Here is a 53,169-nt window from a genome sequence, read left to right on the forward strand (position 1 = left end):
GCCCCTGCTCCCTTGCCCGCGCGGGCCGACAGGGCCCTTCTTCCCCCACAGATTCCGCCCCACCCACAGGATTCTCCGCCCAGACTCTGCTTCTGACAGGATTCTCACAGAAAGACCGCGTTTGTCTCAACCAAGATTCCTCCTCCAGGCCTAGCTTCCCCCACCTGACAGAACTCTCCCAGACACTGCTTCCTCAGACAGGCATACCCGCCTCCCACGCAGATCCTGCTCCCGGCTGAGGCAGGCTCACCCGCCCTACAGAGCCTGCCTCCATCCTCGGATGGACCTCCCCACAGACTCCGCTCCCCTCTTCAGTCCGCCCACCCGAAGTGGCTGGCTAAAAGGTGGCCAGGGGCCTTGGGGGCCAGGCGGGATTTCAGCTTCGCTGCTCTGAGCCCCTTGGGAGCTAGCTGACTTAGGTTTCAGTGTTTCTCACGTCAAACAATAAAAAGGTCAGAACGCCAGGAAGCGGCCGGGCCACGGGGTGGGGACGCCCGACCCCTCCGCCCGGGCCAGCATCTCCCCTAGGTCGCGACCCCGCCCCCTCGTGAGAGCGCCTGGTGACGTAGCTGCCGGCGACCCCTCCGGACCGCCCGAGAGGCGGGGACCCAGGCGGGGGCCGACCACGTGCGCGCCTGCGCAGCAAGCAGCCTGGAGCGGGCACTACAGTAGCGGGCACGCGCCCGGCCAGCGGGTCTGGCTTCGGCGGCGGAGACACAGTTGCCCGGCCCCTGCCTCAGGGGAGGAGGTGCGCGGGGTAGTGGCGGGGGTGGGAGGGGCCCGGGGCTGCGCGTGCGTACTCGCGGCCTCGCGCGCTCCGGCCCCGCCTCCCGGCTCGAGGTGCCCAATGCGCGTGCGCGACGGCGTCGGCGCCAGTTATTTCTGTCCCGCCCCTAGACAGGGGCTCTTTCTGCGAGCGGGCGCGCGGGCGAGCGGTTGTGCGCGTGCCGTGTGGCGCTGATCTGAGCAGCCGCTGAGGCGGCGGCGCAGGCGGCGGCGGCAGAGCGGGCAGCGGCCGGGTGAGCCTCGGTAGCGCCCCGCGCGCAGCGGGCGGCGCCCCAGGCTTTGCCTGGCGGCGTTAGGCCTCGCGGCTGTAGCGGCCCAGCCGTTGGCTGCGAACGCGTCTGCGCCTGCGTGGCGGGCCCCGCGCCCCTCCTCCCTCCTTGGGCGCCCCCGGCGGCGTGTGAATGGCGGCTTCGGCTGCGGCGGCCTCGGCGGCGGCGGCGGCGGCCGCCTCCGGCAGCCCTGGCCCGAGTGAGGGCTCGGCGGGCGCCGAGAAGCGCGCCGCCGCCTCCTCGGCCGCGGGCTCCGCATCGGGCTCGGCGGCGGCATCCGCCTCGGCGTCGTCACCCGCGGGGGGCGGCGGCGAGGCGCTGGAACTGTTGGAGCACTGCGGCGTGTGTCGGGAGCGCCTGCGGCCGGAGAGGGAACCGCGCCTGCTACCTTGCCTGCACTCGGCCTGTAGCGCCTGCCTAGGGCCCCCGGCGCCTGCAGCCGCCAACAGCTCGGGGGATGGAGGTGCAGCGGGCGACGGGTCTGGTGAGTGCGGTCGGACCGGGGGCGGCCCCTCCCCCACCCTGCAGCCAAGGTTCGGAGGAGGCTCGGGTATTGGGGGTCGGTCCCCAGCGTCACAATGGCAGGGGTCATCAGGGTGAGAGGGTCGGGACCGGACAGTGGCCAAAACGGGTGCGGGCTGTGGGTCTCGTATTCGGATGGGGCGACTGTTCCAAGTTAGGCCAAAGAAGGGTTTGATTGCTTCTCTCGGAGCGGAGAGTTGGCCTAGCATGGGGTGGAAGTTGGTCCCTGTGGAGGATGGTATCGCACTCTGGATGTGAATATGCGGTGATCTTGTTTTCCTCTGTTCTTCGCAGTGGTGGACTGTCCAGTATGTAAGCAGCAGTGTTTCTCCAAAGATATCGTGGAGAATTATTTCATGCGAGACTGTGGCGGTAAGGCCGCCACGGATTCCCAGGATGCTAATCAGGTATGTGTTGCCCAAGCAATCCCTGGAAGGCCTCTAGACGTGGGTAGGAATCTGCAGCGCAGAGCATAGTACCAGCTCCAGGCTTTACTACGGCTTTAGCAGGTTGTTTAGGCTAAGTAAAGGCATCGTCTTACCAGGTTGTATTTTCTGGGTCTGAATGCAGATGTGTCTGGTGGTGCTGTCTCCTCTGACTCTGCCTTTGCTCAGCAGTGCTGCACTAGCTGTGAGGATAATGCCCCAGCCACCAGTTATTGTGTGGAGTGCTCTGAGCCGCTCTGTGAGACGTGTGTGGAGGCGCACCAGCGGGTGAAGTACACCAAGGACCACACCGTGCGCTCCACTGGTATGCAAAACGGAGGGGGCTGCCTTGATTCTTCCCCTGTATGTTTCTCCAGCTGCTTTTGATGCTGGTTGCAGATGGTGGTGGAGTGTCAGGGAATTTTTGAGGGGGTACCAATGGAAAGGCCTGAGGGCAGAATTCAAAAAGGGGGAGGCTGCCTCTGCCCCTCCGGATAGAAGGGGAAAAGCCACAAGCAGGAAATGTGTGGAGTGCACAGGGGATCTCATGCTGCAGTACAGGGTGTATCGAGGCTTTGAGGAAGCACTTCAGGGAATCCCCAGGCAGGGAATATGCCTCCAGAGGTGGAGGGATCACATGTACAGATAGGGAAATGCAGGCTCTTGGGGAATGGTGTGAGGGATCTCCTAGGCCTGGAATGTGGTTTAAGGCTCCGTAGGAAAAGTGAGGTCTTTGGGCCTTGTGTCCTCATAAGCCATGAGTGTCCTCAGACTGGCACTGACCAGTGAGTGCTCTAAGTGTTCTTATTGTTAGATTGCAGATGTTTCAAAGTCTTAACTAGATATCTTCAGACTTTTCTGTGGTGTTCTTCGGAGAGGGGCTTGGGTTTGGTTTTTCATCCAGAACTGCCCGTGAATGGTGTTTTGGTAGTCATGCCGTGGCTCTTGCAGCCCAGAGGACAGTTTTGATGGGAAAATCCAGATGGAGGTCGTTGCTGTGAGTCATGAGGAGCCAGGAGGGGAGGGCAGGGGTCTCCAAGGGGATCCTGGGTTCTAAGCAAAGATCAGGGTGCAGGAGGGGTCTGTATTGGGGGCACTGAGATTTGCCTTATCTGTATCTTGATGTTATGTCTCAGGCTGGGTCAGTGTAGCATTGAGACTTGATTGGGCAGGAAGGGGCTGGCTGTTCCCAAGCAGTTATCTAATGGCAGCAGATTCTGGAAAGCGGTGGGGGTCACTGTGGTGTATTAGTCTTTGCGGGGTGTTGCTTTGAGCACTTTCAGACCCTTTTCCCTGTGTGGGGGGCCTGACCCCTCTCTGAGTGTCCTGGTCCGACATCAACTTTGTCCAGCCTGAGAAGGCTTTGCGAGGCTCCTTGTGGGTTGTTAAGATGGTGTGGTCTCCTTTTACCAGAGAAGAGAGAAGAGGTCTCCAGGCATGGCTCAGGAGGAAAAGGTACCTGACATGTCTTTAGGTCCTCGTTTGGTTTCTGTCTGAGCCAGAAAGCTCCTGCGTGTGTCCGGATGCCATGGTTGCCAGAGTCCCCTCCCTTGTGGCAGAGTCTTTTGAGTGGAGGAGAAGGGGAGCCCAGCAGTGGGGGCTGCAGAGGTGGAGGAGCTCTCTTGAGCGTCTGCTTGGAGGAGTTTTCAGTGGAGGGAGCAGTGGGGTGGTCGTCAGAGGCCATCGTCCTTACACTTTTAAGTTGTCACTCCCAGAAGCTGAAAGAAGGGGAGTGCGGATCTCTTGGTCAAGATTAGGGCAGAGGGTGTTCAGAGCAAGGATTTGGGCCTTCCCTGTCCACTGCTGTAGGCCCTCAGCGTTTTTTAGCAGCTAAGCCAGGGCTGCAGGACAGACACGATGTGAGGCCCCGGTCTGTCTGCTCCTTGAGTTGAGGTGGTGAGGACCAGCTCCTGTTTCATAGACCCCATTCCTCAGGGCCGGCCAAGTCGAGGGACGGTGAGCGCACTGTGTATTGCAATGTGCACAAGCACGAGCCCCTTGTGCTGTTCTGCGAGAGCTGCGACACCCTCACCTGCCGGGATTGCCAGCTCAACGCCCACAAAGACCACCAGTGAGTCCTGAGGCATGGTGGGTGGGTGCTGCCCATTCCCATGCTGGGCGCCCGGGCCCACCTCTGTCCACCCTCAGGTACCAGTTCCTGGAGGATGCAGTGAGAAACCAGCGCAAGCTCCTGGCCTCATTGGTGAAGCGCCTCGGGGACAAGCATGCAACACTGCAGAAGAACACCAAGGAGGTTCGCAGCTCGTAAGTGGAGGCCAGTGTGATGGGGGAGGTCCTGGGGTGAGCACCTGCCTGACTGGCCCTGATCTCACCCTCCACCCCCCAGGATCCGCCAGGTGTCCGACGTACAGAAGCGCGTGCAAGTGGACGTTAAGATGGCCATCCTGCAGATAATGAAGGAACTGAACAAGCGGGGCCGTGTGCTGGTCAACGACGCCCAGGTACTTCCTGTGTGGCGCTTGTCTGCTGACAGCTCGCCCTAGCTCTGGTAGCGGCGTCCTGGGGGTTTGGCTCCCTCTGCTGGCCGCTGATGCCATCCTTGCGGGGGGAGAGGTTCTAGTGCCGTTTCCTCCCTGACCTCTCCTGCTCTCCACCTGCAGAAGGTAACAGAGGGGCAGCAGGAGCGCCTGGAACGGCAGCACTGGACCATGACCAAGATCCAGAAGCACCAGGAACACATCTTGCGCTTTGCCTCTTGGGCTCTGGAGAGTGATAACAACACGGCTCTGCTGCTCTCCAAGAAGCTGGTGTGTGCTGGTGGGCACCCAGGTGTTGGGTTCTGGGTCAGCACCTCCCAAGGCCCTGGAACGCTGTTCTCTGCCTCTGTGCTCATCTACCGCCCTCCCCCAGATCTACTTCCAGCTGCACCGGGCCCTTAAGATGATCGTGGACCCCGTGGAGCCCCACGGCGAGATGAAATTTCAGTGGGACCTCAACGCCTGGACCAAGAGTGCAGAGGCCTTTGGTGGGTGTTTGTCTTGCTCTCACTGAAGCTTGCTCTCCCAGGAACTGTGCCTTAAGCTGTTTTACCTCCTTGCTGCAGGCAAGATTGTTGCAGAGCGTCCTGGAACCAACTCCACAGGCCCGGCACCCATGGCCCCTCCTCGGGCTCCGGGGCCTTTGGGCAAGCAGGGCTCTGGCAGCAGCCAGGTGAGTAGGGGAGGGGGCCATGGGGGAGGAGAGGGGCCTGAGGCCTGTTGGGGGCCGGCCTGGTGAGGTTGTCTTGCTTTTCCTACAGCCTATGGAGGTGCAGGAAGGCTACGGTTTCGGATCAGGTGAGTGGTTTCTGCCCGGTAGGTGGGAGAAATCCAATGTTCTAGGTTCATCCAACCTGTCTTTTTCTGTGTCCTGAGCAGATGACCCTTACTCGAGTGCTGAGCCCCATGTGTCAGGGGTGAAGCGGTGAGTGTGATTGTCCTTTGGTGCATGTAGGGACAGGGTGGTCATGGGGACAGGGGTGCTCAACGCCAAGCCACACCCACAGACCCCGCTCAGGTGACGGCGAGGTGAGTGGCCTCATGCGCAAGGTGCCACGGGTGAGCCTCGAACGCCTGGACTTGGATCTCACGGCTGACAGCCAGCCACCAGTCTTCAAGGTCTTCCCAGGCAACACCACTGAGGATTACAACCTCATCGTCATCGAGCGAGGTGCTGCTGCCGCAGCTGCTGGCCAGCCTGGGACTGCGCCCTCGGGGGTTCCTGGGGCCCCTCCCCTGCCTGGAATGGCCATTGTCAAGGTGAGCCTGCGCCAAGCTACTGTGGCTGGGGAGTGGAGGTCTGCTGTCCCAGCTAGCATTCCACTAAACCACCCCTGGCCTCCTCGCAGGAGGAAGAAACAGAGGCTGCCATTGGAGCTCCACCTGCTGCCACCGAGGGCCCGGAGACCAAGCCTGTGTTGATGGCCCTGGGGGAGGGCCCTGGTGCGGAGGGTCCCCGCCTGGCTTCACCCAGTGGCAGCACCAGCTCAGGTCTGGAGGTGGTGGCTCCAGAGGGCACCTCAGTCCCAGCTGGTGGCCCAGGTTCCCTGGATGACAGTGCCACCATCTGCCGTGTCTGCCAGAAGCCAGGTGACCTCGTCATGTGCAACCAGTGCGAATTCTGCTTCCACCTGGACTGCCACCTGCCTGCCCTGCAGGATGTGCCAGGGTGCGAGGCTGTGGAGTCTGCAGGGTGGAGGGCTGGGCCGGGTCCCGTGCAGCCCCTCACCTCTCCGTTTCCTCCAGGGAGGAGTGGAGCTGCTCTCTTTGCCACGTGCTGCCTGACCTGAAGGAGGAGGATGGCAGCCTGAACCTGGATGGGGGGGATAGTACCGGAGTGGTGGCCAAGCTCTCACCAGCCAACCAGCAGGTGAGGGGGGGGGACCCATATGCTGGGTTTTCCTGCAGCCCCCAACTCCCCTCTGACTCTGACGTGTGTGTCGTCTGCAGAAGTGTGAGCGCGTCCTGCTGGCCCTCTTTTGCCACGAGCCCTGCCGGCCTCTGCACCAGCTGGCTACTGACTCCACCTTCTCCCTGGTGAGTTCTGGGACTTGGGAGGGTGGGAGGTGCAGGGGCTCTTCAGCCTCACCTTCAGCCTGTGGCCTCTGCCTGCAGGATCAGCCTGGTGACACCCTGGACTTGACCCTTATCCGAGCCCGTCTCCAGGAGAAGCTGTCACCCCCCTACAACTCCCCCCAGGAGTTTGCCCAGGATGTGGGCCGCATGTTCAAGCAGTTCAACAAGCTGACGGAGGTGAGCCTGTGGGGATGGGGGTGAGTTGGAGGAGGGGAGGCTGGGGGGCAGAGCTAGGACCCATCCATTGTAATCTGCCTGGCAGGACAAGGCCGACGTGCAGTCCATCATTGGCCTACAGCGCTTCTTTGAGACCCGCATGAATGAGGCCTTCGGGGACACCAAGTTCTCCGCTGTGCTGGTGGAGCCCCCGCCGCTGAGCCTGCCTGGTGCTGGCCTGAGTGCCCAGGACCTGTCCACTGGCCCTGGTGAGGGCCCCTGAGGCTGGGCAGCCCCTGAGCCAGCCCAGCCTGGCTCTGTTCTATGTCCTGTCACTCCTCTCCTCTCCTTCGTCCTCTCTCCGGTGGCCTGGCTCCCGCTCCTTGGTGGCCCATACCCCAGTCCCTCACGATATGGTTTTTACTTCTGTGGATTTAATAAAAACTTCACCAATTACTCAGGTCTTGGTTGGTGGGGACAGTGGTCCTGGGCCTGCTGTCTGCCTGCCATCAGTCCCTCACCAAAGCCCTCGTGCCGAATGGGGTGGGGCACGTGTCTTTAGCCACCTGGTATCTGGGGAGGGTTACATGGTGGGCAGGCAGGGGGAATCTCCAGGTGCATGCTGCACCCTGGACTGGGGCAGAACATTTCTTATAACCAGATGGGGTATCACAGCGAGCAGGGTGGGCTGAGACTTCCACTGGGCTAATAAAGTTGGGTACTGTATCCCTGGGGTATAGGCAAGAGATCTGGGGGGACCTACCATCTTTGGGAGTGCTAGCCTTGAGGCTGAGGCAGGAGGGGTGCTGGGCCAGTGTTGGCAGCTCACCGTCACCTCCTGAGGACCTGGTAGGCTTGCCCAGGTGAAACCATTCCAGCCCTCTATCCCACACCCTGACTGACTGGCACATTACCAAGCCTCCTGAATGACTTCCTAACCTAGCCTGGCTCACGTCAGGCCAGTTGCACAGGCCCAGAACTAGTGTCCAACCTCTTTTATTACAGAAGGTACAATGAAAATGCTAGGCCATCCACTGGCTCCCTGGGGCAGCAGGGGCAGTCAGTCCCTTCGAAGGTTCTTGAGCCTCTCCTCCAGGTCTGCGTCTGCGTCCACCAGGGCAGAGGCTGTAGCCTCTGCTTTCTTTCCACCGGCAGCCACACTGAGGGAGCCTCCGGTGGAAGGGAGGTCTGCAAAGAGTGGGGGTTAGGAAGAGCGCCCATGCAGAAGGGAGTAATGCAGGGAGAGGGAGGTGGTGGCTGGGTCACAGGGTTAACACAGGGCCCAAGGTGTAAACACTCACTTGACAGCTCATCTGTCAGGCTCAACCCCAGTTCGTCCAGGACCTGGGCTACAACAGCATCACTAGATAAGGAGAGAATGCTCGTGAGAATCAGGGGCAGAGCCAGGCATCCCTCCCCACCCTCCTGCCAGCCGTCTCTGAACCTCTCCTCTTCATCGTCCTCGTCCCCCATGGCGTCATCGATGGCATCGTTCATCATCTCCTCCTTCATGTCCATGATCTCTGCCTGCCGCTCAAACTCCATCATGATCTTCTGGATCTGGGGCAACTTCAGCTGAAAGGGTGAGGAGGGTGAGTCTGGGCCCAAGGTCAGCAGGGGGGAGGGGGGATGGGGAGAGGCGAACCTGTCTGTTCATGGTGCCCATGGCTTTGGTGACGCCCTTCATGGCTTGTGCCATTGAGTTGTTAGACTTGAGTGTCTGGATCTTGAGGGACACAGCCTGGATATTGGCCCGCATCAACACAAACTTGCGGACGTACCGCCTGGTGCGCACCAGGTCTTTCGCCATGATCCGGACCGCGTCCTGAGGAGGGGACAGAGGGCAGGAAGGGAGCCTTGGGGGTGTGCCCACTGAGGCGTTCAGGGGCTCCTGGGGACCTGCCCCAGTGCTCACTGCTCCCCCCTACCCCCATGTGTCTCGAGTCACCACTGCACAGATCCCTCTGTAGGCTTCTCATCTCTCTGGTCCAAGAATCCAGAAGACAAGCAGGGCCCACCCTTCAGGAATCTTTTTTCTTCTATGTCTAGTCAACACCCATTCCTGAATTTCAATTCTGGCCAAAGAGGATCTCCCCCTCCACCTCACAGGCAAGAACCAAATCCTGATTTACATACAAATGTATCCAACCTCAGCTGTGACTTCCTCCCCAAAACTCCTCTTTGCTTTGCCCATCCCAGGAAATGGCACCTCCTCAAACAAGCTGCTCAGGCCAAAACTCGGCCATCTCTTGCTAGCTGGGCCCTCAGGGCAAGTAGATCCCATACCACATCTATTGAAGTCACTACTTCTAACTCAGCCCTCAGCTCCCATTGTTAACCAAGATTCTAAGTGGTCTGGCATGGACCACTCTTGTGAGTTTCCCTATCGCTCCCTCAAAACATGTGCTGTTCTGACACACTTGACACTTGCTCTTCGCAAGGTAGCTCTCTTAATTACTCAAGGCTCTAATATCAACTCCACAGAGGCAGCAGTTTTGGACTCTGAAACTAAGGAAAGCCCCACCCGAACCCTTCATTCCATTTCCCTAGAACACTCGTCCTGTTTTGCTGCAGCTCCAGGGTCTGACCAAGCGACGGCACCTGGCCTAGAGTCCCAGCTTGTTCCCAATCAAGCTTACCATCTGGCCCTGCTTGGCCATTTTTTTGATGTCCGCGATGATTTTCTTCTCCTGGGTCTCGAGCTTCTGTCGCTCACGGTCCAGCTCTCGCATGGCCCGGTTCAGGGCGCGCTGGTTCTGCCGCAGCAGCTCCTCTGGCGTCTTGCGCCGCCCAAACAACAGGTCCATGGCAGCAGGAGCCTACCAGTAAGCCTGGGGCTAGCGTGAAACCTGGCTGCAGGGTGGTGTGAGGCACAGCTGGGGTCACATTGTGTATGGGCGGGGACAGAGGAGGACTCACAAAACGGAAAAGGGTGAGCAGGGAGAAAACGAATGCATGGAAAGGCGAAAGAGTGGAGCCTGGAACTTGGGGAGCCACAGCCACCCCAGCTCCTCTTACCCCACAGTGCCCCTACAGAGGTCCTAGGCTGCAATCTCCTCCTGACTCTAGGATGAGACCCTAGAATGTCCAATGGACCTAGGCTGGAGATGACCATGTTCCACACATGCAGCAGGGGGACGGGCGCGGGGAGAGGGGGCTCGGAACCCGGAGCGTCAAGGAAAGGCCAGTTGACAGGGTCCCTAACATGAGAAGCTGGAGGCCGCAAGTGCTACAGACAGGGTCGATGTGGGGGCTCCGAAGCTGACAGCGCGTGGATGGCATTCAGTTTAGGGCGGAGGGCTTAAATGCTGAGGGAATCTGGGTGCGGAGAATAAGGCTGGGGGATGTTGGGGACTCCTGTACAGAGGGCGGGATTTTAGGTGATGGGGTGCCTTGTCCACCCAGGAAACTCTTGGGGGCCTTTCGGGGTCTTGAGCACCGAAGGCAAAACAGCATGGGGACCCAGAGGATAAGGGAGGGTCCCAGGGAGGGGCGAGGCCCTCGAACGCCACCGCCCACGCGCCCACCCAGGGCCCGCACCCCAGTAGGGGCGACTCACCGGAGTTGGGATGGGGACTCGCTTCCGTTTCCGGGTCACGCTAACTCTCTCGTTCAGAGCCCTGGAGCGCCCACCAACGACAGCCCCCTCGGTTCTGTCGCCTCGGCCGTCACCGCCGTTTCCGGATTAAACCACCTGACGTCACACGCCCCGCCGGCGCCCGGAATACTGGGCGGGGACAAGAACGCGCGTGCGCACGCCCCGAGGAGCGTGCCGGCCACAAGCGCATGCGCCGCAGCTTCCGTCTGGCTGCCGCAAGCTTGCTATTCCGCGGGTTCAAGTCCGGTTTAAGGGAGCGGAGCCCCTGTCCCCTCTTGGCCCCGTGGGCTTGGTACCCTTTCGGGCGCCTTCCTTCCAGCCACCCGGTGGTCCGGCACCCCACCACGTCACCCACTGTAGAGCCCTGCTCATCCGAGGGACCCAGAACTCGCGCTGATGTTTCCGAACCTCAGGTACCCAGTGGCACCAGGCAGTTTTCCTCCTCCGGCAGGAGGGCAGAAGAGCAGACGGTGCGGACTTAGCCCCTGTGCCGGCTCACTGGCCGGGAAGCCAGTGGTCACTGGATCCTGCCCCTCTCTTGTCCCAGAGTGGGATTCATCTCACCCTGCCCGAGGGGGAGTCCCCTCGTACCACCTGTGAGCACACAACCCCCACCACTCTTGCTGCAGGAGCTCTGGCGGCCATCATCTGCCCCTCCCACCCCACAAAAGAAGAGGCGGAAGCCATGCAGTAACATTCCCCTTTAATAGCCTGGTGGGACCTCCAGTGGTGGAGGGGGTGGGCTGCCGGGTCCCCAGCCACCCAAATCCCCATGGCCACCCACCCCAGAGCCCAGAGTAGGGGGTGGGGCTGGACAGCACCCAGCGGGGGGCTAGACAAGCCAATTCATTTCCCATCGCTGAGCGGGTCGGAGGAGGCAGCGCCGACCTTAATCACATGGTGGTTTAAAAAAAAAAAAAACTAGGAGCGGGTAGCAGGGAGGGGTGGCCGGCCAGGGCATGGGATTCCCCCACCGGCCGCCCCATGTCCCCCCACCTGTGGCCCCCAATAAATATCTGCAGGGGACGCCGGGGCTGGTGGCCCTGGCAGGGGTGGGTATGCGCCAGCCCTATTTCAGGCAGCGCTCGAAGTAAGTGGAGCCGATATAGCCACCCCGCATGGAGCGCTGCACATTCTGCTCAAACAGCCTCCGGTTGTTCTGCAGGACCTCGGCGGCTTCCTTGTTCAGTGGGTCTTCAGGGTTGGGCTCCTGTGGCCGGTATGGGGGGGCGGGGGGCGGGAGATCAACAAGCCCAGAAGGCAGAGGGCCAACCTTCCCCAGCTGCCCTCCCACCCCGACCCCTACTCACCAAGAAGAGATACTGCAAGCCATAAATTATGGAGTTTATCGTAAGGACTGGCTTCCAGTCCTCTCTGTGGGCAGAGAGCATCATGATAGGGGCTGGTGAGCGGGCAGCCACCACAGGCCCTGCTGGGACCAGACAGTTCAGGCCCAGGGCATGGGACAGCACGGTCGGGAAATGCTAGCGGGAGGGTGCAGAGAAGCACAGGCCAGAAAGCCAAGGTCAAGCCACGAGGAAGAAAATGCAGAGCTGACGAGACAGGGACACACAGACCACGAGGAGGAGGGAAGGGAAAGAGACCGGCATAGTGCAAGGTCACGAAGGCGGCCTGGCAGGCAGGGCTGGGCAGCGTAGTGGAGGGCCAGCGCCCTCACCTGAGGATGTTGAGGCAGACGTTGCCCTCGAGGTCAATGTTGGGGTGATAAACCATCGTCTCACACTTCACCTTGGGGGGGTCATGCGGGTAACCCTGGCCCACCTGGCTCCAGGAGAAGAGAGGGCAGGTGGATAGGTGCACAGCAGTGCCTGGCTGGGGCCTCAGCTGTTGCTTCCTCAGCCCAGGGAGCCACCCCTGCCCACCTGAGACTCACCTTAAAACTGAACACAAACTTCCCGCTCTTGTAGAAGCCCTGTGAAGGAAGAGGAGAGGAGTCAGAACCCCACTCTGCAAGGCCTGGCAGGTGAACCAGCCAACTTGAGGTGGTGTCACCTGCCGTGCCTGAGAATCCAGTTAAGCGTGCCCTCACCTCATCAGGACAGATAACCAGCTTGAAGTTGAGGAGGTCGTCTGGATCTGAGAAACTGATGTCACACGTCTTGGGCAGATTCAGCTCGTTTATGTCTGGGTTTTCACAGCAGGAAAGGGAAACAGGCCGGGAAAGGGAGAGAGAGGGGGTGCTCAGAGCAGGTGCCAGCAGAGCCTCCACAGCCTCTCCCAGGACCCCGGTTCTGTCCTGGGCAGTGGGCCACATCCCCCACCCTCTCCCTGCTCCTTCTGCTTCGCGTCTCCAGGCAGGCTCTTCCATATCTATGGAACACTGCAGACGTGCTTGAACTCCTGGCCCAGGGTAAGCTCCAACTCGTCTGAATCCACAGTCATACATGTTCCCACTCCTATGTGCCCCCCAAGAGACTCTGACTACTCCAAACCCAGCATCCTGACCGTGACCTCCGCTTTCTAGAGGAGTCTCTACTTGTCTGCCCAGATGCAAGGATCTTATTCCCCTTCCTCACCCTAAATCACCACCACCCCCAATCCCTGGCCCCCACTGTCCATACACTCCTCTCTGCTTGTCATCCTAAACTCAGGATCCTCCCATCTGACCTCCAGATCTGTGAGTTCCCAAGCCTCCTACCCTATACTATTCTGAGCGTAAGATTTCCAGCATCTCTAGCAGGATGGTCTGAACCCAACCCTACTCCTATCTCTATAATCCCTGGCACCCAGTATCCCTCCCTCCTCATGTCACCCCAAACTGACATGTGACTCCCCCAGACCCACGACACCCAGGCCCCAGAACCCACTTCACCAGGCCTGACTCTGATTCCCAGTGACTCTAGCGTTAATACATTAAATCTCCCACCCCGATCCTCAATCCTCGGCCCCACTGTCCATATCTCCTCTTCCTGTCGCCCAGGTTCCCGTCTGACCCCGACTCTCGAGTTCCCGGTCTCCCCCTTCCGCTGCCACGCTCAGATTCTCGGTCCCTAGTATCAGACGCCTAGCTTTCCGAATACGCTCAGTGCCCCCTGCTCGGTCCCCCTACCTCCGACCACTTTGGTGACTATATTATAACCCCGCCCCCGGCCCCTCGGCCCCCAGGCCCTTGTCTCCGATCCCCACATCCGCGGCCTCCCTATTTCTGACACCTTTGACCCCTGGCAGCCGCATTAGTCCACACCTGACTCCCGTATCACCCCGAGCCAGGCTTTGACCTCCGACCTCCACCCCCATCCCCCGACTCCCCTTACCCTTCTGGATCCGCAGCTGCGCCGCCGACGCCTTCTTGCTGCTGCCCTTGGTGCCGCCCGCCGACTCCTCCTCCTTCTTCTGCTGCTTCAGCGAGAACAGCTTGATCATCCTGCCGCCGCCGCCGCTGCCGCCGCTGCGGGGCCCGGGACCCCGGCCACCCGGCCCCCCGCCGCCGCCCGCGCCGCCTCCGCCACTCGGACCCGCCGCCGCGGCCTCTTCGGCTGCTGCCGCCGCCCGCCGGGCCTGCCGCGCTGCTCCGCGCCCACCGCGCGGCCCGCGTCGGCTCCCGTAGTCGGCTCTGGCCTGGCCCGGCGCCTCGGGCCCGCTCGGCGGCGTTCGGGCCCGCTCGGCTGTTCTCGGGCTCACTCGGCCCCGCCCCCACCCGCCGCTCCCTCCTCCCGGCCGTCCGCTCCGGCGTCCTCAGGCTCGGCTGCGGACGCGGGGTCCTCAGCCGTGTCCCTGAGCCTGGTCACTCTCTCTCTTCGCGAGGGCTCTGCGGCTCAAGGCGGAACGGGGAGGCGGGGGCTGCGGTGGCCGTGTACTAGATAGGAGGGCCGGCTTCCGTGGCAGCAGCGGCTTCGGCGCGGAGGTCCGCAACGGCCTCGGGCGCCCCACCGCTTCGGCTATTTCCGTCGCCTGCCTGCTTCGGCTCTTCCCGCCCGGCCTGCGCTATGCGCTTGCGCAGCCGCCGCCACCGCCCCACGTTGCTCCGCGCTGGGACTTGGGGATCGGGCTCCTTCGGCTTGGTTCGGGTATTTCCGTTCGTGCAGGCCGGGCCGGTCACTTCCGGGGACGCCCGCGAGTCCAGGAAGGAGGTGGGGGTGGGGGGGTGGTGGTGGCGGTGTCACCGCCATATTTAAGTGGGGCAGATGCAGGCCACCTCACTTGCGGGCCGCTATGCCCATTCGCAGTCGTGGGGACAGCGGCGTAGGCGGGCCAAACAAGGGGCTTGTCCCCAAGGGGCCACAGACCGAGGCAGGGTTAAGGTCAGAGCCAGGAGCCAGGCCTAGAGTGTGTGACTCAGAACCATCGGTGTCCCATCTCAGGCCCAGAGAGCCCGCTCGCAGAGAGTTTGGTTGAGGTAAACTAACAAATAAAACGTGTATTGGGTAGTATAACAGAGGGTAGTATAACACTGGAGGTTTTCACGGGCTCACACACTTGGGGGCAGCCCTCCGCGAGGGTCTCGAGTTCCCCCGCAGGCGACCTCCGAACTTCCGCCGTCTGCGTGCGCGAGGTGGGCGGAGCCAGCCTCCCCTCCAATCGCAGCTCAGCGTGCGTCGGAAGGCGGGAGCAGGCGGCGCGGAGCGGCTCTGCGACTTCAGGCTGTCACCAAGGACACCGTCAGGCGGTGAGCGGCGCCAAGAGGGCTGGTCGGGGCGGGGGTCCGGGCCCGCGGGGCGGCCGGGGCTCTGCCCCTCAGCCTTCCCGCGTCCGAATGAGGCTCCTGCCGCACGACCCATCCCGTCGCTGAGGCGGCGTGCCGCAGTCTTCTGGAGCACATTGGGAGTAGTCTGGCGGCCCAGTTGGGCCCGCGCTAGTGGTGGGCAGGCTCAGCCCATGGCCTCCTCTTGGCTACCCCGGCCCGATCCTCACCCCAGAAAGTAACCTCCACCTTTTCGGGCCGTGGTTTGGCGTCCCTGCCGACCCCAGCCTCCTCCCGGGTACCCTTGGCGTCCTTGGGCTCCGTGATCTCAGATCCCAGTCGTGGCTGTGCAGCCGTTCGCTTTTTCTCCCGCTTGCATTCTCTTTCCGCCATTCCAGAAGCCCCCCTTCAACCCTCTGGTCGTCCTCGCCCCACACTGCCGGCTTCGTTGATTTCCTTGAGAGCTGTGTGCTGGAGAGGTGCTGGGGTGAGGCTGAGCGATCGGAAGCTGCAGAAAACCTCAGGGTTGGGGCGAATGAGATTACACCCATCCTAGTGTTCTCAGGCTTCAGGCATGACTGTTCCTGGGACGCGGAGGCCTCTTCCAAACTCAGTTTTCCTCTTTCTGTTCTCATCCGCTCTACTCTTGGTGATTATTTTTGTACAGGACGTGAGGGTTGATGACCAACCTACAGTTTCCAACCAAAGTCTCAGGGATGGTTTTTATTGGCCAGCCTGGTTCATGTGTCCACCCTCAGGCCAGTTGCTGAGACCTTTCAGCTAAGGTCCCATCTCGGGATAGAGTATTGATTCCCTGGAGAGGTAACAGTCCACAGCTAGACTCGTGTGATCTTTGATCTTGTGGCTTCTCCACCATGCAGTGGGTAAGACTTGATCATGAAACAAAATGCTAAGCAAAGGGGGCCATAGTGTCTGGACCGAGGAGAAGGGGATGGCCTAAGTGAGGCAGGCAGCTGGGTTGGAGGTGGTGCAGCTAAGCTTGTCACCTTCGTGCTCACTCAAGTGGCAAAAAGGCACAGGTGGTTTGGGTGGTACAGGTGCTTGTGGCCCTTGGTCCTGCCGCCTGTTGGTAGGCAGCACAAATATGTGCAAAGGCCCTGAGGGAAGCTGGGGCCAGTGCTGTGGAGGGACCAGGCAGAGGACCGGGCAGAACCTGGTGAGTGGGTTGTGAGGGTCAAAGTGCACCTACAATTGTTAGCCTAGCCTCTGGTCCTGACGCTGGGAAGAAAGGGTCTGTCCAGGGAATGAGGGAGCAGGGGTGGGCAGGGCAGGGAGGCTGAGTGCTGTGGGCCTCCAGGCTAGAGGTGGATGGTTGGAATCAGAGCAGTGCTGATGGGTGGAGACAGTGGATACATTTGGGAGGCTGGGGTGCTGATGAGAATAACTGGATAGATGTGGCATGGGGCAGTCGGCTGGGCTTGGGAGTGGACAGTATGAACTCGGATACAGACAGTGGGGACAGGCTGGCTAGGCACTGTTGTGGCTTTCTTAGATGACCAGTGCTTGGGTATTCCTCTCCTGGGTTCTTCTATGGCTCTGGCCAAATGGTCATTCTGTCCAAGCCCTCAGTCTTGATCGCGTGGTAACACTTGGGTCTTGACCTGTAGCCGTGTGGCTGGATTGCAGAGGTGTCCCTGGTCAGCTGCAGAAATGACCTTTCATGGGTGGCCCTCACATAGCTGTTCACGTTGACGTCTTCCCAGAGGGCTGTTTTGGGAGGTGGATGCCTGGACTTCTCAAGGATTTGGGTGTGAGGTCCCATCCGGATGTCTCCGTGCTTTTCATGTGTGTTGTAATTTTTCCTGTGTGGAATTTCATGTTTTTATGTAGTTGTATTTGTACAGATTTCATGATGAACACAAAGATGACCAAAGATGAGTTTTCTTTGTTTCAGATTATAAGTCACACAAGTCATAAAAAAAAAAAAATCCACATTACAGGATTTTATAGAGTTCCTGCAACACTCCTCCAACCTGAGACCACTAGCTACTGGCTACTTGTGTTCATTCGTGTGTCTTCCCTGATCTGATTCTTCAGCCCCTCCCTGTCTTCCTCTTCCCTCTGATTCTACATATCCCACACCAGGTTACTCAGAACCCTTTGTGACCAGAGAACTGAGTGCTGTCAAAGGGCCCAGGGACTGCCCCCCCCGCCGCTCAGTCCTGATCATGCCACACAGGAGTGCCCCTGCCTGGGGGAGTGGCTGACGTTGCCGGATGTAGTAGATGCCAAGAATGGCTCTGGTTGTGGCTGGGGCAAGACTAGCAGGGAGGGGGAAGGAGAGGGGTAGAGTTGGGGAGGAGGGGGGCTGAGGCTTGGAGCAGGCCTTCTCTCGCATATTGATAGGAAGCCTCTGGCCCAGGCTGCTTGTCTTTTCCTGATACTAGGGCCCAAGTCTTGTAGGGACTGGGGTGACTCAAAGTGGCAGGTGAATTGCAGGTGCGCTTCTGGAAGGGCTGTTCCTAGAACCCTCTAGACCTTTAGACCAAGATCAGGCTGACACCAGCCTAGGGTGAGGTTTAAGTCCCAAGCCAGACCCTGCTGCATGAAGATCCCCTTTTTGAAACTGCCTTTCACCCACAGTCTCTGGTACTTCCGCCATTCAGTGGGGGAGTTGGGGGCTGTGTTAAGGCCCCAGCGGCAGGATGGAAGGGGAGGACAGGGCAAAAGCAGCAGTGGCACAGGAAAAGGAGGGAGGGGTCCAGAGGTCCTGCCCTAAAGTCTGCAGAACTCTGACTTGGAGCTGCCAATGTCTGTCCACCTGTATGTCAGCAGCTGGTGTGTCCTGTGACTAGTTACCAAACACACATGATAGAGACCTTCCAGTTGGGGGGTACTTAGGGGTTGTGCCTGGGGCCAGGGAGGGAAGAGAACAGCCTACGACAGCACCTGGAGGGCTGGGGAACTGGCCTGGCCTTGCCGCCAGCTTTGGTTCTCAGACCAGCTGTAGTCTGCGGGAACAGAGGAAAGTCTCCGAGGACTAGATTCCCACTTAAAACCTTACAGCTTTTACAGCTAAGATATGGCCTCCTCGGTTTTATAAACATAAACTCTGGCTGGCGGTGGCCTAATGGGCACCCATTTGATGCTTTAGCACCCAATGATCTTGGCTGGTTGGCAGGGCTGTGCCCTCCGGGTCCTCTCCTAGTCGTTGACTTGGCGGGCAGAGTGGTGGGTCGAAAGCAAATAGTACAGGAGCCATGCTGTAAGGGGACGTCCTGCAGACGTGGGCAGGCCCTGCTAGGGGCCACATCTGCCGGGAGCCCTGGGTCTTGCAGGAGCCACGTGGTTACAGAGAAGGTGTTAGACCTGTAGTGAGGGCTGAGAGGGGTCCAGGCAGGTAGGCAGACCCTGAGTGTGTGCAGACCCAGACGGAGAATCTGTGCATTGTTTATTGAGCACCTACTGGGCCGGGCCCTAAGAGAGCTGGCTTGTACGCACGCGATCTCATGCAACCCCATGAGGTAGGTGTTCCACACACACCCCGCCCCCAACGGTGGATAATGGTGGGGCCGCCTGCTCCGGCTACTCTGCACTGTGTACGCGCTGGTGCTGAATGAGCTTGGTGCTCTGGTGGAAGCGGCGGCCGCAGTCCTGGCAGGCGAAGGCCTTCTCACGCCGGTGGGTGCGCAGGTGCTGTGTGAGCGTGGGCCGCTGGCGGAAGGCCTTGCCGCACTCAGGGCAGGCGTACGGCCGCTCGCCCGTGTGGATGCGCCGGTGCTGCGTGAGGTTGGCGTGCTGCCGGAAGCGCTGGCCGCACTCGGGGCAGGCGAAGGGCCGCTCGCCCGTGTGGATGCGCTGGTGCTCGGTGAGCCGGGAGACCTGCGTGAAGCCCAGGCCGCACTCGCGGCAGCGGTAGGGCTTCTCGCCCGTGTGCGTCCGCTGGTGGCGCGTGAGCTTCAGGCGCTGGCTGAAGCGCTGGCCGCACTCGGGGCAGGCGAAGGGCTTCTCGCCCGTGTGCACGCGCAGGTGCTGCGTGAGCGTGGGCCGCTGGCGGAAGGCCTTGCCGCACTCGGCGCAGGTGAAGGGCCGCTCGCCCGTGTGGATGCGCCGGTGCTGCGTGAGGTTGGAGCGCTGGCGGAAGCTCTGGCCGCACTCGGCGCACCGGAAGGGCCGCTCGCCGCTGTGCACGCGCCGGTGCTGCAGCAGCACCGTTCGGCGGCCGAAGCGCTCCCCGCACTCGGCGCAGCCGAAGCACTTGTCGCCCGTGTGCACCGCCTGGTGCTCCAACAGCACGGCGCGCTGCGCGAAGCTCTGGCGGCACTCGCTGCACGGGAAGGGGCCGGGGGGCTCGGGCGCGCTGGGAGGGGCGGGGGGCGCGGTGCTGGGGCCCGGCGGGTCGCCGTGGATGCGCTGGTGCTGTAGCAGGTTGGAGCGCTGGCGGAAGCTCTGGCCGCACTCGGCGCAGCGGAAGGGCTGCTCGCCTGTGTGCACGCGCCGGTGCTCCTCCAGGCGCCCGCTGCGGACGAAGCCCTGGCCGCAGTCGGTGCACACGAAGGGTCGCTCCTCTGTGTGCGTGAGCTGGTGGCGCAGCAGGTGTGAGCTGCGGCTGAAGCTGCGGCCGCACTCGCTGCACACGAAGGGCCGCTCTCCGGTGTGGATCTTCTGGTGCCGCAGCAGGTTGCTGCGCTGGCTGAACACCTTCCCGCACACGTCACAGCGGCCCCCTCGCTCAGCTCCGGCCCCTGTGCCGGGGCGCCCCCGAGCCCGGCTGCGACCCCTGGGGGCACGCCAGCTCGCCGCGCCCAGCCCGTGGCCCAGGCCCTGGCAGGCATCCTCCGTGGGGTCCGGCTCACCTCCCAGGTCGCTGGAGAGCACTAGCACTTGTGAAAAGCCACGTTCGCGGGAGGCTGACTCGAGTCGGCCTGTGAGGCTGGCCTCGCCGAGGTCCCAGGGCAGGTGGACGTGGGGACTCACGATGTCAGGGTCCACAGAGACGTTGTCCATCTGGAGTGTAAACCCTGCATGGCACAAGGGGATCCACTCATTCATGACAGAGAACCCGCTGGTGCCCAGAGACACTCCAGCCCTGGGGAAAGGGTGTGAAATGGAGCGACCTAAAACTGCCCAAGGAGGCAGACAGAAGTCACCTGGGCAGGGGCAGGGGTTCTTTTTGAGCAAGCTTCCAAAGGCGGTAAGGATGGGACAGACAGGTGGAAGACTAAAAACGGGCGATGGGCTTTTCATGTGTGGCTTAAGTTTGCAAAACCGCCTTTCTGGAAGGGCTGTAGTGCACAAGTGGCCCTTGCACTGGGCAGGTGGGTGATGTTGGTTCCCACAGATGCAGAGAAGTGGGTGGGTTTGAGGGAGGCTGGAAGTGGAGCGAACAGGCGGGAAATGCAAGCACCAGGACTTTTGTCTACTGTGCCAGGCCTGTGATGACCGCGTGGCTCCTGAGGCACCGCTAAGACCTTGTGCAGCCACTGGAGAGTCTGGCCCCATCTGTAAGGAAATGTGGATGTAGTGCGGTGGCATTTACAGGGCACACGGGGCCCTGGGCCTGCCTGCGATTGGACAGGGCTGGGCATCTGGCTCAAAGGAGCAGGTTCCAGCCAGGCTGTGAGCACTCCATCCTTAGATGCTGGAGGAGGGAGGAGATATGAGCCCGGCACGGAGGAGGAGGGAGTTACATCAGAGACAGAGAGAGAGAGGAGCAGGGGCTTCAGAGATGACAGAAAATCTTTAAGTTGCCATGGAAAACGCAGATAAATTATACTGCATCAAAGGAAATCATTTGTGCTCAGCAAAAACCCTCAAGAGTCAAAAGATGAATGACAAACTGAGAAACCCTCCCGAGTCAAGGGTCTAATTAACCAAAATAAGAGCAGCAATCAGTGAACAGGAAAGATTGTGGGCAGAAGACTAGAAAAGGAAAGGAAATGTCACTGATGCTTAAATTCCCTAAAACATGCTTAGTTCCCCCCATAAGAAAACTGCACATTAGGGCCATACTCGTCTGCCGTTCCACATCTTACTCCAGAACCCAAGTGTCTGTGTGCATTGCTGGTGAGCACAGATAGAAGCTGGCGTCGCCAAGTACATCAAACGATAAATTTCCCATAGGCTAATCCAACAATTCCACTTCTAAGTACTTCTCCACCAGTTGTGTTCCTCCCTGTGTGAAATGACTGTTATAGGAGGGTTCTCAGTTCTCACTAAAAAGTAACTCAAAAGAGTGTTAGTGGGAGCCTGGATGGGTAAACAGGTGTGTCGTGGGGAGCTGTCCAAAGAGGACGGCACTTGCTGCTGTGTGTTCAAGTGGGAAGATACATGAAAAGTGTCAGGCGGGGAACAGGGTGACAATTAAGCTTTGACGTGTGTTTTAAAGACGGCAAATGAGTATGCGTCCACGTTTGTGTTTGCTTTCCTGCACACAATCTTTCTGTAAGTCCACACAAAAGACCAGTGCTGCTGGCTGTTGGGGTGCAGGACCGTGTGACTCAGGCAGGGAGGGGTGCTGCACTGCCCTCGGGCCTTCTGAATTTTCTAACATGAATGCTACCTATTCAGAATGTTCTCCTGATGAAAACACTGGCTGCACAGACGTTCCGTGGAGGGCAAAGGGAGCAGCCAGGACACCCGGTGGTGTGGAGCCCACGGTGGCTGAGGGAACCGGTATTGGAAGCGGGGCCTGTGGTTGTCTGTAGGCGAGTGCAGCCCAAGGAAAGACCGGGGCTGCAGAGAAGACCCGCCGAGGAGCCGTAGGCAGAGGCGCCAGTGTGGCTGGAGAGAGCAGAGACTGCGCTGTGCTGAGAGAGGCAGGGCACTAGCTGCCCAGCAGGGTCCCCAGCTGAAAGCTGAGACAGCGGAAGGGGTGGCTGCCAGACCTCCTCTCAGCTTCAGTATGCAGCACTGACAGAGCATAAGAGAAGAACCTTAAAAATACCTGGGGCAGCTCCAAAGTAAGAAAGGACTGTCCAGAGCTTGTGCACTGTGCTCGCAAGTGCTAAGGCTGTAGAGACCAGGTGGCTGAGGCCAGGTTCGGCCGTGAAGCAGGGGGTTGAGGACTTGGCCTGGGTGAGCCCAGTCCACCCACAGACCTTTGGTGTGTGAGCCTGCAGAGGGATCTCCACTGAATGGCTGGGGGCCCAGGTGAGTCTTCCAGTTTAGAGTCATGATGGACTGTGTGGCAGCCTGTCACCCAGGATGATGCTTAGTGTAGGGACAGTTGAGGAGGTCCCCGAGCCGTGAAGGGCAGGCTCTTCGCAGTGCAACCAGCGAGAGCACTTGCACCTCAGGAAACCAAGCTAGCTAACAAGTCCAGAAATAACATCAGGTATGTCCAGGTTCTCAAAGGATGGGTCAGCATCCATGAAGAAAGAATGAGTTTGGGCCCTTTATTGATAAAAACAGCAAATGGGGACTTCTGGGTAATAATAGTATCTATTTAAATTGGTTTCATTGTGAAGCAGCAGTAAAAACCACCATAAAGGTTTTGTTTGGTTTTCTTCAAGGTATAAAATCCACAAAGATGAAGAGGAAAGGAAATAAAGCAACCCCTGGTATTTCTACTCTGGATGGCAGACCGAGCAAACAGTAACTGTGCATCACTGTTGATCTCAAAGGCTTGAAAAGTTCAGGGTTCGGAAGGACCAGGTCCCTCTGGCCATGCAGGTAAAGGGGCAGGGACACCAGGCGGGTGGGGGAAGCTGACTCAAGCTGAAGCTGGACTACCTCAGGGAACAGCACTGGGCCCTCTCTGCACACAATTCTGAGGAAATGGAGGATGCGGGTGGGCACTGCAGTAGCTCTGATTTCTGGATCTCTTCTCCCATCCTGGCAAAAGGCTGGGTTGAGGGTGTGCACCAGCACTGAGGAAGTCGAGGGGGTAAGTGAAGCCACCCAGGGGACTGAGATGCCAACCTGTCTCCCAGCCAGGATGCAGGCAAGAGGCTAGACATGCCTTCTTAGGACACTCAGAGCGAAGAACTGAAGACCCTCACAGCAAGGGCGCCCGCTTCCACGCAGCCCAGCCAGGGTGCCCTATGACTTCTTCAGTGGCATCCATGGTTGCTCCACCCACCCACTTATGTCTCCCAAGAAGTGGGTCTCTGTGGGGAGCAAACTTCATCTCTCCCAGCCGCCCTCTCTCACCTGCCAGAGAGATCAGAGAGCACACTGGGAGAAAGCTTGAAGACAAGTCATCATTTGTTGGGCTCCAAAATCACCGTGGATGGTGACTGCAGCTGTGAAATTAACAGACACTTGCTCCTTGGAAGGAAAGTTGACCAACCTAGGCAGCGTATTAAAAAGCAGAGATACCACTTCGCTGACAAAGGTCCATATAGTCAAAGCTATGGTTTTTCCAGTAGTCATGTATGGATGTGAGAGTTGGAATGTAAAGAAGGCTGAGCACTGAACAATTGATGCTTTTGAACTGCGGTGTTGGAGGACACTCTTGGCGAGTCCCTGGGACTGCAAGGAGATCAAACCAGTCCATCCTAAAGGAAATCGGTCCTGAATATTCATTGGAAGGACTGATGCTGACACTGAAGTTCCAGTACTTTGGCCACCTGATGTGAAGAACTGACTCACTGGAAAAGACCCCGATGCTGGGAAAGACTGAAGGTGGGAGGAGAAGGGGGGGACAGAGGATGAGATGGTTGGATGGCATCACTGACTGAATGGACATGAATTTGTGCAAACTCCTGGAGATAGTGAAGGACAGGAAAGCCTGGTGTGCTGCAGTCCATGGGGTTGAGAAGAGTCAGACACAACTTAGTGACTGAACAACAACAAATTATTATCCTCAGAGAAATAAGGAAAGATGTTACAACTGTAAGAACAGAAAGTGGCTTAAATAAGTATTCAGGGAAAGAAAACACTGGTGGGAACTGAAACTCTACTAGCAGATGTGGAAATCTCAAAAGGAGAATCTGGAGGATATATGAAGAAATTTTCTGGAAGATAGAGCAGAAAGGGATGGGAAGTTGCAGAGAACAGAACACTGGAGCATTTGCCCTAGAGTCCAATAACCGAGTAACAGGCATTCTAGAAAGAGAACAGAACAATGTAGGGGAAGGAACTCAAAGAAACAATTCAGGCCAGCTTCCCACAATTGAGAAATTGAATTTAAAGTTAAAGAGGCTCACCAACAGTGGTGATAAAAAATGTTTTGACCCAGTTTTACAGCAGTTAAGAAAAAAATGTTTGGAGACTGAATCAATAAAAAGAACTCTTCACTCAGCCAAAATTCAGTGTAACGTGGAGTGTTAGACAAATGTGTTTTAGATATGTAACACCTCTCAGAACTTCACCTCCTGCTCCAGAGTTCACAGGAATGTCCACCAGAACACGGGAGTAAACCCAGAAGTGGAGGGGCCCAGGGAATGGTGATGAAGATGAGATGGGGCCTGGACGATGGTGGGCCATTGCAGGCATGTGACCGAGGTGGACCACACAAGGCGTCTGGCTTGAGAACCTGGGCGGTTGGGTGGGACACTGCACTGTCCCGCCCAGTCCCCACCTGTGTGAAGGTCCCTCCTGTCTGTCCACCCTGCTGACCTGCTGTCCAGTTGGTGGGACTAAGGCCTGGAAGCTGGGGGCCATCCAGGATGGCTGGGAGAGGAGGTGGGGAACGTGAGTCCTGCTCTCAGGAGGGTTTACGGGGCTGGGAAGTTAATGGAGGACTTGGCTTTGAAGGGCAGATGTTGAAGCAGGCTGAACACTGCAGGGGCCGCCCAGGCAATGCGGGCGTGTAGGTGACGCTGGAGGAAGGGGGCCCTGTGTTACTCACCTGGGGAGAAGATGCCCCCAGCTTCCTCCTGCCACAGGGCCCCACGGTGCTGCCTCCAGGAGGAAACCTCAGGCCCAGGCTCACTATGGGGGGAGGCCTGGTCCAGCACCACGACACAGTCCTGAAACCACAGCGGTCACTGCTGGTCTGTGTGGCCAGGCCCAGCCAGGAGGGACCCACCCAGCCCCACCTTCTGAGGCTCCCAGAGCAGGGACTCACCCGGGCCTGGTCGGGGAGCAGAGTGAAAGGGGTCCCCTGCGGGCTGCTTAGAGGCCGAGGATGCAGTGGCTCTGGAGAAGGAGGGTGGGATCAGGAAGCTCCAGGGCACTCCACCCCGCCACCCTCCTCAGTGCTGTGCCAGATGCTGGGATCCGGTGGGGTGGGACCTGGGGCTGGTGTGGCAGGGGGCTCTCGGGGTCACACAGGAACGTGGTGTGGGGGCGTCTGGCACCTGCCTGGGAGGTGGAGGAGAGAAGGGCACCCCCCCCCCACCCCCACGCAACGGTCTGCAGCAGTTGGCTAATGCCCCCACTGTTGCAGATGTCCTCGGGGAGAGGACTCCTGTCTCCTACACATGGAAACCCCAGGAGCCAGCGCCATGCTGACTGAGGACATGGAAGGAACCACAGCTGTGGCAGGCTTGGCCCACAGGGGAGAATGGCCACCACTGGCTGGGCGGGATGTGGGGGCCGCTGAAGCAGAGGCACACCGCCTGCCCTTACCTGGCTCCTCGGTAACCTCGGACTCCTCTTTCACCCGCAGGCCCAGTGTTGACTGCTTCGTAGCCCCAGGGGGCATCTCCAGCCCAGGTTCTGGAGTCTCAGGTGTGGGCTGAGGGAGGGCCTGGAAGTCGGGGGGCTCCGTCCTCTCCGAGAGCACCTCCTGACCTTGCACCTGGACCGTGACCTGGGTAGGTGCCCCCCATCAGGAGCTCAGGAAGGGAGCTCCCTGGCCTCCACCCTCTCGGGATCCCAGGGGTCCTGACTCGGCCTCTGAGGACCCACGGTCCCCAGGGACTGACAAGGAGGGCAGGGACGCCCTGCAGTTGCTCTCCTCTGCCGACACCGCCCACCTCCCCCCACACCATGGAGCCTGAGTCCTGACTCCAGCTGATGGAGGGCTGGAGTTGGAACCGCGGCTGCCCTGGCACAGGCTCTGCTATAGGTGACCCCTTCCAGACCGCGGGGGACTAGCATCCTGCTGAGCAGGGCGCCCCCAGGATGAGGCAGAGACCCCAGGCCTCTGGCTGACTCACCCATCTGCGGGGCCCTCCTGGCTCCCGGTGGAAGCCCTCCACCAGGGCCGCGGCCTCCTCAGGGCTGCCTGGCTGTTGTCCCCGCACGCGGGCCTGGATCTCGGGGGGCAGCACGCCCAGGAACTGCTCCAGCACCAGCAGCTCCAGCATCTGCTCCTTGGAGTGCGCCTCGGGCCGCAGCCACTGGCGGCAGAGCTCCCGGAGCTGGGCCAGCGCCTGGCCAGGCCCCGCGGCCTCCTCATAGCGGAAGCGCCGGAAGCGCTGCCTTGCTGCCTCTGGGCCCAGATTCCAGGCAGCGGGTTCGTCCTCCTCAGAGTCCTCCAGCTTCACCGTGACGGGCCCCTCACCTTCTAGGGATGCGCGGCCCGGGGAGCCCAAAGCCGCCGGCCTCATCGGAAAGACCAGGCTTGGGGCTCTTGAGGCCAGTGTCCACCCCCAGGGAGGAGCGCACGGAGGCCACTGCGCTGGGGACAGTGGCGTGCCGCTCAGGCCAGAGGCTGGCGCGTGGGGCCGGCCAGCCCTCGCTGAACCCCTCTAGCTGGGCGTGTGCAGTCTCTGGTAACCCCTTGTTCCGGGGCTGGTTCTCAGGCCCAGAAGGCACCTCCTCTGCCCGCTAAATCCCACCCGTCTACACGCATCGCCTGAGCCCTGCCCTCAGCCGGCAAGAGAGGCACCTACACCTACGACCCCCGCCGCTGGGCGTCCGCACCACCGCCACCTCGCCCCAGCCAGCGCCGGCCCATTAGTGCCATCCACTCTCCTGCGTGTTTCTCCGACTGTTGCCCCCAGCGTGGTTTCACAGGGCAGCCCCTGTCCAGCGGCCCCAGCCCACACCTGTGCGAGGCCCACTGTAGGGCACAGCACTCTGACGCCATCCTCCCCGCATCCAGCCCCCTTTTCTGAGCCCCATTATCTCCTCGACCTCCTGACTCAGGTGGGGCTAGCGGGTGATGGCGTTTCAGAGAGGGGTGCCCGGGGCCCGAGACCGCTGGCCTCGGAGCCTGCGAGGAGAGCCGGAGATCCCGACCCAGCCTATGTGCCACGTAATCCTGCCATGTCGCTGTGCCACTGTGAATCTCCGCTCCCCCGTCTGCAAACGGGGGCGACCCCCGCTCCACTCGCGTTGCTCCTGCAGCTGGAGGTACGGTGCGAGCTTTGGGAAGAAACCGGCGTTTATTACTTTCGATTTCGAGGCCGCCTGATCCCGTGAGTCTGACCTTGGCTCCTCAAGGCTTCAAGTCGGCCTGAAACCCCAGGGGAAGGCTGGGCCTCCGCGACCCTGCCGGCCCTGCGGAGCTTCCCGAACTACATCGAATAGCAGCCCGGGCGGGCGGCGCTTGCCTCAGGGAGCCGGGGCAGATCCCGGTGCCACCATGGAAACGGGGCGGGGACTCCAGGCTCTGTCGCCGTGGCAACCCGCGGTGATTGCTGCGCGGCGCGCGACAACCCTGGGCCCGTCCACAGGGAGCGCCAGGCCCCTGCCCCGTGCCCCGCGCCCCGCAGGGCTGCCGTCCAGGTCCCTGTCCAAACCTTCCCGGCCCAGGGGCCCCCGCCTTCACCTTGGCGCTCAGCTGGCCGCACCGCGCTCCCGAGCTTGCGCACTCGCCGACCTCCCCTCCCGGCCAGACTATAGCTCCCAGAGTGCTCCGCGCAGCAGCGCGAGCGCTGCCTCGCGCCCCCGCCCCCCGCCTCAGTTTTCACGCTCGCCTCAGTTTCCACCCTCCTCCCGCTGTGGTGCCAGGCAGTGTTTTCCCGGACAGTTGGGCCACTCTCGGGGCCCTGTCTCCCCGCTCTCCCAGCCTCACGTCCAGGCGTTCCGGCACCCGTCAACGCGAGCAAGCTTCTCAGGGGGAAATGCGCCGAGCACCGCCTTCCGGGCAGCGCATGCTCCCCAGCAAGCTTCCTGAATTCTCTACGGGGCTTCTGGGAGTTAGGGCTCTGCACCAATCACGGCCCTCGCTAGGACGCCCTCAGCCCCCGTCTCCATGGAGACTCCCTGTCGAGACTGGGTCACCCCTTCCTCCGCCCTGGGGACCGCAAACGAGCCTGCCATTTTCGCTTCCCCCTCCCCCCGCCCCCCATCCCCCCGACAGAGAGCCGGGGCCTCGGGCCCGGCCCGGGCCCGAGCGGTGTGGTCGGTTGGCCTTCCGCGCGCGTGCGCGGCCCGTTGACGCTCTTGTGTTGTCATCGGCGGTAGGCGGGCCCCAGGCGTCTCCACGGTAACCGGTGGGCTGAGCAGGTGGTTTCCAGGGCAACCCCGTGTACCGGCTGGTGTCGGAGAGGTGGGGTGAGGGTAGAGATGTCGAGCGAGCGAGATAGCGAGGAGAGAGTGAAAGTAAGTGAACACATAGTGACAGAGACACAGGCAGGACAGACAGCGGAGAGGGCTTTCTACTCTCAGAGACCTAGATCAGAGAGTCAGGGCTGGTCAGACGTGTATCAGAACAGTTAACAAGAGGGAGAGAAATCAGGGCGGGGATGGTGAGGGAAAGGAGAGACTAAGGGAGAATCGATTTACAGCGAGACGTGCAGATAGCGAGATTCAAGGGCCAGACGAGGATCAGGAGTACAGAAGCAAGAGGAAAGACGTGGACAGAAATTGGAGATAGAGTGAAATGGGTCGAGAGTTTTCAAGGGCTCAGAGAAGGGTGACAGCAAGAAGAGAGACAGACGGAGCAGGAGGGACACTTGTTAAGGAAACTTACCCAAAACTTGCAGATAAGAGAAAAAAGATGGCTCGAAGTCCTAGCACCGTCTCTAGTAAGACTTCTTCAGGTTGTCTGATACCCTTAGCGAAGCAACTCTTTTGAGCAGAGTTCAGATACTGTGACGTTAGATGCTAACTTGTAAAAGGTTGATAGGTTGTAAATGCTTTCTGTCCAGGAGAGAAGGGTACCCCAAGTTTGTTTTTTTTTTAACCACCCTGTAGGACACTAAGATGCCTGCCCACTCCTGTGTGGGACACCGACAATCCGACTTTGCGCTGTTATTTCAGTGTTTGATTGTTCTTTCACCTTCTCTGTTGTTTCTTCTCTCTCACCTTCCCAGAACCACCTGTGTCATCCTGCTAGTTCCTTCCAGCGGTAAATACCTCTTTGACACGTGCTCACTGAGTTTGTTTTTAGCGGTTTCAAAAATTAAAATTTTGACAGTCTGAAGGCTACCATTTCTCCCCGAATGTGGAACAGATAGGAAGAAAGAGAAAACAGTGAGAGAGACCCAGGGAAGGAAGGCGGTACGAAGGATGATGGAAAGAAAGAGACCGGGTCCCAGCTCAGAGGCTCCAGTGGGCCTCTCGGTGAGCTGGGCCCCAACTCATCCCGCATAGGGAATGTGAGCCTCACCCAGGCCTGGGGATGACCCTCAGAGCGGCTGGTCCAGTCCATGGAAGACTACTGGGAGTCACAACCAAAGAAATTCTGTGAGTACTGCAGGTGCTTGATAGTGTACAATAGGCCTAGTGTTTACTTTCTTGAAAGAGGAAAGAATCATAAAGAAAATGTGTCAAGGAGGATATGTGAGATTAAACAGGAAAGCCTGGAGAAGGGAAAGGAAGAAGAAAAAGGATCAGAGGAGTTTACTGCAGTGGAGGTAGCTGCCCTGAAAGGATACTAACAGGATTTGAAAAGGTTTGGCTCAGAGTCAGAAATTTCAGAGACAAGCATATCGTTAGTGACCAGTGCTGTTCCATTCATCTCTGCATCAAAATCAGCAGGAAGACAAAAAAAGACCCTTCAAAGGGCAGATGGGCAGAATGAGTTATCTCTGAGGGTTACCATTTCTATCATGATCTTATCACAGGAGGACCTCAGTGGGAAAAACCTGAAGGATTTCAAGGAAACTTAGAAAAGCAGCAGTGAAGACTGGGTAGAAGGATTAAGTGAAGATGGTTATACATATTATTATAACCGTCAGGGGAATCCAGATGGGAAAATCCTGAAGATTTCATTCCAGAGTCTGGTGATCTCTTATCTAGTAAAGTCAATTAAAAGTTACTTGGTACCCTGGAAGAGTCCAAACTATCAGATTCACATAGTTACTGATGGTGGAACAGGAAGCAAAAAAGGGAGAGGGGAAGGAAAGGTCTCTACAGCAATGTAAGAGCTAAAAATAGTTTAAGGAAGAAGCTAAAAATAAAGTTTAAGGAAAAAACTAAAAATAGTGATAAAGGTACTGAACCAGAAACAGAAAGAAAACAAATACCTAAAGGAAGAGTTCATCAGGTCCAAATGAAGAAAAATCCAAAACTCATTAAAAAAAAGAAAAAAAAAATATATACTGGATCAGTGGTAAATAATCTGCCTGCCAGTGCAGAAGACTGGGTTCGAGTCCTGGTCTGGGAAGATCTCGTATGCTACAGAGCAGCTAAGCCCATGCACCGCAACTATAGAGCCTGTGCTCTAGAGCCCGGGAAACCTACTGAAGCCCACAGCCCTGGAGTCCTTGCTCCACAACAGAAGTCACCTCAATGAGAAGCCCACGCACTGCAACTAGAAAGTAGGCTCTGTTCTCTGCAACTAGAGAAAAGCCTGTGCAGCAATGAAGATCCAGCACAGCCCAAATAAATACAATTAAAAAAAAATCAAACCCATATGGAGAATGGGAAGAAATTAAACAAGATGTTGAGTCCCATGAGGAAGTAGATTTGGAACTTCAAAGCGCTGAAAATATGTATCAACTTTGGAAGTTGATGTTGGTGGGGAACCCAAAGTGGTCTCCTGAAGTTTGTGCAAACTCATATCCACTGAGTCAGTGATGCCAGCCAACCATCTCATCCTCTATCGCCCCTTTCTCCTGCTCTCAATCTTACCCAGCCTCAGGGTCTTTTCCAGTGAGTCGGGTTTTTGCATCCGGTGGTCAAAGTATTGGAGCTTCGGCTTCAGCATGAATCCTTCCAGTTAATATTCAGGGTTGATTTCCTTTAGAATTGACTGGTTTGATCTCCTTGCAGTCCTAGGGACTCTCAAAAATCTGTTACTGAAGAATGTGTGGTGGGTCCATCTCCTTACTGCTCAAAAGCCAATAAACAGGCCAGCTTGGTTGAAAGGAACGTTTGCTTCATATCAGATGCTGGCAACTGGGGGTGGAGGGTGTCAGACATCTGTCCAAAGGCGGACTCCCACCCCCACCCTCACCCCCAACAAGCAGGGGGCAAGAGCTTTTATAGACAGAGGAGGGGGGTGGCTACATGCAGAAATGGCACAGTCATCTCTAACTGCTGCTGCTGCTAAGTCGCTTCAGTCGTGTCCGACTCTGTGCGACCCCATGGACGGCAGCCCACCAGGCTTCTCCGTCCCTGGGATTCTCCAGGCAAGAACACTGGAGTGGGTTGCCATTTCCTTCTCCAATGCATGAAAATGAAAAGTGAAAGTGAAGTCGCTCAGTCGTGTCTGACTCTTAGCGATCGCATGAACTGCAGCCCACCAGGTTCCTCCGTCCATGGGATTTTCCAGGCAAGAGTACTGGAGTGGGGTGCCATTGTCTTCTCTGGTCATCTCTAACAGTCATCTTCAAATTGGTCATCATTGGTCTGACCAACATGATCTTGGTTGTTTTAGGTATAGTTAATCTTCAGTTCTAGGGTCCATTTGTTCACATTTCTTTGCAGCCAGTTCTTGGAACTGTGGCAGCTCATATCATTGGTGTAGTCTGGTCATCGTGTAGTTCTCCCACCTGGTGTTTTGGTATCTATAAGACATCTCACAGGATATGGCTCAGAATATTATCTATAGCCCTTGAGAAAAAACTAAAGGTCCTTGATTATGCTTGCTGCTGCTGCTGCTGCTGCTAAGTCGCTTCAGTCGTGTCCGACTCTGTGCGACCCCATAGACGGCAGCCCACCAGGCTTCTCCGTCCCTGGGATTCTCCAGGCAAGAACACTGGAGTGGGCTGCCATTTCCTTCTCCAATGCATGAAAGTGAAAAGTGAAAGTGAAGTCGCTCAGTCGTGTCCGACTCTTAGCGACCCCATGGACCACAGCCCACCAGGCTCCCCCGTCCATGGGATTTTTCCAGGCAAGAGTACTGGAGTGGGTCGCCATTGCCTTCTACATGACTATGCTTAATGACTACAGTATTATTATTTAGTCTCCTTTGTTTTGTTTCAGCATTTCTCTCATCTCTGATTAAACTTATTCTTTGACTAAAGTTTTCCACAGAAAAAAAGGCCAGCACAGGACTTGGTGGTGGTGGGGCAAGGACCATATAATCCTGCTCCGTTTCAAGTCTTCTCCCACACCAGAATTTGAAAGTATCGATGCTTCGTTGCTCAGCCTTCTTTATAGTCCTACGTTCACATCCATACATGAATACTGGAAAAAACATAGCTTTGACTATACGGATCTTTGTCAAATTTTAAACAGGCTTTTCACTCTCCTCTTTCACTTTCATCAAGAGGCTCTTTAGTTCCTCTTTGCTTTCTGTCATTACAGTAGTATCATTGGCTTATCTGAGGTTATTGATATTTCTCCAGGCAATCTTGACTCCAACTTGTGATTTATCCAGCCTGGCATTTTACAGGTTACTAGCATACATATAAGAAAAGTAGATTATTACAAATTTCATGAAAGAGGAAGAAAAAAAGAAAGTGATGAAAAGCATACTCAGAAAAGACAGGAGAAGGAAATTAATAGGCAAGAAAGCCACCCTTGGATAGACACGGCTTTGAGCTCCCCCGCCCGGACTTAGGTCTGGGCGGGCTCCTCATAGAACTACATTTCCCAGCAGGCCCTGGGAGACCGGGCACAGCAGCAGGCGCACCGTGCGGGCGGGACCAACGCGGCCCCCTCCAATCCTGGTCGTCGCCCGGCAACCTCCGCCTCCGCCGCTAAAGATGAAGGTTGGGCTCGGCCGCCGCTGGAAAGCGGCGAATGAGGCAGGAGATGAGGAGGCTCTGCAGCCCCGCCGGCCCATTTGAGGCAGCCGGCCCATGTCGCGGTCCGGAGGTGAGGGCCGTCGGCCGCGCGGAAGCCGGGGCTCCGTGGCAAGGGGCCGAGGCGCCCATACACTCAGTTCTCGTGGGGGGAAGGGAACGGACGCGCGGGAAAGGGGCCAATGGGAGTCTTCGGCGGCCCCGCCGCCTTCTGGGAAATGTAGTCTCGCGCCTTCCTCCACGGCGGGCTTGGGGACTTTGTAGAGGGTGAGGGAGAGAATGGGAATATACGGAGGAGTGTAAAATTGTGGGTGAGGAGGCGAAGGCATCGATATGGAGAGAGAGGGACGGGCGAGTGACTTGTTCGGAATTAGGTGCCTTTTTCCTGGAAGCCTTCCCCATGCCTACGCTTCTGTACCCCAGGTGCAACCCTTGGGTCCCTGGAGGTACTCTTCGTGGGTGCCATAGACACTCCCCAAAACACAAAGACCTGTCAGGCACCTGTCCTTGTTTTTCGCACGTTTTCCTTCAAAAAACTTTTACTGTTTTGACCAGGTGCTACTTTCACATGGTTTAAAATGCAAAAGGGACAAACTGAGAAATGCAAAAGGGACAAAGCATCCCTTCAGGGTGCTTCATTTGGTAAGTTAGCACAGGACCATAGAATGCCTCCAGAGTGCCAGGCTCTCCCGCTGGGGACTCAGCTGGAGTACTCTGTAGGTACAGCTCCTGCCCTGAGGCAGTGTGTGATGGATGCATGATAAAGGTGGGGAGGGCTTCTCTGATCAGGTTACATTTGAGCAAAGGCCTGCAGAAGAGGGAATAAGCCATGCCTATTCGAGGGAAGGGCGCCCTGCTGTGCACCAGAGCCACAGTAGCCAAGGCCCTGGGCTGGGGGTGCCCTTAGCCTGCCCTAAGGATGTGGTCATGAGTAAGCAAAGGAGAGGAGGAGGCTTAGAGGCCCTTGACACAGCTGGTGATGATTGTGGCTTTGACTCGGGGGTGGGAGGTCTGGGAGGACCCTGAGCAGAGGCGCCATTGGTTTTTTGGTGGGGAGGGCAGCACTTCGCAACTTGTGGGGATCCTAGTTCTCCAGCCAGGGATCAAACCTGTGCCCCCTGAAGTGGAAGCTGGAGTCTTAACCACTGGACCGCCAGGTAATTCCCCCCTGACTTGTGTGGAGAGGTTGGCTGCTGTGTGGAGAACCACCCTCTCTGTCCCCACGTGCTCCACAGTGATGGCATGATTTAAGGAAGTTCCCTTCTATGTTAGTTTCCTGTCATGGCTGTACCATATTACTACAGACTTAGTGGTTTCAAACAACACAAGTTTATTAAGAGTTTGGAGCTCTGAAATCTGCAGTGGGTCTCCTGGGCTAACGTCAGGATATTGGCAGGGCTGGTTCCTTCTGAAGCTCTAGTTTTCAGTGGTCACATTGCCTTTTCTTTTTTTTTTCTCACATTGTCTTCTGAGTGAGTGAAATTTTTTGCATCCTCTTACACAGATCCCTGATTTGTGTAGGGCCCACTTGGATGACCCAGGATAATCTCTGCCTCTTAAGATTATTATCTTAATCACACCTGTCCCTTTTGCCTTGAAAGGTCATTTACTCATTGTTTCCTGGGATTAGAATGTGGATGTATTTAGGAGGCATTATTCAGTCTCTCATACCGAGTGAGAAGCATGGAGATGCTTCTGCTCATCAGTGTTTGGGAGGTGGATCAGGATTTCTAGACTCTCTTCGCATTCCCTTATGGTTTCAAGAGTTTTGCTGGGGGAAGAGCAAAGTCTCCTGACAGATGTTTTTGTTTTTTTTTGATGTGTTCAGCCTCTTCATTTATTTTTTAATTACAGGACAATAAAATATTGTGATGGCTTTTGCTAAACAGCAACATGAATTGGCCATAGGTATACATATGTCCCCTCCTTCTTGAATGCCCTCCCCATCACATCCCTCTAGGTTGTCACCAAGCACCGGCTTTGGGTTCCCTGTGTCTATATCAAACTCTCACTGGCTATCCATTTTATGTATGGTAATGTATATACTTTAGTGCTATTCTCTTAAATCATCCCACTCTCTCCTTCCTCCACTGTGTCCAAAAGTCTGTTCTTTATGTCTGTGTCACCTTTGCTGCCCTCCAGCAGACCTTTTTGATCTCATAAACGAAAACTAAGTGAAATGCTTCTCTGGTTGCAAAGAATGCTCAGAAGTGTGTATGCAGTTTGGTTCGCATTAGGGAGAGAAGGGACTGGACCTGCCTTCAAGGCAGTGGTCCGCAGGGCTGCGGGCTCTAGGTCATAGCACGGGAGGGCCAGGCGGTGGTCGCGGCTCTCTCGGACTCACAGTAACTCCCGTGTGTTCCCCTCTTCAGGCAGAGATGGCGTGGCAGGAGAGGCCCAGGGGCCACTGTGGCACGATGCTGGGTACCGCCGACGGGCAGAGGGAAGAGAGTGTGCTGAGATGCATGGATCGGGGAGGCAGCCTGAAGCCCCCCCAGCTGCAGGGCTTGGGGAAGGCACCCCTCGGGATTGGCCTCCGCCACAGTGCCAAGCGGGACCGGAAATCCATCACCCTGCATGTGAAGCTGGAGGTACTGCGGCGCTTTGAGGAGGGGGAGAAGCTGACACAGATTGCCCGGGCCCTGGGGCTGGCCACCTCCACGGTCGCCTCCATCCGTGTCAACAAGGACAGGATCCGGGCCAGCTCTCAGGCAGCCACGCCCGTCTGCACCATGAAGCTCACTCGTTGCCGGGGTGCACTGATGGGCCACATGGAGCGCCTGCTGAGCCTGTGGATCGAGGAGCAGAAGCGGCAGAACCTGCCGGTCAGCACACTGCTCATCCAGGACCAGGCACGCCGGCTCTTCGCCCAGCTGCAGCATGAGCAGGGCGGCGGCAGCCGGGCCGAGACCTTTGGGGCCAGCAACGGCTGGTTTGCCCGGTTCAAGGTGCGCCACAACGTGCTGCTGACGGAGGAGCCGGCTGTGGCCGACGCCCAGGCTGCCGCTCGCTACCCGGCAGTGCTGCGCGCCATCCTGGAGGAGGGCTGCTATTCACCGCGGCAGGTCTTCAATGTGGATGAGACGGGCCTGTTCTGGAAGCGGCTCCCTGAGCGCATGCTTCTGGCACTGGAGGGGACAGCTGGGCCCGGGCCCAAGGCCTCTAAGGACCACCTGACCCTGCTGCTCGGTGGCAATGCGGCTGGTGACTTCAAGCTGAAGCCCCTGCTGGTGTACCCCTCGGAGAACCCGCGTGCCCTCAGGGGCTGCTCCAAGGCCAGCCTGCCTGTGGTCTGGCGCTCCAACCGCAACGACTGGTTGACACCCGTCATCTTCCAGGAGTGGTTTACTAGCTGCTTCTGCCCTGCTGTGGAAAGCTACTGTGCCAGCCATGGCCTCCCGCACCGTGCCCTGCTGCTGCTGGACAGTGCGCCCTGCCACCCTGCCCACTTGGGTGGCCTCTCAGCCCATGTGCGGGTCGAATTCCTACCCAAGAACACGTCCACCCTGATCCAGCCCATGAACCAGGGTGTCATCACCGCTTTCAAGGCCCAGTATCTGCGCCGCACACTCAGCCAGCTGGCCCAGGATATGGGCAGTGCAGACCAGCCCTCCGTGTGGGAATTCTGGCGCAGCTACACTGTCATGACTGCTGTGGACAACATCGCTGAGGCCTGGGCGGAGCTGCAGCCCGCCGCCATGAACAGTGCCTGGAGGAAGCTCTGGCCCGAGTGCGTGCTGGCTGGTGCTCCCGAGCCCAGCGCCGTGCCCCAGTTCCCCTGCAGAATCGAGGCACTAGCCAGCCGCACAGGCCTGGGCGACGTGGCTGAGGCCGATGTTAGCCATCTGCTGCAGGCCCGCGGGGAGCCCACGCCCACCCCCCTGGGCACGGACGGTGGGCACACCCGTGGCCCTCGGCTGCCCTGCCAGTGTGGGAAGGGCCTGGCCTCTAGAAGACCGGAGTCGGAGGCCACAGGGGGTGCGGAGGCCGAGGACGCAGTTGTGGTTGCCTTGTGCCCAGAGCACCTGGCCCGGGCCCTGTCCCACTTCGCTGCTGGCCTGCAGGTCCTCTCAGAGAACGATCCCAACCGGGAGCGCAGCCTGTGGGTGGCCCGGGCTGTCCACTGTGCCCTTGCCCACCTCCGGGAGCTGCTCCGGGAAAGGAGGCGACAGGCTTGGGCTGCTGCAGGGCCTCCAGAGGCCCCCTGATGGTGGCAACAAAAGCGACGTCAGGAAGCCTGCACTCAGCCCAGGTGGGGCCCGCAGAGGGTGGGTGAGTGGCCACGGCACAGACTCTGAAGGACAGACCTCTTTAAATGACCTGTGTGATTTGAGGCTTGGGCCTGATTGCAGATGTGCTTTGTCTGATGAGTTTTGTTTCTGGAGGGTAGACCCTGCCACGTCTCACTCATGGTTTTCATACCTCATGCACGGCCAACTTTGTACAGTGGCACACAGAACGCTAGGCTTGAGGGCAGTGTTTTCTGATTGGCAGATGAGCTGCGGGACCCAGGAGTGCCCATCCATGTCAGAGACACACCCTATAGAACAGCAGTTGCCAAGCACAGCCCACCAGAGCAGCCTTCCTTGTGGTAAGGGGCCATGGTTGAGACGAGCCTCTCCTGTTTGCCAGCCCTGACTGTCCGTGCCCTATTGTGACTTCCCACCAGTTCTGGATGGGGGTTTCCTACTGTCCTGGCTCACCTTCCATGCCATCCTCACCCCTCTGGGCTTCCATGACTTGTGTTGTCTGAGCCTGCACTGTGCCAGAGCCTATGGGCATGTGTGGCTTTTGATACCAGGCACCATTCCTTGCTTTGGAGATCTTTTCTTCCCTGGGTTTCTGTGCTGTGGTTATCTTGGCTTCCCTCTAGCCTCTGAGGCCGAACTTTTGTCACTCTGATGGTCTTCCAGATCTAGAGCTCTTTGAAAAATTTCAGTCATTCCTGAGGGTTCAGTGGCCTCAACGTTCAGCTTGTTGTTCTGTCCCCTTGTTGCTGTTCAGTCTCTGTTGTGTCTGACTCTTTGCAACCCCATGGGCTGCAGCACACCAGGCTTCTTTGTCCATCATCTCCTGGTGCTGTGCGTGCTAAGTCACTTCAGTCATGTCTGACTCTTTGCCAGCCTATGGATTATAGCCCACCGGCATCCTCTGTCCATGGGATTCTCCAGGCAAGAATACTGGAGTGGGTTGCTATGCCTTTATCTCCCGGAGTCTGCTCAAAGTCATGTCCATTGAGTCGGTGATGCCATCCAACCATCTCATCCTCTGTCACCCCCTTTCTCCTGCCTTCAGTCTTTCCCAGCATCAGTCTTTTTCAAGTGAGTCGGCTCTTTGCATCAGATGGCCAAAGCATTGGAGCTTCAGCTTCTGCATCAGTCCTTGCAATGAATATTCAGGGTTGATTTCCTTTAGGATTGGCTGGTTTGATCTTGCAGTCCCAGGGACTCTCAAGAGTCTGTTCCAGCACCACAATTCGAAAGCATCAATTCTTGGGCACTGAGCCTTCTTTATGGTCCAACTCTCACATCCGTACATGACTACTGAAAAGATGATAATTTGACTAGATGGACATATGGACCTTTATCAGCAAAGTGATGTCTGACGTACACTGGGGTATCCGCCTGAGTCTGCAGACATACCATGTGGATTATCAACACAAAGTCTGCAAGCGAAGGTGTTCTTGTACCCCAACTAGATGAGCCCCAGGTGGTGAGACACGGCTGTCTGGCCTCCTTTCAACACAGGTATCTGCATGTGCCTGTGTGGGTGCACGTGCATGTTCACACACACCTACTTGTACACACATGTGCACATGCACACGCGGACACACCGAGAGTGAAGTTGGGAGAGAGCGTTCCTGTCACTCAGCTAGCACTTGCAGTGGTGGGCATGCTGTCGACACATAAAAGCGGCCTGAGCCACGGCAGGGGTCCAGCCTTCCAGGGAGAAAGGTCAGATGTGGCCCCTGGCCTGCTTTCCTGGCAAGAGCAGCCAAAGGGATGGCAAGAAGAGAAGGCGCTTTGCTGAGGAGCCTGGTGACTGACTATATTAATAAATTACACAAATTATGGGCATTTGTAACATGTTGGGTGTGGGGAGACCAGGGTGGGAGAGATTGGTTTCAGAGCTGCCAGTCCAGAGGCGGTTACGTTCTGTGTGACAATGGCTACGATGGGCGACCGGGGAAGGACCCAAATCCAGCGGGACCTATAGGGGAGGTTTTCTGGGCGGTGGTGCCCAGCCTTTGGAAGCCGGTCATTTCAAAATGCCAGGCATCAGACAGGGACGTGTTGAGGCGGCCCAGCATGGTGTGGCTGGTAAACGCCTGTGGACGGGGAGGCAGAAGGAGCCCCAGTGGAGTCGGAGTGTGGTCCAGCGGCTGGAAGAGACAGGACTCAGTGCGAGGAGATGCCACATCCTAACGGAGGGAGGGGTAGAGACGCAGGTGAGGTCGTGAGGCAGGCCATGGTGGAGAGGCCGCGCGCAGGCGTCGACCCATCGGCTCCTTTCCTCAGAACCAGGGACAGGACCGGACCTCAGCCAAAGCGCAGTGGAGCACCGGTCTCGGGGGCCCTGAAGAACTTCATTCCCCAGCTGCCCCCTGGGAAATGTAGTATCAGCAGCTGGGCTGAGCGGGTCTTGTGACAAGCCAAGGACTACATTTCCCAGCGGGCCTCAGAGGCGGAGCGGGACTCGCGCCAATTCCACTTCCCGGCGCGGGAGGTTGTCACAGAGCTGCAGAAGCGTCGGGTTACCCCCACTCACCTCCGCTGGCTAGCGTGCAGCGTCGTGGGGAGGTGGCTGGGGGCTCGGGAGAGGGGGCGAGGGGCAGGGTGGGAACAAGGCTCCGGAAATAGTCCGTGGGGCGGCCAGAAAACTCCTGGTCCTGGGACCCAAGGGTGTTTAGTCGTCTTTTCTGCACGGTGGCGTTGTTCCACGCCAGCCGGCGTAGCTCCCGAGGGCAGTGAGTCCGCGGGAGACAGCAGGCGCGTGGGGAAAAGCCCGAGGCAGGGTATGCAGCTGGCCAGAGGGCGCGGGACAAGAGGGCGGAGGAGCACCACCCGCTCCATGAGTCCCTCAGCGATTTCCTCGGATCGGCGGCGCGGGGGCTGCTGGGACATGGAGTCCGGTGGGACTGGGCCTGTCCCGGAAGCGAGTCGCGGGCGGAAGTGATCCGCGAAGAGCTGGGCTCTCGCCGCGCTTCAGGGTCAGTTCTTGTGCATCCGCGGTGGTCGCTTTCTTGGCGGAGTTTCTGGGCCTCCGGCCGGCGGTTCCCAGTTCTGTGGACACACTGGGTCAGCTTTTCCGCCCAGCTCCCCCTAAACGCACCTCTCCTGAGAAGTCTTCCTGGATTTCTGCAGCTCAGGGCACCTCCCTGCTTCCGCTGCACCTGCGCGCGTGCCCCCCTGAGGTGAGAGTGCAGGCGGGTCTAGGCAGGGTACTCGGGGGTCAGAACCCGGCTGTTTGGGCGTTGTTGGACTGAGCGGCCTGGCTCAGGGGATCCCTGACAAACCCTGTTAAAGCCATGCGTTGGCACGGAAAATGATCTATGTTCTTAAGTTACAGTGGTAGCAAATGACCGGTGGAAAGATAGAAATTCAGATGCTTTGCAGACGTTACAAAAGGAAAAGCAGGTGTCTTCCTCCAATTCCTTTCCCCAGAGTTGCCAGCTGAGGAGTTGCTGGTTTTCAGGATCTTTTGGTGAACACTTACAGCAGTAGCTCCAGTTTGCTGTTTGGAAATTTGACCATTAAACAGGACCGGGCCCCAAAGGAGCCAAAGGTGAAGGAAGGAAGGCCCTGAGGGTAGGCGCCCGCTCTTGCTCTGCCTGTTTTGCTGCTCTCCTTGTCTCCAGCTGCCGTCGTGGACTTCTCCTTTCTGTCACTCCTTCCAGTGCCCTGCAGACTGCATCCTGCACTTGTGCACTTGGTCTCTGGGCTGGGACCCTCCCTGGTCACTGGGCCTCCGCTAGTTCCCGCTAACACCTCTGCCTGGCTGCTGACCGGGTTTTCTGTCACTGAGACACTGGACATGTCCACACTCCCTCCCCAGGAGCAGCCCTCCTCCTTGGCCCAGTCTGGCCTGAACTCCTGAAGGCTTCCCTCCAGGACCCTCTCCCTCACTGTCCTAACCAGGTTCCCAGTACAAGGTGTCCTCCACCAGCTGCCCAGGTGGCCGGGTTTGGGGATGCTCTCCCTCACGGCAAGTGGCCTTGCAGGGTGTAAGTGGGTGGAGGGGTGTGGGTGGTCCACAGCCCTGATTGGGTGTGTGTGTGTGTGTGTGTGTCCCAGGAAGACGGTGCGTGTGGCTGAGTGAAGACGGGGAGGCCAGCTTCCCCACGCCTCACCATGGCAGCTGACCCGGCACCCTTCGGTCAGGAGGAGCTCGTGATCATCAAGGTGGAGGAGGACGAGGACGTCCCGTGGGATCCGGAACCGTTCTCCAAGCCTCAGCCCCACACCCCTCTGCCTGCTCTCGGTTGGGACCCCCGGCTGTGCTTCCGCAGCTTCCGCTATGAGGAGGCATCGGGGCCCCGCGAGGCGCTGGTCCAGCTCCGGGAGCTCTGCCGCCAGTGGCTGAGGCCCGAGGTGCACTCCAAGGAGCAGATGCTGGAGCTGCTGGTGCTGGAGCAGTTCCTGGGTGTGCTGCCCCACGACACCCGGGTCTGGGTGGAGTCCCAGTGCCCTGAGAGCGGCGAGGAGGCTGTGGCGCTCGTGGAGGACCTCGCTCAGATGTTTCAGGAGACTGGTGAGCCCCAGGGACTGGGCTTGGGGCAGGGGAATGTGCAGGGGGACCCAGCCCATGACTGTAGGTCCTGAGTGCCTGCTCACTGTGTCCCGGCCCTCTGTGTCCTCATTGCTGGGAAGAAGACTCAGAAGCCATGACCTGTTTGAAGACTTTCCTAGCCTGTGAGCCTCCCAGAGGTGCGAGCCTGCAGTTGCCGTGGCATTTCCCCCCTGAGGGTACTCTGAGCCTTCCTTTTCTTTTTCTTCCTGGAAAATTCACTGAGTGCATGGCATGTGCCAGCCCTGTGGGTCCAGTGGGGAAGGGAGAGAGCAAGGTCCTTTTCCTGGTGGAGTCCAGTCTGGTTTGAGAGTTGGATGATGAGACCCTCCAGTCACAAGTAGGGTGTCCTCGTTTCTCTGGAGGGAGTGGGGAAAGCCCGGCCAAGGGTGGCTTTGCGGTTCGTGCTGTACAATGTCTTCACCTTGGTCTGGATGTGCACTTACCCACCTGAGGAGGTGACAGCCACGCAGCAGGCAGGAGAGATGGCTGGTGACAGCCATCAGTTCCCTGTGGCCTTTGTGTACTCGTTCACTCAGTGTCTGTGCAGCTCCTTTGCCTGCTTGGCCCCTTGTATCAAGGGGTGGAAACCATAGCACTTCAACAAGCAAACAAAAACCCATCTTTAGTAAGCTGTAACACACATGTCAAAAAGTCATCTAGTTCATGGGTTTTAGTATATTCACGAGGTTGTACAGCCACCACCTGTGTCTAACACCATAGTGTAATCACCTTCAAATGAACTCTGTGCCCAGCAGCAGTCACTCCCTGTTCTGCCCTCTCCCAGTGCCTTGGCAGCCGCTAACCTGCTTGGTGTCTCTGTGTACTTTCTTTGGATATCTTAGTAAATGGAGTCATACAGTATGTGGCTTAGAGGATGGGCTTCTTTCATTGAGTGTAATGGTTTCAGCGTTCATGGTATAGTATGTCAGTATCTCACTCGTTTTTATGCCTTGTCATATCCAATTGTATGGTTATAGCACATTCTGTTTTTGTTTTAAATGTTAATGGATGTTTGGGTTGTTGGTACCTTTTGGCTGTTAGGGTTAATGCTCATGTGAACTTATGTATACTTTGTTTGTGCAGACAGATGTTTTCATTCAGGGTCCCCAAGACCACCCCTTAGGCTTCGTGATTTGCTAGGAGCTGCAGGAATCGACAAGACTGTTATAGTCTTGGTTGTCGTTTATTACAGTGAAAGGATGCAGATTAAAGTCAGCAATGGGAACAGGTGCCCAGTCTGTGAGACACCAGGCATGAGAGTCCAGAGTCCTGTCCTGTGGGAGCTGTGTGGGTCATGCTTAGTTCCCCTGGCAGTGATGTGCCAGCATGCCTGGGTGCTGTCCCCCGGGGGTCTTGCCTGATGTTACCAGGCAGAATCTTCCAAAGGCTCTGAGGTCCCCTACTGGGAGCAGATCAAGGGCCAGACTTTTGCTGGGAGTGTGCAGGGCTTGGACAGCTCAGGCCTGCTGACATAGCTCTTTACTGACTACTCAGCTGCAGCCAAAGGAAGCATCTGATGACTGTTTCCTTGGCATTTCTGTGAGTTGGGTTTCAAAGGCCTTGGGTGTGCTCTCGAGGTCGCACGTGTGCAGGTCAGAAGGGGCTGCCACCCTCTGTGAGTCCGAGGGCAGCGAGGTCTCATCCATCTTTGAGTCCCCGGCCAGTGTCCAGCTGCATGTTGACCTCTGGGTGTCTGACCCCTGTGTCCGCAGGGCGGGGCTGCAGACACTAACACTCCCCTTCCCCCTCAGCCCTGGTCCAGGCCCCTCCCGAGGACCAACAGCCCGGAGACCTCGCAGAGCCAGCCAAGCCCTTCTCGGATGGAGCTCAGGTGAGCTGTGAGTCCTCCACAGTCAGAGATGCCATATCCTGCTGAACTCTGCCCCCTACCCTTCTTCACCCCAGCCCTGGAAAGGTCACCGTAAGCAGCTATGCCCAGCACCCCCTGGCCCCCCGCCCCAGGTCCCTCACCCTTGGGTTGTCCCCTGCCTGGCACCCTGGTCCAGGCTCACACCATCATATACAGAGTTCAGTAAGTCCCTTGTATGTGAATTTGCCGGTTGCAGACTTTTAAAGATGTGAACATGTGTTTGCATGTCCCATCACGTAAGTTAGTTCATGTGTCTGGGGTACATTGTCACATGTGTGCAGCCTCTACATGGGGTTGTGTGTTTTGTGTACTTCACAGTACAGTAGTACAGTATCTTTATTTCAAGCCCAGGATGTCTGGAAGCAAGCGTAAAAGCAGCGGTGATGTAGCTGGTACTGCTAAGAAGCGCCATGCGATAACAATGGAAACGAAAGTGAAGATAATTGAGAGAGTGGAGCGAGGTGAGAAGATGACAGACGTAGCTCGTTCGTTTAACTTGAACCGTTCAACCATTGGCACGATTGTCAAGAACAAGGACAAGATCCTGGAACACGTGAAGTCTGCTGTGTCGATGATGTCGACGATCATATCCAAGCGGCGTGGGAAAGCGATGGAGGAGATGGAGAAACTTCTCAGCGTGTGGTTGCAGGACCAGCATCAGCGTCGAGCCCCGCTCAACATAATGCTGATTCAAGAGAAAGCTAAAAGCCTGTATGAAGACCTGAAGAAGAAATACGGCGAAGAATCAGACGGCCCGTCTTTTAATGCCAGCTGTGGCTGGTTTTATCGGTTCAAGGCCAGAGCCAATCTTCACAATGTAAAAGTAAGCGACGAGGCAATGAGTGCAGATATGGCCGCTGCCCGGGAATTTCCTGAAATCCTTCGAGAAATTATTGATGAAGGGGCGTATTTACCAGAGCAGGTGTTTAATGTGGATGAGACAGGACTGTACTGGAAGAGAATGCCAGACCGAAGTTACATCAGTAAGGAGGAAAAGTTGATGCCAGGTTATAAAGCAGCAAAGGACAGGCTGACTCTGCTGTTTGGTGGCAATGCTTCTGGAGATATGAAGCTGAAGCCTCTCTTGGTTTACCATTCAGAGAGCCCAAAAGCCCTTAGAAATATAGCCAAGGGCTCTCTTCCTGTTGTGTGGAAGAGTAACCCCAAAGCCTGGGTTACACAGGCCATTTTCCAGGACTGGTTTTTCCACCACTTTATTCCGGAGGTAGAGATATACTGCTTGGAGAAGGACATCCCATTCAACATTCTTTTGTTGCTTGACAGTGCTCCAGGCCACCCCCCGTTCATGGACGATTTTCATCCCAACGTCAAAGTAGTGCGTCTCCCACCGGATACTGCGCCCCTTATCCAACCCATGGACCAGGGAGTTATATCAACTTTCAAGAAATATTATTTACGTCACACTTTTCGTCAGGCAGTAAAGGCGAGTGATGAGTCAGGAACAACCTTGCGACAATTTTGGAAGGACTATAACATCTACAAGGCCATAAAAAACATTGATTTTGCTTGGCGTGAGGTTACAGCCGGCACCATGAATGGTGTATGGAAGAACCTTTGTCCACAGTTTGTTCATGATTTTCGTGAAATCGAGAAGGTGGATGAGGAGTCCAGAGAGGTCTTCAGCAACTTAGTGACCCTCAGTGAGAAGCTGGAGCTGGATCTGCAGGAGGATGACTTCATTGAACTCCTTGCCGTGCAACACGAGGAGCTCACAAACGAAGACCTGTTGGAACTTGAGGCCCAGAGAAAGGACGAAGAGAGACAGGAGGAGGAAGAACGAGGTGAAGAGCTGAAGAGATTCACAATGCAGGACATGGCCAGGGGGTTTGCTCTGTTTGAGGAGGCACTGTTCGTTTTCGAGGCCCAGGACCCGAATGTAGAACGGTACACAAAGGTTGAGGCAGCCGTTCAGAATGCAATCCAGTGCTACCGTGTCATCTACGATGAGAAGAAAAGAGCCACTGCCCAGACATCCCTGGATCGGCTTTTAAAGAGGGAGATGGAATTGAATCCAGCAAGGAACCAGAACCTGTGCCTCGAAGTCAGGCCTGAATGATGTCACAGCCCGCCCGCTGTCTCCTGTTGCTGACGGTCCTTCTCTCTGCCAGCTCCCCCTCCTCGCTGAGCTCCACCAGTAACTTCTTGCCTGTTCACTCCATGCCAGTCCCTCTAATCAGGTGTTGTGCTATACTCCTATACTTTCTAAGGTATTATACTGTAAGATTAAAGATGCTTTATTTATTTTGTGTGTTTCTTATGTATTATTTATGTGAAAAGTATTATAAACCTATTATAGTACTCTGTAGCCAATACTCCATACAGTACTATTATAGTATTATGTAACCAGTCCTTTATACAGTGCTATGCAGTACTGTGTAGCCAGTATTATAATCAGTACTATCACAGTACTATGTAGGCAGTACTGTATACAGTACTATCACAGTACTGTGTAGCCAGTACGATATACAGTACTATGGCAGTGCTATGTAGCCACTACTATATACAGTACTATTGCAGTACTATATATAGTACTATCGCAGTACTGTGTAGCCAGTACTATATACAGTACTTTTATAGTACTATGTAGCCAGTACTATATACAGTACTATGGCAGTACTATGTATCCAGTACTATATACAGTACTATAGCAGTGCTATGTAGCCAGTACTATATACAGTACTATTGCAGTACTATATATAGTACTATCGCAGTACTGTGTAGCCAGTACTATATACAGTACTTTTATAGTACTATGTAGCCAGTACTATATACAGTACTATTGCAGTACTGTGTAGCCAGTACTATATACAGTACTATGTATCCAGTACTATATACAGTACTATTTCAGTACTGTATAGCCAGTACTATATACAGTACTACCGCAGTACTGTGTAGCCAGTACTATATATAGTACTATTGCATTACTGTGTAGCCAGTACTATATATAGTACTATTGCAGTCCGGTGTAGCCAGTAGTATATACAGTACTATGTATCCAGTACTATATACAGTACTATGGCAGTGCTATGTAGCCAGTACTATATACAGTGCTATTATAGTATTATGTAGCCATACTAAATACAGTACTGTTGCAGTACTGTGTAGCCAGTTGTGTTAGTTAGGTCCCTAGGCTAACTTTGTTGGACCTACAGATGTGCTCTTGGAATAGAACTTGTTCTTATGTAGGGGACTTACTATAGTTTAGCAGTTTTTGTTGGACAAAGATAGAAATACAGTGGTAATTATTTATGTCTTCCGATTTTAAAGAAAAATGTAAAATGTAGGTGCATTCTATAGTAAATCAGACCTCAGCAGAAGTGTATAAAGTTTATGCCTCACACTCAGTCTGCCTCCCTGGAGATGGTCACTGTCACCCACTGTGTGTCCTTCATCCCTCATGTACACACGGGCAGTGCACACATGGATGTGTGCGTGAACATGGGCCACATAGACGTTTCAAAAGAAAGCCCCATCCACACTCTGCAGCCCACTGCTGTCACTTCATTCGTGCCAGGCTCCCCTCCAGTGGTGCAGGCAGCCCCAGCCTTTAGTGGCTGTGTTGGAGTCGTCTGCCCAGGCTGATGGGGCATGGGGGCTGCTGTTCGCCTGTCATTCTGAGACACACACCATTATCTTGGCTCTGCCCTCTTGGGCTCTTCTTCCCTCCGGGTCTGCCTGTCCTCTGGATGGGACCAGAACATCTCTCTGTGTCAGGGGCTCCTGCGTGTTTGTGATCCTGGTGGGTAACCCAGGGTCTGCCCCATGACAAGAGGAACCTGCTCACACGCAGGAAGGAGAGCAGACCAGCCCAGGAGTGTGGCCCGATGATGGGGGAGAGGGGACCCCACCCCGGCCCTCCCCACTGCCCACTGTCATTCCTGGGTGTTCCCGAGACACTGCCGGGCCTGGGAGCATCTGCAGCGGCCTTGCCAGACCTGCCCGAGTTGGGCTCAGTTGGTGTCCTGCCGGCAACTCTGAGACCCACTGGGGTGCTCCCGGGTCAGGCTCCCATCACCCGTCCTGACTGCGGGGCTGCCTCTGAGCGCTGGGCTGTGGAAGGACGCGGGGCCTGCAGTATGCCGTCTGGGCGGCTTTCCTCTGCACAAGCATTTCCTCCATAGAAACAAACACAGGATGTCCATGGTGGTACAGGGGCTAGGACTCGCTCTTCCACAGCGGGGAGCTCGGGTTCCACCTTGGTTGGGGAAACTAAGATCCCACAGGCCCTGTGGCATGGCCCCAAAATAAGTGAATTTAAAAAAACCCCACAACACACCCAGAAACAAAAGCCCTGAGTCCTGACACCCTTAGTGACACGGCTCACGTCTGGTAAGTCAGGGCCCCGATGTGGCAGCCGCCGCTGGCTGGCTGGCTCCTGTCCTTTGCCTGGCCACTGCCAAACGGGGAGCTGGGGTCGTGCACCGTGGCTACCGTCCCTGAGGCCAGGCTCTGACCTCTGGTAATTTCTGTGGTTGGTCTGACATCAGTTTGCGGTGTGTCCTGCCACCCTGGAGGCTTCACTGAGGCCTGCGAGTACTGGGAGCCCGGGCAGGTGGCAGTGGGTTTTTGGTGAAGTTTCTGTGGTCCGTGGGGCAATAATCCATCCAGTGAGCAGCGAGCTCCGGCCAGATATGGCCCGGAATCCCCCACCTAGAGCGAGACATCAGCAGGTCACCTCTGACGGTTTTCCCCAGGCCCGTGGGCACTTAGCACCAGTAAATGCCGCCATCCGTTTTGCAGCGGGTCGGGGCAGGGGGCGGCCGCGGTCCTGAAATCGGCGGCAACAAGGTGGGAGCAGAAATATGCTGGAGAGAGCGGTGTGGGCCTGAAGCCTGCCCTGGAGAGGCCGCCGCGTGCGCGCCAGCGCCAGAGCGCGAAGCGGGACTGCAAGGACATTGACCTGCAGGTGAAGCTCGAGCTGCTGCGGCTCTTGGAGCCGGAGAGAAGCTCAGCGGGATCAGGAGGACTCAAGGGCTGTCCGCCACCCCCGTGGCTACTATACGCGACAAGGACAAGATCCGAGCGAGTTCGCAAGCATCCACGCCGCACGACACCGCCAGGCTGACGCACGGCCGCAGCCTGGTGATGAACATGGAGCGGCTGCTGAGCGTGCGGATCAAGGACCCGAGGAGGTGCGCGGCGCCCGGCAGCCAGGAGAAGGCCCGCAGCCTGCTTGTGGAGCTCAAGCGGGCGCAAGGCGCGGGGCTGGGCCTGAGACCGTCGAGACCAGCCGCGTCTGGTTCTCGCGCTTAAAGGCGCTGCACCGACTGCTCGCAGGTGCCCCGCGCCGCTGCAGAGACTGATCTCAGAGGGCGGCGACGCTGCCCGGCAGGTGTTCGGTGGGGAGGAGACCCGGTTGTTCTGGAGGCGGCTGCTCAGCAGGATGGGCCCTTCCGCGGCGGAGACGCCGAACCCTGGGCTCACAGGCGCCCGCGATCTCCTGACCCTGCCGCTGCTGGTGTTTCTCGCGGAGAACCCGGGTGCGCTCAGGAAGCTTCTTCAAGCCCAACATGCCCGCGCTGTGGCGCTCGCACAGGGGGCCCGAGTCACCAGGAGCTTCTTCCAGGAGCGGCTCGGGGACTTCTCCTGCCCCGGTGGAGAGGTACTGCGCCCCGCACGCGCCCCCGTTCAAAGCGCTGCTCGTCCTGGACCGCGCTCCCCTCCGCCCTGGGAACCTGGACGACTTCTCCGACGACGTGCGCGTGGAGGACCTGCCCACGGATGCCCCAGCCCTCAGCCAGCCAGCCAGCCACCCACGGCTTGCTCGGCACGTTCAAGGCCTGCTCTCTGCGGAGGGTCTTCCGTGCCCCGCCGGCGAGGGCCAGGGGCGCAGAGCCGTCCAGCGAGGACCTGGCGGGGCTGGAGCGGGAGCGGCAGCCGGGGGAGGGCGAGGACAGCTCGCCGGGCACCTGGCCAAGGGCCGAGCACAGGTGGACGCTGGTCTGCGGGGCATCAGGGACAACGACCCCCAGCCGGAGCGCAGCCCCCGCATCTGCCCGGCCCTGAACGAGGTCAGCCGCTATCGTCAGCTTCTCAGAAAGGAGCGAGGCCCTAGATGGCGTGTGGATGGGGGAGGGGGAACGTTGGAAGTTCTGACACCTCCAGACTGTTGGGGAAGGTGGTACTCCCTCTTCAGTTTTCACATGGAAGTGACACTGGCCTGAGTGCTTCCATTTTTATATCAATCCCTGGAATGTTTTTTTTTTTTGGGCATCAAATAATTTATCTCAAGTAAACCTCTCAAATACATGGTTTTAGAAGCCTTGATGAACTCTCAAGTTTATTGCGTCCTGGGCGCTTTGGAGCCAGTGCGCCCTAGGTTTCCTAGTGGAATTGCCAGAGGCTCCAGGCTCACTGGGCGGTATTCCTCAACCTCGTTCACTGCACTGAGCCCCTCCTGTCCCCACAGTTGGGCTCCTGGGGTGGGGTTCAGAGAGGGTTCTGCTTGTTTTCTGGCCTCTCACCCTTCTGCTGGGCTTCAGGACCTGCAGTGGCAAAGGCTGACTCCAGACAAGGCCTGCCAAGAGACTCAGGGGTCCGGAGGGTGGGCCTGGGTGGAAGGAGTGTCCAGCCACACGCGTCTGATCTCTGTTCCCCTCAAATCCTAGATGCCTCTTCACCCCCGCATTGAAGCCCCGCTCCTGTTGACTGGCCCGGGGAGGGAGGAGGGATGTGGCCGTGGGTGAGCTGGGGAGCACCGCAAGCGGGGCGGGTGGCCCCTGGCACCCTGGCTTGTCCTCTGCCGTGGGCTCCCGCTCCAGCCCGGGGCTCCGGTCCCCTTGCCATTGGACACCTGGCCTGAAAATAGACCTGTCTGTGGGGTGTGGACGTGGGAGACGGGGCCTGAGCAGAGAGGGAGCCCCACAGGCCTATCCTGTCTTCAGCCAGGCCTGGAGGCAAGATCGGGGCCCCCATCCCTGCTTTGCTGCCCACAGTCAGCAAGCTTGCCCCCGGATCCTTGTCCTAGGCCCTCTTCTGGGTTCAGCTCCTCTCCCACCCCACTCCACGGTCCACCTCTTCCTGCCCAAGTCCCAGGGCACTCCAGTTTGTGATCACAAACTTCCCTGAGTTCCCCTTCTGTCCTGTTTCTTTCACCATTGGCTCCAAGTGGAGCTGAGGTGGGTCTGGCTGTGCTGGGACGCTGCTCCCCCATCAGCCCTCTGGGGCCAGTGGTTTTCTCAGGTTTTCAGTGGATGCCTGAAAGGTGCCCACCAAGTGTCAGATTCAGAAAGGGGCGGTCTGGGGGCAGGGAACACTGGTGGTGACTGCAGCTATTAAAAGATGATTGCTCCTTGGAAGAAAAGCTATGACAAACCTAGACAATGTATTAAAAAGCAGAGACATCACTTTGCTGACAAAGATTCATATAGTAAAAGCTATGGTTTTTCTAGTAGTCATGTGCAGATGTGAGAGTTGGACCATAAAGAAGGCTGAATGCTGAAGAATTGATTATTTCAAACTGTGGTGTTGGAGAAGACTCTTGAGAGTCCCTTGAACTTCAAGGAGATCAAAGCAGTTAACCCTAAAGGAAATCAATCCTGACTATTCATTGGAAAGACTATTGCTGAAGTTCCAATACTTTGGCCACCTGACTCTAACTTGACTCATTGGAAACGACTCTGCTGGGAAAGATTGAGGGCAGGAGGAGAAGGGGGCAACAGAGGATGAGATGGTTGGATGGCATCACTGACTCAATGGACATGATTTTGAGCAAGCTCTGGGAGATGGTGAAGGACAGGAAAGCATGGCATGCTGTATTCCATAGAGTCACAGAGTCAGATGACTTAGTGACTGAACAACAACATCATTGATGAAAACATAATCAGCTGGTGATCAAGCAGGATGCTCTGAACATTGCTAAATCAAGGACTTTGTGGTCAAATCTGTCCGCATTGAATCTCTAGGTTTGATAAGGTGACTCTGTACATTTATAGGATCTATCAGGTGTCCATTAAACAGTCAGCAGTGGAGGCCCTGGAAGCCAACTTATCCTGACTTCTAACGTCCTGTGTGCACACTTGCCTGCCTGAGTGTTTGTATTTATTTCCTTATCACTTCTCTCCTCCCTGTGGTTGGATGTGTCTCTCACATCTCCAATCTGAGTTACACTGCAGCATTTTCAGGAAATCATGTCCTTCCCTGCATCGTTTCCAAAAATGTTTTTTAAAGGTACAAGTTTCAGAAAATGAGGCAACAGGGATGATCTTCTGTCATCGTTTATGGTCCCAGCTGTCTTGTCACCGCCCCTGGGTCACAGAGGAGCTTGGCATGGTATGTGGACCTTGAAGGGCACGCAGATCTGGTGCTTCCCTTGCGCCAGCGCCGTGAGAGTCTCCGCTGGGCCCTCAGGCAGCAGAGATGCCACTGCCTCTGTCCAGGCTCGGAGCCTGGGCTTCCATTGGGGGGGATTCAGACTCAGGTCACCTCACCCTTATCTGCTGAGGTTAGATATCCTGAAATCCCATGGCTTCCAATGCCCTGGAAGAAATAGTCCCAAACGAGGAGCGATTGCTCCTTCCTCCACAATTCCTACAAACCACTCTCTCGTCCAGAAACAGGGACTGGGGTCTGTCCTCACCTACCTCTTGGTTTTGGAAATCATGTGGGAAAAAGAATAATGTCAGATTCCATTGTTTTTCTGCTTATCTGAAAGTAAAGTAAGTATAATCTAACGGCCATCCTCATACAGTGAGTAGGAGATGAATAAAAGTACCATACATAAAATTAGAGGCTTTGCCAAAATTGTATTAATTTATTTTTCTGGCTGTGTTGTGTCTTTGTTGCTGTACACGGGTTTTCTCTCGTTGCAGGCAGTAGGGGCCACTCTTCAGTTGCGTGCGCAGGTTTCTCCGTGAGGCGGCTTCTGTTCCTGCAGAACCCAACCCCAGGTGCCCAGGTATTCGTGGTTGCAGCACACGGGCTCTAGAGAACAGTAGTTGTGGCTCACGGCAAATCGTAGAATTTGAGAAAGGAAACTTACCCGCATTTGTTAGCTCAATCTTTCAAGAGAGACCTGTGAGGGACTCAGTGATTACAGCTGTTTATAGAGGACAGGGTAGGGTTAGGGTCAGGGTTAGGGTTTAGGGTTAGGGTCAGGGTTAGGGTTAGGGGTTAGGGTTAGGGGTTAGGGTTAGGGTTAGGGTTTAGGGTTAGGGGTTAGGGTTTAGGGTTAGGGTTAGGGTTAGGGTCAGGGTCAGGGTCAGGGTCAGGGTTAGGGGTTAGGGTCAGGGTCAGGGTCAGGGTCAGGGTTAAGGGTCAGGGTCAGGGTCAGGGTCAGGGTTAAGGGTCAGGGTCAGGGTCAGGGTCAGGGTTAGGTTAGGGTCAGGGTCAGGGTCAGGGTCGGGGTCAGGGTCAGAGTCGGGGTCGGGGTCGGGGTCGGGGTCGGGGTCGGGGTCAGGGTTAGGGGTCAGGGTTAGGGGTTAGGGTCAGGGTCAGGGTCAGGGTCAGGGTCAGGGTCAGGGTTAGGGTCAGGGTTAGGGTTTAGGGTCAGGGTTAGGGTTAGGGTTAGGGTTAGGGTTGTTAGGGTTAGGGTTAGGGTTGTTAGGGTTAGGGTTGGGGTTAGGGTTAGGGTTGGGGTTGGGGTTGGGGTTGGGGTTAGGGTTGGGGTTGGGGTTAGGGTTAGGGTTAGGGTTAG

At 57.2% G+C, this 53,169-nt stretch overlaps 6 protein-coding genes, 2 long non-coding RNA genes and 1 pseudogene across 11 annotated transcripts; 5 read left to right on the forward strand and 4 right to left on the reverse strand.

The window, feature by feature from the left end:
• The first annotated feature begins 907 nt into the window (after positions 1 to 907).
• TRIM28 (tripartite motif containing 28) lies at positions 908 to 7,188 on the forward strand. Its single transcript, XM_055552096.1, has 17 exons — positions 908 to 1,539; positions 1,872 to 1,984; positions 2,195 to 2,327; positions 3,938 to 4,073; positions 4,151 to 4,267; positions 4,350 to 4,464; positions 4,624 to 4,770; positions 4,874 to 4,988; positions 5,067 to 5,173; positions 5,262 to 5,298; positions 5,380 to 5,425; positions 5,508 to 5,760; positions 5,850 to 6,169; positions 6,247 to 6,370; positions 6,451 to 6,537; positions 6,616 to 6,753; positions 6,839 to 7,188. The coding sequence occupies exons 1-17, from the start codon at positions 1,188 to 1,190 to the stop codon at positions 7,013 to 7,015; spliced, it is 2,517 nt and encodes an 838-aa protein (XP_055408071.1). The 5' UTR covers positions 908 to 1,187; the 3' UTR covers positions 7,016 to 7,188.
• Positions 7,189 to 7,712: 524 nt separating this feature from the next.
• Positions 7,713 to 10,450, reverse strand: CHMP2A (charged multivesicular body protein 2A). The gene is made up of 6 exons (XM_055552140.1): positions 10,292 to 10,450; positions 9,372 to 9,585; positions 8,378 to 8,557; positions 8,177 to 8,307; positions 8,034 to 8,095; positions 7,713 to 7,920 (listed from the first exon to the last, which is right to left on the reverse strand). The coding sequence occupies exons 2-6, from the start codon at positions 9,537 to 9,539 to the stop codon at positions 7,793 to 7,795; spliced, it is 669 nt and encodes a 222-aa protein (XP_055408115.1). The 5' UTR covers positions 9,540 to 9,585; positions 10,292 to 10,450; the 3' UTR covers positions 7,713 to 7,792.
• Positions 10,451 to 11,016: 566 nt separating this feature from the next.
• Positions 11,017 to 14,008, reverse strand: UBE2M (ubiquitin conjugating enzyme E2 M). Its single transcript, XM_055552142.1, has 6 exons — positions 13,606 to 14,008; positions 12,381 to 12,475; positions 12,225 to 12,263; positions 12,009 to 12,112; positions 11,641 to 11,704; positions 11,017 to 11,540 (listed from the first exon to the last, which is right to left on the reverse strand). Exons 1-6 carry the CDS (start codon positions 13,712 to 13,714, stop codon positions 11,400 to 11,402), a joined length of 552 nt encoding a protein of 183 aa, XP_055408117.1. The 5' UTR covers positions 13,715 to 14,008; the 3' UTR covers positions 11,017 to 11,399.
• Positions 14,009 to 14,309: 301 nt separating this feature from the next.
• On the forward strand, positions 14,310 to 24,186 carry LOC129631261 (uncharacterized). The gene is made up of 3 exons (XR_008703950.1): positions 14,310 to 14,957; positions 22,448 to 22,607; positions 22,868 to 24,186. It is a non-coding gene; the product is annotated as an uncharacterized LOC129631261 (long non-coding RNA).
• Positions 18,368 to 28,006, reverse strand: MZF1 (myeloid zinc finger 1). The gene is made up of 6 exons (XM_055552111.1): positions 27,790 to 28,006; positions 25,985 to 27,137; positions 25,452 to 25,635; positions 24,949 to 25,019; positions 24,730 to 24,850; positions 18,368 to 19,954 (listed from the first exon to the last, which is right to left on the reverse strand). The coding sequence occupies exons 2-6, from the start codon at positions 26,375 to 26,377 to the stop codon at positions 18,519 to 18,521; spliced, it is 2,205 nt and encodes a 734-aa protein (XP_055408086.1). The 5' UTR covers positions 26,378 to 27,137; positions 27,790 to 28,006; the 3' UTR covers positions 18,368 to 18,518.
• A 1,008-nt stretch (positions 28,007 to 29,014) lies between these two features.
• On the forward strand, positions 29,015 to 30,239 carry LOC129630782 (WW domain-binding protein 4-like; annotated as a pseudogene).
• A 2,545-nt stretch (positions 30,240 to 32,784) lies between these two features.
• On the forward strand, positions 32,785 to 38,931 carry LOC129631352 (tigger transposable element-derived protein 1-like). The gene is made up of 2 exons (XM_055552312.1): positions 32,785 to 32,927; positions 35,227 to 38,931. The coding sequence occupies exons 1-2, from the start codon at positions 32,853 to 32,855 to the stop codon at positions 37,060 to 37,062; spliced, it is 1,911 nt and encodes a 636-aa protein (XP_055408287.1). The 5' UTR covers positions 32,785 to 32,852; the 3' UTR covers positions 37,063 to 38,931.
• Positions 38,817 to 39,924, reverse strand: LOC129631353 (uncharacterized). The gene is made up of 2 exons (XR_008704009.1): positions 39,623 to 39,924; positions 38,817 to 39,275 (listed from the first exon to the last, which is right to left on the reverse strand). It is a non-coding gene; the product is annotated as an uncharacterized LOC129631353 (long non-coding RNA).
• Positions 39,899 to 45,974, forward strand: LOC129631351 (tigger transposable element-derived protein 1-like). Of its 4 annotated transcripts, none has more exons than XM_055552309.1 (6): positions 39,899 to 40,268; positions 40,519 to 40,639; positions 41,149 to 41,605; positions 41,728 to 41,781; positions 43,396 to 43,475; positions 43,861 to 45,974. In XM_055552309.1, exons 3-6 carry the CDS (start codon positions 41,206 to 41,208, stop codon positions 45,589 to 45,591), a joined length of 2,265 nt encoding a protein of 754 aa, XP_055408284.1. In that variant the 5' UTR covers positions 39,899 to 40,268; positions 40,519 to 40,639; positions 41,149 to 41,205; the 3' UTR covers positions 45,592 to 45,974. The 4 variants fall into 4 exon arrangements, with proteins under 4 accessions (XP_055408284.1, XP_055408283.1, XP_055408285.1 ...); XM_055552308.1 differs by having other exon boundaries at positions 40,519 to 40,662; positions 43,861 to 45,973; XM_055552310.1 differs by lacking the exon at positions 40,519 to 40,639.
• The last annotated feature ends 7,195 nt before the right edge of the window (positions 45,975 to 53,169 follow it).

This window comes from Bubalus kerabau, chromosome 17 (assembly GCF_029407905.1).
Source record: "Bubalus kerabau isolate K-KA32 ecotype Philippines breed swamp buffalo chromosome 17, PCC_UOA_SB_1v2, whole genome shotgun sequence".
NCBI lineage: Eukaryota > Metazoa > Chordata > Mammalia > Artiodactyla > Bovidae > Bubalus > Bubalus kerabau.

Excerpts from the sequence above, each read along its gene's own strand:
- TRIM28 (XM_055552096.1), top strand. The coding sequence starts at position 1,188 with ATGGCGGCTTCGGCTGCGGCGGCCTCGGCGGCGGCGGCGGCGGCCGCC. Across the intron at positions 1,540-1,871 it reads TGCAGCGGGCGACGGGTCTG|TGGTGGACTGTCCAGTATGT; the intron begins GTGAGTGCGGTC and ends TGTTCTTCGCAG. Across the intron at positions 4,268-4,349 it reads ACCAAGGAGGTTCGCAGCTC|GATCCGCCAGGTGTCCGACG; the intron begins GTAAGTGGAGGC and ends TCCACCCCCCAG.
- LOC129631352 (XM_055552312.1), top strand. The coding sequence starts at position 32,853 with ATGAGGCAGGAGATGAGGAGGCTCTGCAGCCCCGCCGGCCCATTTGAG. Across the intron at positions 32,928-35,226 it reads GCCCATGTCGCGGTCCGGAG|GCAGAGATGGCGTGGCAGGA; the intron begins GTGAGGGCCGTC and ends TCCCCTCTTCAG.
- CHMP2A (XM_055552140.1), bottom strand. The coding sequence starts at position 9,539 with ATGGACCTGTTGTTTGGGCGGCGCAAGACGCCAGAGGAGCTGCTGCGG. Across the intron at positions 8,558-9,371 it reads TGGCCAAGCAGGGCCAGATG|GACGCGGTCCGGATCATGGC; the intron begins GTAAGCTTGATT and ends TCCCCTCCTCAG. Across the intron at positions 7,921-8,033 it reads CCTGACAGATGAGCTGTCAA|ACCTCCCTTCCACCGGAGGC; the intron begins GTGAGTGTTTAC and ends CACTCTTTGCAG.
- UBE2M (XM_055552142.1), bottom strand. The coding sequence starts at position 13,714 with ATGATCAAGCTGTTCTCGCTGAAGCAGCAGAAGAAGGAGGAGGAGTCG. Across the intron at positions 12,476-13,605 it reads GCAGCTGCGGATCCAGAAGG|ACATAAACGAGCTGAATCTG; the intron begins GTAAGGGGAGTC and ends GTGAAAACCCAG. Across the intron at positions 11,541-11,640 it reads GCTTGCAGTATCTCTTCTTG|GAGCCCAACCCTGAAGACCC; the intron begins GTGAGTAGGGGT and ends TACCGGCCACAG.
- MZF1 (XM_055552111.1), bottom strand. The coding sequence starts at position 26,377 with ATGAGGCCGGCGGCTTTGGGCTCCCCGGGCCGCGCATCCCTAGAAGGT. Across the intron at positions 24,851-24,948 it reads TGCTCCCCGACCAGGCCCGG|GACTGTGTCGTGGTGCTGGA; the intron begins GTGAGTCCCTGC and ends CTGTGGTTTCAG. Across the intron at positions 19,955-24,729 it reads TGGGGGCATCTTCTCCCCAG|GGTTTACACTCCAGATGGAC; the intron begins GTGAGTAACACA and ends TGTGCCATGCAG.
- LOC129631351 (XM_055552309.1), top strand. The coding sequence starts at position 41,206 with ATGGCAGCTGACCCGGCACCCTTCGGTCAGGAGGAGCTCGTGATCATC. Across the intron at positions 41,606-41,727 it reads TCAGATGTTTCAGGAGACTG|ACTCAGAAGCCATGACCTGT; the intron begins GTGAGCCCCAGG and ends GCTGGGAAGAAG. Across the intron at positions 41,782-43,395 it reads AGCCTGTGAGCCTCCCAGAG|CCCTGGTCCAGGCCCCTCCC; the intron begins GTGCGAGCCTGC and ends CTTCCCCCTCAG.